This window comes from Brachyhypopomus gauderio, unplaced genomic scaffold, assembly GCF_052324685.1.
Source record: "Brachyhypopomus gauderio isolate BG-103 unplaced genomic scaffold, BGAUD_0.2 sc204, whole genome shotgun sequence".
In the NCBI taxonomy this organism is placed as follows: Eukaryota; Metazoa; Chordata; class Actinopteri; order Gymnotiformes; family Hypopomidae; genus Brachyhypopomus; species Brachyhypopomus gauderio.
Genome location: NW_027507025.1, coordinates 78,923 through 138,867, shown reverse-complemented (window position 1 = coordinate 138,867; position 59,945 = coordinate 78,923). Strand labels below are relative to the sequence as shown.

Sequence of the window (59,945 nt, the reverse complement as noted above, 5' to 3'; positions counted from 1 at the left end):
CTCCTAGCTGAGGAGGTGCCTGCGTTACATTTGTACTTATATTTTATGTTGTGCATTTGTAGCACACTTGTACTATTTAAAAGCTAGTCATTTAAAATGTTTATTTTAAAAAAAGAAAATTTCCACCAGGGAAATTTTAGTAAGCACCAATGCAAACTGTCTATAAGAAACTATTTCTACTTTCTTTTGTTTCCCCTCTCTTGAAGCTACATTTTATTTATTTGTAATAATTTAGGCTGTGTGTTTCCAGTGTAATATTCCTCTCTCACTATAGTTTACTAAATTCAGGTATCGCATGGTTAGTGTTGCTAGCTGGGAAAATAGTGAATCACTCAAATATCATAACTGGATACATTCAACCTAAAACATAATTAGCCTATAACTCACTAATGATTAAGTCAAGTCAAGTTTATTTGTATAGTGCTTTTCACAATCTTTACAAGATTAACAATCTTATGGGTCCAAATCCCTAATGAGCAAGCCAATGGCAACAGTGGCGAGGAAAAACTCCCTATGATGGAGGGGAATAGGAAGAAACCTCGGGAGGACCAAGACTCAAAAGGGAACCCATCCTCCATTGGGCGGCCCGTTAGCACAAGTCCGTGGTGCGCAGGGTGATTCTACAGTTCTACAGTAGTAGTCACAGTTCTCGTTCCCCGGCCAAGTAGTCACAGTCCCTTCAGTGTAGATGGTGAGCCTCTGATAGGAACTAGCATCCGCACGACCTCTTGTGGCAATGGCACGTCCAACCCTGGCATCAGTACATCCACCGGCAGGTGCTTGTATCCGGATAGGTGCGTGTATCCAGCAGGGACCAGTCCCCTTCGGGTGGCCTGGTTAAATACACAAATCACACAAAAACACAAAATCTAATTATACAGACTAATACACAAGTCACACACAAACCACACAATCAGACTAAGCATACTGATGATTACATGAGTAACACCAAAGGTAAAATACAAGACAGTATGACTCCTTTGCAATTAAAACACAATCACATTACTGATAAATATTTATAAAACAATAATACATATTTCACTAACAATTTACAAAATCATTTACATTTACGGCATTTAGCAGACGCTCTTATCCAGAGCGACTTACAAAGTGCTTTGCATTCAATCACAGAATTCATCCTAGGAAATAGTACGAATAGGCCAGAATTCAAGATACCATTGAGTCAGACTACTACTAAACCACAGGAGTCAATGTCATTACCTAGTGTTTTTGCAAGTTAGACATTTGCCAAGAAGCACAAATAACCACAGACAGACATACCATTTAAAGAACCACGGCAAGTGGTATCAGCTGAGTGCTCTGGTAAGAACTCAACAAACAGGTGGGTCTTCAGTCTACGCTTGAAGATAGCAATAGACTCTGCAGTCCTAGCAGCTAATGGAAGATCGTTCCACCATCTTGGAGCCAGGACGGAGAATAGTTTGGAGCTTTGTCTTCCATGAGACTTTAAGCATGGAGTTTCGAGTCGAGGCAAGCTTGAGTTTCTGAGTGTTCGCTGTACGGATTGGCTTTTGACCATGGACATCATGTAGGGAGGGGCCAGTCCATTTTTGGCTTTGTAAGCAAGCATCAATGTTTTATATCTGATGCGTGCCGCTACTGGAAGCCAGTGAAGAGAGCGTAGCAGAGGAGTCACATGTGAGAACTTAGGGAGATTGAAGACCAGTCGTGCTGCAGCATTCTGAGTTAGTTGTAGAGGTCTGATGAGGATGACAGGAGCACTGATAATCTGCTGTTGATAACCAAAAATCCCATAATGGTCGAATCTGTAATCCTGATGGTTGTCCACGGTGATGATGAATAGTCCACGAATGGTGATTCTTTCGGGCTTTCCTCACAGTTCCTTGCACACTGACGATGGTGATTGTTCTAATAATCCCGACGATCGGTTCTTGATGCCGTTCAGTCCTCTGGTCTTGTCTCTGTTCTCTGGCGTGGATCATAAAGTCTCATTATCTTGATGCACATCTTGTCAAGGCTTATTATTCTGTCCTGGTCCACAAACTGCAGTAGTCCTCTTGTCCTGGGAGCCTGCGTGAAATTCAGGTTGCACAGCTGTCGGTAGTCTCTAATCCAGGAAGAAGCACAGGAGACCCACATGATGGACAGAACGAAAGAGACAGAAAAGCAGAATAAAGACTACACACAGCTTTATGTTTTCATGAGAAATCTGGAAGATGAGTTAGGGTTACACAAACCTCAAAAGATGAAACAGAGTGTTGGGGGAAAGAGAAGGGGCAGATGTAAAATGCTCCAGGTGGGTGATCAGTCCATGTGATGTTCTACTTCTGTGTCCCAAAAGACCAACATCTAGTCCTCATGTGGTTATGAGAAAACCTTCAGCATCTGAAAAACACACATGCAAGGAAAAATATTAAATTACGTAGAAAAATAAAACGCATGCCACACAGTGAAATTATGAATTTATATAAGAATTCAATTCATGTGTAGGTGTTTAAAAGCCTGGAGGTGGTCGTTGAGGGGGTGCTCTCGGTGGGGATGGACTGCTGGAAAAAACAGCTGGGTTCGGTGTCTCCAGGGTCTGGGTGTGACTAGATTCGGATGACCTGAAAATGTCATCCGAACCAATGGAGACACCCTTAAACCAAGTGGACACCACCGTTTGCTACAAAACACACAATAAAAATGCCTTTAGATATCATTTTCTAAAAACCTCACCACAAATAATTCTAAATGCAATCAGAAAGGAGGAAGCACTAACCAGAAAAATATTCTGCACCGACGTTGTTGTTGAACAGGTGCGCAGGTAGATGGTGGCGTCTGTGATGCTGGATCCCCTCCGCTGAATTAACAGAGGACATGCTGATGAGTGTAATTCAGAATGGGACAAGCTAGTGAAAGATGCTTATAGTCAAGACTCTTTGTTACCTTGATGCAGGCCACGGCACTAGCGCTGGCAAAGTGGTGGAGGGTAAGCTACAAATACAAGGAAAAGATTAGGTTGAAGGGACATTTACAGTAGCATGTCCATTCTTACTGAAATTGTGAACCTGTTCCCATGACTCACCTCTGCACCTATCCAGTAGAATTCATTGTTGAGCACCCACCAGTGCTCACTCTCCAGCCCACTGTAGATGGACTTGTGCTGGAGCTTCACCTCCACCACCTGCAGTCAAGCAGAAAAATAACTTTACCACTGAAATGGACAAACCCCTTATAAACCCTCAGGTAACAAAATATTTTTGTGCCTGTGATACACATTAAAAACTTAAGGGAACCTGTGTAGCTGAAGAACCCATTCGTGAGAAGGTGAAGGCAAACATCCTATGTGCTCTGTCCAATCCTTGGCGAGTCTGTATAAGCCTCAACTATGGAGAAAACCAAATAAGTGTTACTTTGCGACTAGACAAGTATGTGCAAGACCTGCATTTTACAATTATTGTGACCAGCATGCAAATAAACAATGCATGCTACAGTTCTGCACAGAAACTTCCCTAAATCCTGTACATGTTGTGACAACGTGTTGTGAAAAGCGCTATACAAATATATTTGATTTGATTTGATTTAAACAGAATGAAGCTGGCTAAGAAAGATTTCACCAATAATAGCCAACTACCTCTCGGATCGGGGTATGGAGCGTCTCAAAGATGCCTTCGTCCAATGCAAAAGGCTCCCGATCATGTCCTAAGGAAGATGTTTAAAAAAACACTGAAATATTAAAAACTTTGATGCAACCTAGTTTAAATTTGCCGTTAAAGGGTAGCCAATTTAGTTAGGCTAAGTAACATAGTGATAAGTAGCTAGTTTAATGTAGCAAACCAGCTTGCGAATATAAGGGTGTGTTCGTCGCTAGCTCCCTAATTTACCGTCGCAGGTGTCGGTATGAGCTGCAGCTTCGACTTCCGTCTGTTGATCTCGGACCCGCCGCCTGTAAACGAGAAAAGACCAAACAACGGCCGAAACTCCAGTGGCACAAAGGAGCACTGGTCGCAGCCCAGTGAAAGGCAGGGAAAACAACATTTTAAACAGGTTAAACAAATTAATTCGAGATATTAACTCGTTGAATATGTTAATTCGAGATATTAATTCGGTAAATATATTAATTCAATATATTAATACGTTGAAGATATTAAATTGAGATATTAATTGTTTGAAGATATTAATTTGTAGATATTTGTTGATTTTTTTCCACAGCAAATGCAAAAGTGTCTTGTCTCTTTGGGGGTCGGTAAACGACTGAGGGATTTTAGATATTTTGTTTGGAGTTTCACCTTGGCGATTTACCTTCATATCAAAACATGTTTTTCTCCATGACTCCGATATGCAGAAACACTTAGCAACGTAAAAGGGGGAAAGCAAACGCTAGCAAAATAATTACCTTTTGCGGAGTATTGGACTAAATGACCCATAATACCTTGTCGTTTTATTTAACTGCTGTCAAATAAATATTCTGCCACATGAATTAAATTAGCAGTAATGTATGCTTGTCAGAGTTAACCACAAAACGTGACATCTCTACTCATTGGACGGATAATTGTCTACAAACGAATGTTATTTACTTGTCAGTCTTAAAGTTCGTTTTATTTGAAGATTAGCGTATTGCCTGCAGTTCTTATTTCTGCCGTTAGGTGGCAACCGTAATGCACCAGTTTATAGCTCGCACATATGGAGTACATAGAGGCAGCGGCACGATGTGGCTGTTTTTCTAATTAATTGTGTGTCCATTGATCGTGAGTAACATTATTTGTTAGTGATGGGCACAGCAGTTCTTTTAGATGAACTGAATCATTAGAATCAGTTCACTAAAAATATTCGTTCAAAAGATTCGTTCATCGAATCGTTCAGTGCTTGGCAGGACTCCAACCCACATGGGTCCACTATAATGATTCAAATTGGACTTTGACATTTTCAAATTTTTTGCTTAAATGTATCATTTCTCTGTGTACATCACAGCATTAAAGATATTTTTATCAATCACAAAATCATATTTTCTCATCTCAAGCATTAGCTCTTTATAATTATTGGTCATTTTTTCAAGATCTGGGCAATGTTTTTCTTCAACCCCATTACGTACACAGTGGCAGCTCTCTGAATATGATCATAAAATGCATTTCTGAAGAAATCAATATTTTCATATTAATCAGATGTCCTCAACATTAATACAATAATTGTGAATACAAGTACTTTTTGCAATACTAAGGTCTGAAATGTTCCTTTTCATGAAAGTGCTGCTATCTACATTATTACTGCCGTTTGGCCTGAGTCTTGGTGTTTCTTTTTACCATGGATAATGAAGCTTTCAGTTTGCAGCCTCTGCCTCCTGCCACCTCTGTACATGCGTCACACCATGAAGGAATTCTCCACACAGGTGTACACACATCTGGAAGTGCCATTCTGATGGTGTATGTCTCCAAAAGAATAAGGTGGTCTGCATGTAGAGACTACAACATAATGAACATAATCATACATTTTGATAAATGTCATATTATTCCGTTTTTATGTCATGTCAGACAAAATGTTTTCATAATGTAACATAGACTTGATATGCAGACCAGGAAGTGATGGCAGTACTTCACATGTACTGGGAGACACTGGAAGTGTTATATAGTGTGGTGATGAGGCTGTTGGAACACAGGTGAATGAGAGGAGTATCCATGGAGACCAACAGTATTCAGGGGATGAAGCTCACTAGTGGCCAGAATGGTGCATGCGGCCGCTTCCCACACAGCATCCCTGAAGCAAGCAGAGCCAGTACAGTTTGTTTGCTGTGCACAAGGAACGCAGGACTGCAGGTGGAGAAGGTAGACATTAACATTACCTTCTTTCCTTATTATCATTTATTAAAAACTGCTTTAATTACCTAAGCTTACCAAAGTCTTTAAAAATGTATCACTCTATATTTGCCAACTGCTGACTAATAGGTGTTTGAGGGAATGCATGAGATGGGCATGGGCGAGGATCTGTACTATGATTAGATCAAAGGAGTTGGGACGAGATCTCCACAGTGGCATGGGTCCTCCACAGGATCATCATAGCTATAGCATAACTACTGACATTTAGTTAATTAACGGTGTTCAGTGTGAGGTTGAAGCGTGTACAGACTAAACTCCTAAGAGTTCAAGAGGTATAAGTGTATATTCTAAACTTTGCAGCAGTACACGGGCATTAAAGAATGTTAAAGGGAACCCCGGCTGGTAACACTTGTAAGCCTTAATATGATGTAATTAATCTAAATTATTAAGACATGTTGTAAAAAAAAAAAAAAATCACAAAAGCAGCAAATTTATTTACAAATCAACACTTTTATTCGAAATATTTGACATATGGGCGCAGCCATGTTTTCTGACGCGCAATGCCTGCTGGGTAGATGACGTCAAATGGTTGCAGCGCGCTAAACTTGACTGCGGTTGGAAGGAGTTAATTAGTGATGGGATTTTCGGCTCTATTTTGAGATGCGGCTCTAATGGTTCTTCTTACTGTGGAGAGCCGGCTCTTGTCGGCTCCCAAACGGCTCCCCATATATATTTTTTACATTATTAATTAATAGCTTAAACCTAATTTTATAACATTTTGTTTCATTATTGACATTGTTAAGCACTTGTGATGAGTAAAAATGCTGCATAACAAGGCTTTATAAATAAAACTTTTATTATAACCAATTATTAAATTATCACAAAATAGCACCAAAATAGAACGCAATACAGCTTGGCCAATTGCCTGCTGTTTCCACAAAAAAAGTCGAGCTAACTTTTTTTCAGTGTTTTACCACCACATTATTAACTGAAAGCTGCGTGTGATTGGTCAGATGTGTGGAGCACACGCTTGACATGCGGGCCGTGGAGACATTCTTTGCAGTGTTGTCCGAAACGATATGTGGTAGTATAAAGAAACACCCTTTAAAAACAGGGGAAGGAACATTTACCTGACAAAAATTAATGTTGCATTGTGTTCCAGGTTTGAAAAGTGCCAAAGTAGGCTAAAGTACTTGAAAATGTAACTGTATTTTGTTTCACAACAAATAGCTGTCTGACTGAATCGATGTGATAAACAAGCAAATTATTTCGAATAATTTCGAGTATATGTATAAATATTTAAGTTTAAGGTGCTGGGAAATATTGAAAATGGCCTTTTTCAATATTGAAAAGTGACGTACAAGTGCTTGAATTCCACCTTGTAAAGGTGTATGAACCCGGCATACATAACTTTGTTCATTGCGCTGAAGAGGTGCACGACCTCACTTCGCACGGGGGTCCTCACGCACGGCGCACGGACCCTCGCGCTGGTATCAACTTAGCTTAAGCACCGACTGAGGAAATAAACTCTCCGCTCTCTACCACTGGCAGAAGCAGAGCAATACGTGCAAGGAGAGGGAGAGACAGCGAGGCACCGGAGGACAAATAAAAACGATGTTGGAAAAAAACTGTGGCACTTGCAGAGCACAAGCGCAATACTGAAGGAAAAAGCGGCTTCCAAATAGGATCCTAAAATGGCTCCCATTGTGGAGCCGGTTCCAATCGTTCACTTCAAAGCGCCGGCTCTTAGAGCCGGATCGTTCGCGACAGACACATCACTAGAGTTAATGTTAGTTAGCTGAGCTACCTTAAAAAAAACCATGCCACACTGTGTTGCCGTTGGATGTTATTTCCAGTCGAAAGGCAGTGGAAGACTGATATTAGTCTTCACAGTTTTCCCAAAGATAAAAAGAGGAGAAAAATTTGGGTAGCCAGGTGTAGCTAGCTGTGCTCAAGCGCGACGGCCAGTCACTGCAACCATTTGACGTCACTACCTGCTGTGCCCGTCAGCAGTTATAAAAATGGAGACCTACGTGCAGAGGGATTTTACAGAAAATCTAATAAATCTGCTACTTTTTGTGAATTTTTACAACGTGTCTTAATAATTTAGAGTAATTACACGATATTAAGGCTTACATATGTTATCAGCCGGCGTTCCCTTTAAGACCTGGAAATACCTAGAACAAGCAAGCATCATATAAATAAAAGTTAAGATGATTCATGTGTGCGTTGCTCATGGGATAATGAGACATACAGCAATTTTTCCAGCTCTATTCACTCCTACAGAACAATGTTTACAGAGTCCCTTGGCCACACTGATTGGGAAGTTTGGTCTCTCAAATGGATCCCTTGACTAAGTTGTGGTATTGTTTTTATTTAATTTATTTTTTACTAAATAAAAAACTAACCCTGACATACTAAATAAATGAACCATACTATAAAACATAAATGTAAATTAATTATCTACCCTGTTCTTGAGGTCATTGATGATCTGGGTTGTTATTAATATGCAGCATCTTGTCACTCACCCGGTTAACGTTTTCTAGGGTTCCTGTCCAAAAGGCCCCTGTATTTTTTTCCAGCAGGAAAGGTTTGGCTGGGTAGCTGATATCATGACCCTCAAAGGAGAAAGACACGTACAAACAGCTGATCCTGCCTTTCAGGCTCAAATGCAGTGGTCCGATACCACATCACATGTAACGGATGTTGACGTGCAGCTTGTAACTGAAAGTGGACTGAGAGTGATGGTTGTGGGCTCAGCAGCAACCTGTCTTTCCTCCTCATTCTGCTTCTTAACAGCACCCACAGAAACCTCCATCTGGACCATCACCAGATGCAAACATCTTGGTCCGTTCTCTCTTCCAGGCTTTAAGCGAACTGCCTCGGAAAATCTGGGTAAAGAACTGCCGTTTCTTGCTCCTGGTCTTCTTTTTCTTCTCCAGTAGACACACAGTCCCATTGAAGATGTCAAACTCCCCACCACAGATTGGCGTGGACAGCGCACTACCCTTATTCCCAGGTTGGGAAATACATTTTGTCAACTGTCTCTGAATTATTGGATCTCAACTGACAGGATGTGGAATTGTCACCTAAGGAAAAAAAATATTGATTAGTGTAGTGTTATCTAAATTTGATAAGAACAAGCTCTTTAGGCCTGAACCAACATTCAACAATCATTCCTTTGGTTTTCATTACATTACATGTGCATTTAGGGACTAATTAGGCTGCGAGCGTGAATACAACTAACAACTTCAGCAAAGGACTGCTGAAGTTGCTCGCCGTAAGTAGGCTGCAAACACCTGCAGCCTATTGTGCCTGATTGCCCCCAGGTCTAGCTCGCGGGCTCCTCCTTGTGGCGACCGGAGGAACGGTCCTGGGTCCAACCCTGACAGTATGGACAAGGGAAGCGTGGATTAAAATCTATTATAGCTTCCTTATTAATATTTTACATGGTAAGCATATCTCGATAGGCTGATATCATACATCAAATAATGCTTTCCTTATCAAATCATGCTTTCAGTACATGTGTTTATGTACATGTGTTTCAGTACATGTGTTTCAGCTTTCAGCCGTGTGTTTATGTTGTCTACGTCTAGACGTACGTTTTTTTTTTACATCGCTACTAACTCTGTGTGCACTGTATGGACAAGGGAAACATGGATATGCAGTTTATTAGAACTTCTTTATTAGAACTTGTATATAAACCAAGCACAACACTAACTTTTTACAACAGTAACATTTTTTGCACACATATGTAAGACTAGTGTCTTTGTTGTATTCGGCACATTCAACATGTGCCCACCTACTGCAGAAATCACACTGCACCTACCCCCCAAAAAAAGCCATTAGGTACATATTAGTACTAATACTACTCCAGTTGTCTAATAATACAAAGTATGCTTATGTTATACATTACCATTTCAATCATGCTCTTGTCTGCATCAGATTCCAGCAAGGAGCACACCACACAGTAATCATCTGCATTCCCTAGAAACAATGATTTTAGTATGGTTTTAAACTGTAGCACTCATTCTCTAGAAATAATCATGTAGTAAAGAGTCTCTGCAGTAGCTTTATGGTACAGGACACAGATTGATAGTTTCGTTACCTTTGAGTCAGATGATGGAATATGGATTTATATGGGTTTTGACTAAAGAAAACTTTATGGCACTGCTTTCATGCAGTGTTTGATACCACTGAACTTTACACTGCAGCAGTGCACAGGCTACTTCAAGTCGTGCCTTGGTAACATCTTGTGGGGATGTCTGGACAGCGCTGATGTTTCTCCTCTGGAAATAATCTTCTGCAAACTGCAAAGTGGCATTTTACATGGTAAGAGTAATATCAGTTACTTATAAATGCCCATCACATTATTTTCAAAAGGTTTACCCTCAACACTAAAATCCCACAACTGCTGGAATCCTGCTGCTTGTTGAGCAGTATTGTTTGTACTGTCCATTTAGGCTCCTGGTCTCCATGGCCTGTCATCCTTAAGAAGTTCCTAATTATTGTTTTTAAAAAATGATAGAAGAACACAGTTTAACATCACACCAGTTCTTTTCAGAAAAAAGCTCCAAAATTAGCACTGTAAAATAGCAATGTTAAAATGTTATTACCGCCAGTTACGTAGCAGCTTGCGCTCGAGTGCACTTTCATTTGCCAGGGGATCGATCAACACAAGGACCTTGTCAGACATGTTGACAATCTAAAAGAAATGAGTTCATTCATGTTATTCTCTCGTCATATTATAACATTCTGCTGCATCATAGCACAATTAGAATATCTCTGTACGATTCATGCAAATAATGACTGATGTACACTACCAGTCAAATGTTTGAACACAAAAAAAGGCATTTTAATCTAAAGGATTATGCCTTAATTTGTTTATAAGACAATTTGGGAAGGTTGTTGTATATATTAATTAATTCTCAACATACTTGATTTTAAATGCACCCTTTATTTCAGAACTTTAGTTCTCTACAAGGTCTCTGCATGTGAGAATGTGTTCAGGACTGATGTTAAAGCATCATAGGTGCTGCTTCATGAACAGGACAGTTACTTCAAAGAATCTAATATTTGTTTATTAGAGCATAAATAGAGCACAGCATTCGTTCATTGCTTTAGCATCTTTCCAGTTTTTTTATGTCAAAAATAATAAAAATAAACAAAGTAGGTGTGACCAAACATTTGACTTGTAGTGTAAACAAACCTGCTCTGAAAAATAAGGAAAGGTAAACAAACCACTAAAACCCAGTGAGCCCCAGTGTTTACAGGGCACATCCAGATTTCCTCCAGTGGAAACATCATCTAAAGAATGTGTTGAATACAAAGTTGTCATTATTGTTACTGATAATCATTACTGCTAGACTGTAAAAGTGATGAAAGTACCTTTTTGAGCCTCTGGAATTGTCCAGAAAACAACGATGTTGCAATAACGCCACAGAGCTGGTGAACAGCTTTCTGTTAAGAACAACTGAAATTTTAATTATGTTGCAAGAAATACCTAACACAGCTACATAAATATAATTGCCACTTACCTGCTGTTTTTCAATGAGTGTGTGCAAGTACGCATCAATAACCTGCATTGTAAAATAAACAACCATTAAAGATTGTTATACTTCCTCTTGTAATACATTTTGACAGTGATTTGGTCTCTTACATCATCAGCCAGCCACTCGGTCCCATGCAGTGTACGGAAAGACGAATCAAACAGTTTATATGGTCCAACAACTGCCTCCACCCGACCACAGTCTTCTGCAGCCCACAACATTCCAACTGAAAGCACAGCATGAATGTCAAAGCATAGATATTTGTTTTTTCTAATCCCTGTACTATTACAGTTACATGGCCAAAAGCATGTGAATACATGAACACCATTCTCATTTGCCCTAGTTTAACGCCAGGGCCTTTCAAACCCAGGGCCATCTATACACAATTCCCTATGCCATTGCATGATGTAGAATTAAGATTTCCCTCCCATACAATTACCATGCCTGGCCAGATCAGTTCATTAGAAGAGGTATGCACATACTTTTGGCAACATAGTGCATCTGACAAACGTCCAACAGGTCTAAATGGCCAACGGGCCAACATGTATAGTTTGAACAGGCCAAATCCCTTTCATGCAAACTATAAACAAGGGTAGGCTGAACAAATGACCAACAGGTCAAACTTGAACACAGAACTCATTAACAACCTCTTTCTTGTATGCTTTCCTGTATGGCTGATGAACCTGGGGGATGCTTCAACAGTCAACAGTGGTAATTGTCACATACACTGTTGACTGGTATACAGAAAACTGTGAAAGGCAAACTCATCATACTCTAATGATTGTGTAATTGAAAAAATGTCTGTATAAAGACTCATTGAATAATAAGGAATGGATCAAATAAACACTAAACAAGAAACAATATATTCAAGACGTATGTAGGCCTCAATTTACCTCTGTTGTTGCATCACAGACTTGAGTGTGTTTTTTAGGGGCAAAGTGGATAACTGATGGTCTCTGTGGCAGGTAAAGGTCTTCAGTTAGTCTTTCCAAATCTCCTCCCATGGTCAAAGAGTTGGGGCCATCAGAACATGTGCTGGTCTCATTCTCTTTGAGGATCTTGTGAGATTCTTGAGTGGTGACTTGCCTGTCATCATTTTGGCTTCTTCTGTATGGCTTGATGTGGTTGACACCCAGGTCTACTGACGCACCCATGCGTCAAAGATGGCCACCGTGCGAGTATATACATTAATGTTATTAATATCTCAGCGATACAACATCGCAGGCACACGGTTAGAACGTGTTTGAAAACTGGAAACTGTTTTCAAAAAAATGTTAATTCATGCTTGAGCAGACTGGCCACAAGATGGCAATACATGACCGAGTTGAAGCACGCCCGTATATGGCTAATCCTTTTATGGCTTGCACAAGGGGGGGGGGGCTGCTGTGACTGCTGTGACTGGCGGATTCAAGTGTCAGTCATTACATGACCGCTGACATCACTCACATCGCCCTTTACGGATGTAGGAGGGTTTTAGGACGGCATTAGATCCGTTTCACCTCGGACAAACACGGAAATACACTTTGACGGCCGCTAGCTAGCGAGCTAGCGTCTACTCACCTACATGGCGATGGTGAAGGTATGTTGATGATCGATGACTAATAGAATGTTATTTTGCAATATTGATCACTATAATAGCGGGCGATCACAGATAGGGTCGCGAATTTCGCGATGGTCCCGTGTAGTTAGTTCGCTAGCTAGCAGCTAGCTAGCATCTGGCTAGCTAGCGTCTACTGATGAACCTGTGTTGATTTCCTGAGGGGTTTATGAAAAATATAAACGATCGATGACTAAATGCAATATCGATCACTATAATAGCGGGCGATCACAGATAGGGTCGCGAATTTCGCGATGGTGTACTGTAGTCCTGTTTGTAGTTCTATGTAGCATCTAGCTAGCTAGCGTCTACTGATGACCCCCATATTGTAGGCCTGAGGAGAGACTCGTGACCGATGACCCGATGACCTACGACCTCAGGAAACATATCGCCCTTTGCGGAAGTTTTGGCCGCTTTTTGACGCCTGAGGTAAACAAACCGGTTTTGCTCAGTAGTTTACTACTACTACTACTAGCCCTTACTACTACTACATAGCGGTTATGAACCTATGTTGATTTCCTGAAGGGTTTTATGAAAAGTATAACAGATCGAAGGCTAAATGAATGTTATTTTGCAATATTGCTCACTATAATAGCGGACGATCGCAGATCGGCTCGCGATGTGTTACTAGCTGTCTAGCTAGCCTCCTGGCTAGCTGGTTGTCTAGCTAGAAACTGCTTCTGTGCAAAATTCGTAATTTATTCTTTATAAAATTATTTTTACTTATTTTTTTATTATTTCGTATTTGTCTTTTGCCTATATGCTTGCTTTGTAGATGTGAAAGTATAGTATATAATAATCTAGATGAGTGGATATGGTTTTGGCTATGCTGATTTAGCCTGTAGTTCAGGAGTTTGATGGGAGTTTCGTAGTTTGGTGTACACATTTTTGTACTTGTATACTACTATATATATTACATGTTTCACTATTTTTGTGAAGCAAACCCTTGAGCAAACATATTTCAAGCAACAATATTATTGATCTTTTAGTAAATGTGTAATTTCATATAAAATATGAAAATTTTTGAAAATATGCCTCATATTTCCAGGTTTAGGACCATATTATTTATTTATGCAATACTCTAAGTCAATGTAACCTCATTAGGAAGAGAGCTGAGATTGTTCTGAACATTTTGATATGAGACATGTGGGTAAAATGCTATAATTAAGTATGTTTAGAGACACATTTATGTAACCATGCTTAAACAGCAAAAATGCCCATAGTGTATGTCTGTGTCTCTCTCTGTTCAATAAAAACAAGTTGCTGTGCGCAATTGGCTGCCGCTTCTCGCCGGTGTGTGATTGGTTGTCTGAGAGGTAGCTGTCTTAACAATTGTAAAGCGCCTTGGGTATCGTGAAAAGGCACTATATAAATTGAAACATTCATTCATTTATAAAAAAAATTAGACATACTTCATTCACAAATTCTCTTCCCTGATCAGAGAGTATTCTATTTGGACAACCATGTCTATATAAAATTGAGCAAATATTTCGTCCCACTTCAGCTGCTGATTTTGTCTTTATTGGGAAAGCTTCAACCCATTTGGAAAAGTAATCTGTGGCTGTCAGGATATACTGGAAGCCATCGGCAGTTTTTGGAAGCGGTCCTGTCCAATCAATGCCAATGAGCTCCCAGACAGCAGATACCTATAAATGTAAAACATACATGTTTTATTTTACATTTCAACATTTTTCTTAAAAGCTGTTGTATATTATAGAGATACCACTGGACATTTACTTTTATACACTCCAATGGCTGGGCACCAGTCAAAGGTTTTCCAGTTCGCTGGCACTGATCACATTCCAAGACCTTTAAGAAAGTCACTGTTAATATTTATGCAGATTTATCAACAGCTCAAAACACACAAGAACGCACTTCAACACATACCCAGTTGTCAAGATCAATGGTCATGCCAAGCCAGTAAAATCTGGAGCACACTGCAGCTCGAGTTTTCAGGATGCCTGAATGTCCTCCAATCGGAGAGGCGTGAAATTCCTGAAAGCTTTCTTGCCTCTTCTTTGGATTTTATGGCTTTTCTACTTTTAAAGAAAAGCTGTCCTTCTGCATTGAATATTCATTAACATTAGGGATGCACCGAAAATTCGGCCACCGAAAATTTTCGGCCGAAATGGCTTAAATTTGCATTTTCGGTTTTCGGCCGAAATACTTTCATCACCGAAACAACACGGCCGAAACAATGTACTGTGATGACGCAAGCAAAAATCGCCACCTGCACGCGCTTATTTGGATAAAGCTAGCAAAAAAGTTTTCCAGTGATGGCGCCAAGGCAAAGGACATTACACCAAAAATTATGGAACTCGCTGCCTTAGACGATCAGCCGTTCTCTGTCGTAGGGATTTCGTAGGCTAATAGAGCACATTGAGCCCCGTTATGTTTTGCCGAGCAGACGACATTTCTCAGAAGCGTGTTTACCTGAGCTGTTTAATGTTGTTGCAACTCACGTCACGTTTTTATGAGAGAATTTATATTTATCTTTCAGGCCAATCAGTTATAATTAAATTTAACTCGTATAAAATACATATATTTATCCTCTCAGATAAAAACGGTCTGCAAGCGAGTTAAATTTAATTAGTGGTCGGCCGTTGTCAGCGTTATCGTCGTTATCGGCCCACCACTAATTTTATTTTATAATATGCATTACTGTAATGTCAGTGCTAAATAAATATTTTCAAATGAAATTTTGTAGTTGATTTGTTCTTTGAATAGCAATGCCTTGATTTTAGTGAGGTTAGCCATAAATCCAATGTTACTAATAATTGGCATAATGTAGGCTATTTCGGTGTTTCGGTTTTCGGCTTTCGGCCTTGGTTTCCTAATTTTCGGTTTTCGGTTTCGGCTAAGAATTTTCATTTCGGTGCATCCCTAATTAACATTCATTAAAGTCGTATAATAATTAAAGAGCTACCTTACCAAGACACTGGCTACATTTAAACAAATAAATGCTCACCCTTTTCAGTAAATTTGGAAGCATACCTCCTCAAATGTAATTTTTGGGAGTTATTATACCCAGATGGGTATGATCCCTGAGAGAGGAAGTTGAATACCTCATCCCACCTGTTCTCCATAGCTATATATGGATAGGGAGAGAGAAGAGATGGGATAACTTTTATAATTTTATTTGGATGTAAAATGGTACATTTCATAGTACATCTCTATTATATATAGAGTACTGAGTATAATGTGCTATATATCTTATCTTTTGTTTGTTTTTAAGGCATGGATTACAGTGAAGTAGAGAGCATGGAAAGAAATCTCTTAAATTTTGCGCTGACCATTCTGAACATTCTAGAAAAGTGGAATAACATTGAGCTGTTGGTATCCTGGAGCTGAGCTTGAAACTCTATGGCAGTGTTTCTCAGTCCTGTTCCTAACTGCTCCACACAGTTTTAAATATTCCACGATTCAACACACAAAGTATTGAATGTACATGATCTAGCTCCAACTGCTTATCAAACAAACGGTTTATTAAGTCACTAGTGAAGTGGATTATGTGTGTTGAGCTATGTGAATTACCACAAGTAGGATTAAGAGACACTGCTCTAGGAATGAATATATTGGCAAAACAGAGTCCCCAGAGTCAGTCCTGTCAACACTATACTTTGCAGTTTTTTTGTGTTCCTCCAATATGACAGTTTTTTACTTAGTTAATGAGCTGAATCTGGTATTATAAATGAGGAAAAGCACTAAAATATGCATGACATGGGGTCTCAGTGACTGGGTTGGAGTCTCTGTTTGTCGTTAAGTTCAGATGTTCACTGTTTTTGACTAACAAAAGTTAAGGGGTTTGTTGACAGGTTAGACCACATATGTCAAAGTCAAGGCCCGCGGGCCAGATCCGGCCCGTGAATTGATTATCTATGGCCCCCTGGATGATATTTAATTACTATTAGAACCGGCCCGCAAGACACAGCCACCCGATGGTGTTTTGCACGCACAAACACTACATTCCCCACAATGCAACGGTAGCCCGCAAAGTCACTGTAGCGCACACAAGCGGCGAGGGTCCGCGCAGCGAAAATGACGTAATCGCAGTGGCTTCACCTGTGCGCTCTGTCGATTCGTGAGGTCGTGCACCTCTCGAATTTTGCAACTTTGCGCGCACCAGCACATTAAACTTAATTAAGTTAAATATTTATACATATATTCGAAATGATTAGTTTTTTATTCACATTATTTAATGGTTGTTTATTTTCAAAACGCCCAATCTTAACGTCTTCACGTTCTCTCATGTTTCGTCCTGGAATTACAAGAGGCTCGTATTTGTTAACGCAATACAAGAGAACTGGGGTGAGTTTCCCAAAACGTTCTTAGCACTAAGTACTTCGTAACCTCGTTCTTATGTACGAGGTTAAGAAGTACTTAGTGCTAAGAACGTTTTGGGAAACTCACTCCTGTTCAGTCAGACAGATATTTGTTGTGAAACGAAGTAGTTACAATTTCAAGCATTTTCAAGTACTTAGCCTAAATTCCAGCACTTTTCAAACCTTTATTACTTTATTCAGTGGCGCAAAAAGGGGGCATGCAGCGTATGCGACGCATAGGGGCACTGCACTAGAGGGGGCGCCAAATCGATGAGATATAATACTTAATTTGTGTCCATCTTACGTTCGCCACCCCCCCCCCCTCCCCCCGTCAACAACTTTCGTTCGTTCCGATAGTATGTTTGCATACACCTCAGAAAGTAAGTAATTGCACCCCTGACTTTATTCATTTAATGTACAGGACATGTTTTCTTTGAAGGAAGTTTGTTTTTATCTGTTTGCTTGCTGAAAAATGTTTTCACTTGAAATTACTGACAGATCCATAAGAAAATATTGCTTTATTCATTTAAGCATTAAATAATATACACTGTGTTAGGTCTTGGTTCAATAGGCTATGTGCAATCATTTCAATATGTTTTAATAAACATTGAACCAGTCCGGCCCTCTGCTTGTAGCAAATTTGGTTTTTTGGCCCTCTGTGTATTTGACTTTGACATCCCTGGGTTAGACAGATATACATGTCTCAGGATTATGTATAACTTGAGCATTATTTTAATGTCAGTGATAGCCTATCCATGTTCTGTATGCAAAATCTATTGTCATAAAATAAGCAAACGGGTCCAGGTTCCATTCTTGGGGTTCTTATGCCATGCACATTTTTTTTCTCCATTTTAAAACACTTTTTTTACTCGGCCCCACCCACATTGATCTTAATTTGCTAAATAGGTCAATCAGGTTTTAGAAAAGGTAAAACACAACGTGTGATATAGGATCCCCAGGACTGGTATACGGAACCCCTGAATTAAACAAAGTCATTACTAATTTTGCTTACCCTCTTACAGATTGGACTTTCTGATTCAACTCCTGTTGTGCTGAGACACGCATGCTGTTCACATGTCGCAGACACTGCCCTATGCAAACGTATAGTGGCTTTGCTTTTTCAAACTGCACATTTTTCTCAGCTCAGTGTGCCAGTTGTTCCCCCTGTGCACAGCTGTACTGAAACTGAACAGTGCTGGCACAAACCTTGGACAATCGTAAGTTTATAATAATCACACTAGATGAATGATCTAATTTAATGCACTTCTTCTTTCGGCTATTCTCTTTCAGGGGTCACCACAGCGGATCAAACTCCTCCATCTGGCCCTGTCCTGAGTGTCCTCCACTGACACCCCAGCCACTCTGATATCCTCTACCACTGCATCCATAAACCTCCTCTTAGGTCAAGAACTCCACTGCTGTCTCTCCCAAACATTTCCATGCCTCCACTGGAATATCATCAGGTCCAACTGCCTTACCACACTTCATTCTCTGAATTGCAGCCCTTACTTCCTCCTTGCTCACCTGAGGCACTTCCTGATTCACAACCTCTACCTCTTCTAACCTTCTTTCCCTTTCATTCTCTTGATTCATCAGCTCCTCAAAATACTCATTTCATCTTCCCAAGACACTCTCCTCACCAGACAACACATTTCCATCTTTATCCTTTATCATCCTAACCTGCTGCACATCCTGCCCATCACAGTTTCTCTGTCTGGCCAATCTGTACAGATCCTTTTCCCCTTCCTTAGTGTCCAACTTCTCATACAGCTTGCTATATGCCTTCTCTTTAGCTTCTGCCACTGCTCTCTTTGCCTTGCGACACATCTCCTTGTACCTCTGTCTACTTTCTTCATCTCGCTGAAAATCCCAATTCTTTTTAGCCAACCGCTTTCCTCTCAAACTTTCCTGAACTTCCTCATTCCACCACCACGACTCCTTGTCTATCTTCCTCTGTCCTGAGGTCAAGTACCTTCCTAGCCACATCCCTCACTGCATTTGAAGTTTCATCCCAGGTATCCAGAACACCACCACCATTACCCAGTACCTGCCTCACCTCATCCCTGAATTTTACACCACAGTCCTCATCCTTTAACTTCCACCACCTGATCTTAGGTTCCGCTCTCACTCTCTTCCTCTTCTTCACCTCCAACATCATCCTACATATCACCATCCTATGCTGTTTAGCTACGCTCTCCCCGGGTAACACCTTGCAATCACTAACCTCTTTCAGGTTTCGTCTCCTACAGAGGATATAGTCGACCTGTGTGCATCTTCCACCACTCTTATGTTACCCTGTGCATGTAACCCATGTAGCCTATCTGTTGACCTGGTGTGCTAAACCTTAAGCACATTCTCTGCCTTACACTCATTTAGAAATTCTAAAACACACTTTTTGCAAAACATTAAACACAGTTGTTCACATAAGACATTCAAACATTCAAAACTGAAAATCATGTGTTTCTTTTGGAAAACACTGCAACGCAACTGCTACACTCACCTACCAAAATCCATACCCAGTCCTCCTCACACGTTACAACACTTGAGCTATGTATGTTTAAATCAATAGTGGTTTAAATTGATGTCCACACACTCGGTCTGTATTGTCTATCTTTTTGCAGGCTTCTACCCAAGACGATTGCATGCAAGCACCTACAAGCACCTGGGAGATGGTCTGACTTGCCAGTGGATGTACTGATGCCGGGGTTGGATGTGCCATTGCCACAAGAGGACGTGCTGATGCTCCTACCTGAGGCCCAACATCTACACCGAAGGGACTGTGGGAACTAGAACCATAAATGTAGAACCACCTTTTGTCCACAAATACGGACTTGTGCCAACAGGCTGCCCAATGGAGGATGGGTTCCCTTTTCAGTCTTGGTCCTCCCAAGGTTTTCTTCCTAATTTTTTATTTATTTATTTAAACTTTATTTTACCAGGGAAAAATCCCATTAAGAACCTCTTTTTCAAGGGAGCCCTGGCCAAGATGCAACAACAGCAATACAGTTACAGCCAACAAATAAAATTACAAAGTTAATTAAAACAGGTGCATGTGAGGGAGGCTGTCTCTCCCTCACTTCCTAATCCCCACCATCATCGGGGGTTTTTCCTCGCCACTGTTGCCTTTGGCTTGCTCATTATGGATCTGGAGCCATACGATTGTAAAGCTGCTTTGTGACAACATGTGTTGTAAAAAGTGCTATATAAATAAATTTGACTTTGACTTTATGATCACAGTGTACCCTTCTTCTGATGGCTACTTCCAGCAGGATAACTCGCCATGTTATAATTCATGATTCATCTCAGACAGATTTATTGAACACAACAATGAGTTCCCTGTACTCCAGTGGCCTACATAGTCAGATCTCAATCCAATAGAGCACCTTTGGGATGTGGTGGAACGGGAGATTCGCATCATTGATGTGCAGCCGACAAATCTGCAGCAACTGCGTAGCAATCACATGATGCTATCATGTCAACATGGACCAGACTCTCTGAGGAATGTTTCCAGTACCTTGTTGAATCTATGCCACAAAGGATTAAGGCAGTTCTGAATGCAAAATGGGGTCCAACCTGGTACTAGCTGTAATGGTGGTGAACCCGAGGGTAGAGAAGGATCCATTAGCAGGTGTAAAGATGTTGAATTTTAATATAGAAAAACAATGAACTGAAGTCCCAAAAGGGGACGACCCCAAAGGGTAGACAGGCAGCAGCACAAAAGGGCAAGACAAAAACGGGAGAGTCAAAAACCAGAGAAGACTAAGAGCAGCAGACAAAGGTAACAAAAGGGCCAAACAGGCAGGAGGATCAAAAACACAGAGCAAGGATCAGAAACCAGAACATCAATCAGAGAAATACACAGGATCACAACTTGGTAAAGACACTCAGAGAGGCAATACTTCGCACTGGCGACTTGTGAACAACAGAGTCCTTAAGTAGGGTGTGGTGAATAGTAAATTAGAGTCAGGTGTTCTGGTCAATATTCCAGCGATGGCGCCCTCTGGCGGTCACGGGCGTGATTGCCATTCCTGACACTAGCAAGGTGTGCCTAATAACGTGGCCGGTGAGTGTATATACTATATATACTATATTATATAGTGTATATGATTGTGATGGAAATTGTGTTATACTGATTACAAGAGAATTGTGAAGTGTGATTCAGTATGAAATCATGTGCTCATGTGTATGTGTGTATTATGACCTATGTTAAAGGAATGTGCAGAGGTAGAAAACACTCTTATCTGCCTTGACCCGCGGACCCATCAGCTGTTTCTATAAGCTGCTGCTTATACTAAAACATGAAAACTACTGTCAGGAGAGAATGCACATGTAAGGCAAAAACTGTCTACTGTGCATTCTGCCTTGTGTTCTCAGTGTGCCCAAATGTAGTGTAAACATGTGATAAGAACCCCGCCTACTAAACGGTATAAAGGAGGGGGACGGTTCTCTCTCCTCTCAGCTTCTGTTCTAGACTGAACTCTCATGCTTATTTTGTCTATTAATAAATTTCTCTTTTAACCACGCCTGAGTCCTCGTATATTTCAGAAATTTCCACAACAATGATAATGAATTACATGAATGGTTTATACCTATTATTTTTACATTTTAATTATGACCAAAACTGCTATATTTATTTAAAATATCATGGGTATACATTCAACATAATACTAATGCTACTCCCACCACTAATAATAAAACTACTGTAAATGTTTTGTTAATTTTCCTTAGCTCAAGGACAGTAACGTTTCACTGGGGGCCATCCCGTTATTTACCACTAGGTGGAGTATGGATGGCATGCAGGGCTAAATGATCACTTAATTCTAAATATTTTAAATCTATTTTAATTATCTAACAATAAAAATGAATTATTGTAATAATTTAACCATCAAGCTAAAAAAAGTAGTGTAGATCTGGTACCATGGAAATGTCTTCAGAAGGTACAAGGTGTGTGGAGCACAATGCTAATAAATCTTTTTTTCTTTTAAACTTTAGATAATTCTCCAGTGGTCTGTTTCTGTATTCATACAAGTGCTAGAGCCATCATAAGCTCTTTTTTGAGGTTCTAATTTCTGTAATCCATGTTAAATTAACTTATTCCGACAGATGCACATGAAGTCAGAATCACATGCCCACTCAACAGGCAAACAGACCATCTTTAGTACAATTAACAGCCTTTAAAATAACTTGGATGGTGGCTGCAGTCAGCTTCTAGGAATCCTCATGAATTATCATTTGTGTAAGTCAGATCATATGGTGGTCTGAATGCCACCCTCACCACACAGTCCATAAACCACATACAGTGAATTAAGTGTAAATGGAGTTTGTCACCATACTGGACCAGTAAGATAACACAATGCAACATAATGTAAGCATATTTTATTCATTCTGCTTTAACTGGAGACTGGAGTGACTCTGGAGTGTAACTGGAATCTTGGAGGTTAAGCAACAGCTGAGCTGGAAGACAAGAGACAAAAAGGTCATTCACTCACTCAAACACTAGCTTTCACCTTCAGTGCTGTAAACCACCTAATAGGTTTACCTGGTAGGTTCTGCAGATGCATCCTGGTATCCAGGATGTCCTGGAGTCTGTTCATCAGCACAAAGTAACGTAGGAGAAGCTCCTTGGGCCACAGCACCTTCTCATCCTCCATCTGGAGCTGCATCGCCTGCATGTTCTCCTCCACATACGTCTCCCAGTCTAAAATATCTTCTTCATATACAGTGGAGCCTCCTGGGTGGAAATAGACTCCTCATCCTCCTCAAGTGTAGTAGGAAGTCTGGACAAAGAGCAAAATGCAGTAACCAAAAAATACCTATATAGTAACCAAAAAGTTGTACATTGTATTTTGGACTAGGGCTTGTCATGGTATGCCAGCCCTGTAGCCCAAGGGAGACGCCCACACACATCTGCACACACCCTTCATTTATTCTACACAAGTGACTGTAAGGAAGGAGTGAAGCTACACAAGCCCCCTGCTCTTCTGAAGTCACAGCGCCAGGGTCTCAACTTCTCGAAACATGCATGTTCAATCTCCTGAATACTAATGACCTCCACCTGTCCCTGTGTGTCCCCACCCTCCTCCACCTTTCTTACACTACTCACTCACCACTTTACATTGTGAAGTTTTGCCTCTGACGTTGCATAGTGAGCGTTCCTTGCTCGTTTTTGCCTACCGGTGTTGTGACCTTTGCTTCTCCCTTACACCTCATTCTCAGCCCGACCCCTGGATTTGTAATGGACTCTGGACTGTATGGACCATGCTGCCCTGACCCTGCTGCCCTGTGTTCGCTTCTTTTTGTGCTGCGTGTTGTGTGTGTCTTGTGCTGCTAGCTACAGTAGATTGTGTCTGGAGAATAAAGAAGCACTACGCTGCATTTAGATCCTTTTGTGGTTTTTCCAGCACATATTACAGTCACAAATGTTACAGGTTTTGCTTCCCATCTATGTGGGACCATTACTTACCCACTAACTAGAGACTGGCTTAATCTGCTAAAATCAGAACAAAAAACAAACAAAACTTGGCTATTAATTTGTCTATTTGCATGCATAAAGATTGTCTGAGCAAATTGTTTAAGTAAAAAAACTACAGCATGAAAGAACTACTCACCTGCATTTCAATTTGTTGTTGCACTTGAGAGTTCGCTCCTTACAGAACCGAATGTATTTTCATGTGTGGGTATGCAACATGGATTTGGCTTATTAATATTGTTCATTAAATGACAATGAATGAATTCTTCTGCCCTTGCACTACTTTACCATCTGCATATTTCATTCAGCACAACTAATGACTTGTAGTGTAACCTACCAAAAATGCCAATTACAATGTTCAGGAATATGAAGGAGCGAATACAAATCCACAGAACGATGTAAATGCTGCAGGTGATGCTGTCCAGCTCTGGAACCCTTTGTACTTCTGACAGCAGGACACACCAGTGAGTCATGGTGAGCAGCGTGAACAGTGTGATAAATGCATTGTGCAGATCTCTGGAGAACACAACCAGCACACTCACTTTCAAAGCAAACACTGGCAATTATCAAATAGAATGTAAAAACTGAGGAGTCCAAAATGACTGAGGAGCGACTTTAGGCAAACAGCCAGAGAAAAGAACCAAGAACTATTTACTACTAATGTCACGGCCTTTCCCGACAAAGGGCAACATTTTATATTTCCCTTAGCCCAATCCCAACCACTACACCTTGGGGAGTCACAAGTTGACAAATGCAGAGAGAAGACGGGAATTTGCACAATATATTTATTCAACAAAAGAATTTTATATTTAAAAAAAAAAAAAAAAAGAATCAACTCCAAGTGCACCCAGTCCCAGTCCAGAACCTCGGCAGCCAGTTCAAGGAGGGACACGCAACAGTCCACTTAGTGTTCTGGATAGCAATGCTGCAGACAAAGGACAGAACAAAAACAAAACGCAGTCACCACTCAAAATAACTGAAATTGTAACAAAGAAACAAAAACCCACAAAGACGCAACACAAAAATGGAGCCCAAAGAATATAGAATATTTTAGCCAAACAAAATGTTCCCCAATAGGCTAGCACTGGAAAAAAACTACTTAAAACACCACAGCAAACCCTCCAAATTATAAACCCCAAAATAAATCAAACCAAACAAATCCAAATCCCTTACACAACCAAAAATCAAATAATGAAATAAACCTATAGCAGTACCCAGCCTAATAGAAAGCAACTTCAGTATTTATAGCAACGGACTCCAACAAACTAAAACGATTAAAATGTACTGCCCTAAAACTACGACTGGTGGATGGCAGAAGGTTAAAATTCTTCTAAAAAGGTAGGGGGTTGCACTTAGCTTTGGGAAAGGTGAGCGTCCTCACCCTTCCTTTTAATCAGTGCGCTTCTCGTGCACAGACAGCACCAGCAGCAGAGTCTCTCACGTTCTCGCTTCCACCAGCAGCTCAGCTGTATTTACTCCGGCACGTCCCAACTTCTCAGATCAGTCGGACAAAACAGACACCGCTTGGTTCACTCGGTTCACCCTTCAAACAACGGAAGTCTTTCCGCTTTGTTGCGTACTTGCCAGAGTCGGGAGCAGTGTCCGCCTGTGTCACGCCTTTTCTGGCCTTTAACACATGAATGGTGGAGAAAATCAAGCGTTGACAGGTCATCTAGGCTACATGCTGTCTAAAGTGACGTCATTCATAAATAGTCATTTTTTATTAGAAAGCCTTTTATCTACTAAGATTTGGAAGAAAAGCAAGGGGCTATTTACACAATTCCCATAGAAACGCAACCCATTAACAGATATAACGGATATAGCATTGAAGTGATGATCACCTTTACAGCTTGTTGTTTAGCAGTTGCCTGTAGTCTGCTGGTCTGAATCATATTTAACTAATTAATTGTAATGAAAATACCATCTAAGCATTAATCATTTTAAAATGGTAGTCTGTAGCCTTATCACACAAGGGGGGAGGAGTGTTAATGTTGAGCAAATAATAACTCACTTGAATATTACCAGTAATATAAAAAGATGTAATATACCACACATACCAGTGTGAGCGGTAATTTAGGAAGGAAGTTTCTAATTGTGTCTAGCCTTATAATTTTGATTGTAAGGGCAGGGTAAAGGTTAGGTTTCTGCCAACATGTAAAATCTTATGGAATTTGTATCTGTCCCCATGGACAGAGGTATCTATGTTCCCAAATCTGAAAGGCAGAAGCCGTTCTTAATGAATTATCTCCTACGATTGGACGACAGGAACAGACAGAAATAGACCTGAACTGAACTGAGCAGATGTGTAGCCTGTCTTGTTAAGTGTGGATGTAGGTGCTTACATGTGTATCCTGACTTAGTCATGGCATGGAGTTGGGTTTAGGGGGATACTGCTGCTTCTCCCTGGTCCACCATCCACGGGACCACATTCTTCTCTCCAGCCCCACTGGAGACAACAGCAAAACAGGAGCAGCTGGAATTCAGCCAGTTCTCTATGTGTTTCAGCAGATGTACCTGAGTTAGAAGGTGAGCTACTACCTTTGCATGTAGAAAAGCAGGTAGGCTGTTTTTGCCCTGCTCTTAAGGACGGCTGGCTCTGTCTTTTTTGAAACCTTTGAATCGTTGAATTTTAACCAGCACTCTCCTTTCTCCTCAGCTACGTCGCTGATGTAGTGCCCTGTCAGGGAAGCAAGATGTCATTAGTCACTTTATAGTTTCTACTGCATGTTTGTGGATATTATCAGACTGCTCACCACTGTCCATGCTGCCACCCAAATGAGACACCACAGCGTGGAGTCTGTAGATGTCTGTGTGAACAGTTTCCTGCAAACAACAAGTACATCTGTTTTTTCATATGATTAAGTAAGAATGCATCTTAGATCGTTGATATGGGTCTCTCTCATATCTATCTATCTCTCTCAGCCTGTCTTTCTCAGTCTCTCTCAGCATCTTTCAATCTTCTTTTTCATCTCTCTCTCTATTTCCTCACCAGTGGGCTGACGTGCTGTACTTTCTCTCCCTGTCCTTCTCTGCTCTCATTTACTACTAATGGGTTGAGAGAACTACATCATTATGGCAGGTACGTATAAACGTAGACAGGTTGTAAATCCAAAATTTAATTGATCACTGTAGGAAAATGGCTGATGTTTACCTTGTTCTGGCACAGAGCTTTTCTCCAGATTATCCTCCTCATGTCCTTTGTCCTGGGTGTATGCTGGTCCACTGTGGACACATCACAAAGCCATTCAGTTAGCGTCTCATTGCTAATTGTGAAAGGGTGGACAGAGGTGAGAGAGCGTATGCTCAGGCCGTTGTACAAGCTGACCTTAACGGTTGCCCGAGTGAAGCCACTCCAGGGAGGACAGAGAGGTCCAGCTCTGAGGGGATGTCCATTAGGTTTGTTAGTTTCTTGCCCAGCATGTCAAACCTCTTAATGTGGAGGATCAGAACTCTGTTCCAAAAGGAAAAATGATGTAAGAATTGGAAGAGTGTGAGATGACTGCTTTAAAACCATTGTTTTGTGGTAAAACTCATTGTTTGTGGTAATTCACATAATGCGAGACTCACCGTGGGAGTGTGAAGAACTCCACCACTTCACATGCCTCGGTGCCTTGACCACATTCACATTTGAACTCCAAAACCGTTGACTGAAAAAAAGTTTTGATTGAGAGTGACAATGGTTAGGATGGCTCCCTAACTTAACAAACTGGCAAAAAAAGTGTTGTCCAGTAGGGGTGTGTGAGGTGACAGACCTTGAAGTAATTGTGTAGGCTGTCAGTCAAGGTAGAGCTCAGGTTAACAGAGAGGTGGTTGAAGTCCTCCACTCTGGAGCTCTGCAGTCCACAGCTTTCAAACAACAGAAATCAACAGAGAGGTTACAACATTCACACAGAAATAACCCACATTATCCCATACCAAGTGTGTGCATACTTTGTGACAATGCACACTCTGAAGAAACACATGTTAAGAACAGTTGATTTACAAGAAGGAGATGTGGTGATATAGCACAGAATTACCTGCTGCAGGTGCGCACAGATTTGAGGTGAAACTCAAAATTTGCCACAGGGCAGATGTAAGAGAAGGAGGAAACCCTGAGTGTCTCTCCCTCCTCCTTCAGCTGAAGCAAACACATCATCAGGAACTCATGAGCATCCTGTGGAAGACAGTACATCGGAACGGCATTACTCCTGGACTTCAGCAGCAACAGAGTTGAGAAAACAAAGAAGGTTGTGTGCAGTTCCTGCAGACTACTGCATGTGGTTCTGATGTGTTCTGAATGGCTCAGAGGGTTGTTTAGCCGAACCTGTTCGTAGTCCTCTCCAAACGCAGGGCATCTGACTGAAATACAGGCATTCAGGGCTCTCAGGAGCTTCTTCTTCTTTGAAGAGCTACGACTAGTGAGCCTGCCTTGCTGTAGATCTGCAAAACATCTACGCACAGTAACAGGGAGACCAATGTGGTTTATAACTCTCAGCATCACAACACCTCTCTAAGCACTCATAGTTGAACAGTTCATTTAGACATGTGAATCCTCTGTTCCTGATTGGCTACCTGAGCATCTGGCAGCTGGATGGATCCGTCCAGCTGGAGCACTGAGCTCTGATGGGGCTCCAGAAGCAGGAGAGACTCAGAAGACACTGCAGAGTGGCGTTCATATAACATGTATTCCCAATGTTGGGAAACCTAACAGGACATTAATGTTTAGAATAGATTTAATACATAATCAGTAAAACTTCCAGGCCACTAGGTGTCAATGTCACATCATTTCAGAATTTGAAGAAGAACTGCAAAAATACTTATTGCTCCTTTAATTGCTACGTGCCTTTATTTTGGTTCAGAGATAAAGACTGTGTACATTACATCTGTGTACACTGCAAAATCACGTAATGGTTGTGTGCTAAAACACAACGTGTTCTGTCTTTACCCGAGCTGTCGGATCTCTGTGTCTCTGCCAGCAGAAACAGTGGGGGCGTGTCCTTGGCCCTCACCCTGGCCACTCTCAGTCACCCTTTCACTACTGACGATGTGCGGTAACAGGTGCTGCAAATTCTGCACACGAAAGTCTCCCTCTACCACAACAGCCGGAAATCTGAAAGAGAGAGTAGAAGTGACAGATGAATATGGAGTTTGTGTAGTGCACAAAATGTTCACATACTGTACATACAAATGTTGTTTTTAATATTTTTCAGTTTCTCTTGATTTATGCCACAATGTCAATATATAACCATTATAGATTGTCCATACTTTACTGTGCCATGAAGATGACTTTAATAATGTACCCACCTATCCATGGGCACGGAGCACACATCTTTATCAGCAGCCCCTATGGAGAGAACAAAACCTTGGAGTAAGTGTCTTTGACTAAAACATACTATGCAAAGGGACAAAATCATAAAAGATTCTGAGCTCTGACCAGGAACAATCCCTTCCGTGTTCTTGGGTTCAGTAGGGAGTTTGTTGTTGGACCTGGGGGCAAATAATTCCAGGGAAAAATCATAGACAGAATAAATAATAACCAAATGTGCATGTGACTACACATGTGCATGTGACTACACAATTCATAAGGCTGGGACGGTTTTCATACCTGGTTAAGTGTCCCTCAGAGGAAGAGGAGCAAGAGATGGAGGAGGAGCTGACATTCAAGGACTGAGTGTCAGTTACTTGTGTCAGGGAGGATGACTCTATATGTCTCCACCATCTTTGCTTTTTCTTCTTTTTAACTTCACTATTCACACCCTCTTTGTTCTTTTTCTGTAGGAAAGCATTGGTTTGTCAAATCATGGGTATGGGAAACCTCAGTACACCCTAAAAAGCATCACATCTTAAATCGAAAAAATATCGGAGAAAATATCGGAGAATCGGAGAATAACCGGTATAAAAATGCCGGTTACTCCTTTTTAGACCACAACGTATAAAAACGTTAGATAGCTACCTTCATACACGAGTAAATGCAACCCATTTGTCCGATATACGCTCCTTCCTAACAGAATTAATGTAAACGTCGTCGCGTCGGGTTTGCAGGTACTTTAAATGTGATGTTCGCGATATATTGACCTGGTTCTATTGTGCAGCGCTGTCACGGCCTCGTTGTTAACGTCAGTAGCTATATGACGTAAATAGTGCTGCGTTCTGTTGTCGTTAAGTGTGAAGCTGTAAGCTCCAGACTATTTAGCACAACTTCTATACCCTATATCCAAAACCAAACACTTAGGTCCTCAGACACAGGTCTTCTGGTGGTTCCAAAATACAAGCTTGTGAGGTGTATTTTCTTCTTTAGCAATGCTGTGATGATGAATGAAGAAGTCTCCGCCGACACTGTCTTAGTTGTCAATAATAAGTTTATTATAAAAAAAAGAACAGCATCAAATCAAGCACCTAGGTCTTGCTTGAGAGAGGTCTCGGGCCAATGTGAATCTCCTCTCTCGAACACTGCAAGTCTACCCATATTTATATGCGAGTTACACAAAGGAGGTCTGATGCTCCTCACATCTGTAAACTCTATCATATCATCCATCAGGAAAAAGAAAAGCGAGTAGGGTGAGAAAGGGCCCACCAGACCTTTGACCCCTGAACTAGGGCCCCTTTTCCCCTAAACCAAAAAACATATGTAAACCACATTCTTCAACCTCTTTGTCCTGCTCAACTGAACATAAGCAAGAAGAGAAATAAATTTTAGACCAGTTAGTTTAAACTTAAACACTACATAATGTATTACATAGGCACAGACACTACATATTTCCCCCCTTCGAGACTACGCAGAGTCTCGAAAAACAAAAGAAAATGTCATATTTGTTACATGTCATACATTTTTGTATCAATCCCATTATAACAACTCTCCTATAGTGCTTCCTACAGCACACTTAACAATACAACATCTTTGTGGAGTGTAAGAGCAAAAAACCTGTCAGGCAGATATCTTTCTTGAAATGTCCATCAAACAATCTAGACAGGAAAATTCTCTTACGGCCCCTCTGCCTAGGCGACCACATAAAGCACTCCAACCTAATTTGAAAAAGGAGAATATTTCAAGCAAATGAAGTAGTTATATAGCTTAACAAATACATATAGAAACCTCAGAAAATAAAGTCAAAATGTTCAAATCCAGGCTGGTCGACCCATCGGACCTGAAATTCGAACCTTTCCTTACCTAGTTACCCCTTTCCCTAGCATCGAGGAAAAAACAAAACATCTGAGGACCCACATGTACTCATCCAACTAACAGAAACATCATCCTATATCACCATCAACCATCATATTTGCTCATAGAATACATTCAAAACACATGATTATACTTTATTCAGATTAATATTATCACACAATCCACTAGTATGCAGATGTATATACGAAGGAAACCATATTGATGTGTCACTCTGCAGCTCCTCAGCAGCTTGACTCTCAGTGTAGTGTCGACAGCCTGTGGACTCTGGACACCATCTCTCAGCATCCTTGTTCAGAGTCCTTCTGTATTGTCCATTTTTTAGCTCCTGAACCCCTCATAGCAGCCTTCCCCACTATTTGTTCTGGAGGGGAAGAAAAAACACAAACCAGTATCTTTGCAAAAACAACAGATGTATGTGAATTAAACATCAAACACAGACTTAATCCTATATGGAAATGCAAAATTCACCATATCATACTTTCACACTCCAAATTATAAGTCACTTGTTCCATTTCCCCCCTACACACACTCACACACACTATTGTACTAAAAACTACTAGAATACTAAAAAAACAACAACAAATGTCAAAACAATAAATGTGAATAAATATCAAAATGGATACTTTTCCACTAATTCACCTTCTATCACCACCTCCTCGTCATCACCTATATCAGACCTCTGCAACAACGGCATCTGAACTGAATCTCCAGACATCACAACTCCAACCCATCACAATATCATAGCCTTCGCAAAGGTCAACACCAGCGTACAACCGCAAAACATCACAAACAATGATAGGAGAACCGCTATCAAAATCTGAACCATTGCTGCTCCCATTGATCCTAATCTCTCTCGCAACCAGGCATTCGCAGACCATCCAGCTCCTTCAGATGGACCAAACGCATCCCTAATGTTCTTCAATGCATCAATAACACTAGTCATATTATCAGAATTATCAGGAATCAAAGTATAACAGGCATCTCCAGTCAAGTTTAAAGCTACACACAAACCTCCCTGTTTGGCCAAAAGATAATCTAGAGCCATGTCATGCTTCAGTAACGTCAGACGGTGACTCCTCTGAGTATTTGTCAAATGATCAAAACCCTTTATAGTTTCATCTGCAAAACCCTGTAGGGTATATGTAATATTATCAATATGATCTGCCAGAAATGTTACACCATACCATGGAAACAAACCTATACCCCACTTCTCTCCTAGACTTATCCTCCAATGGAAGGACTCCACCTCGTGAAATTGTGCTAGTTCTCTTCTTGGTGTATCTCCAGAAACAGCATCAGAGTGAACCTCATCAGATCTATTCCCTCTCTGAACAGAGAAAACCTCATACGGAAGCTTTAACGTTGCCATGTAACAGCATCCTGTCCATCCATGCGGCAAAAATATATATGCCTTATCACCACAAATCCACCAAATATCTCTGAAATTTCCTATGGTCACATTTACAGGCAAAACTTGATTCTTTACCATTAATGTCATACCCCGTCTATGATGTGGAACCTGAAAAGTTACTTTATGCAACTCATCTTTTGTCTTTCGTTTATAATTACTCAAATCCATCATATAATTATCACAGTCTGATATGCCCATAAACCTTCCCGGTATGTTATGCGTAGCATTAGAACAAAAACAGTCTTCAGCCGCTACCTGTTGCACATCCATAGCATCAGGAACCGCTGTCATCACACTATCATCCTCATCAAACCAATTCATATATGGCAACTCTTCCAGCCAAGAGCAATCATACCTAGGCTTAAACAAATACTTAGACAATGCCAGCATAGTAACTGTAGATGAACGTTGTTGAACTAACAACCATTATAGCGCAAAAAACTGACACTCAGCAAGTAGCGGTTCTGGTACTGTCTCTAAAATTGATGGCCATGTGCTTGGCGTTGGCACTTTCACCACACATGGACATTTCAATCTCCTTACTGATTTTACAGAATGAGTTAATTGCTGAAACCATAAGTTCCTACCTGCCCATTTGTCTGCAATTTGTAACACTGAAGAATCAAATCCAAAAGCCTTCCACTTAGCCTCTCTCTTTCTTCTTGTTATCCAGCAGCTGTATTTGATTAAGTTTTCTTAGAATCTCTTGATCTTGTTCTTTCTGGTCATGGTCCTTCTTCCGGTATAGCTCCACTTGATGGGCTATATGATCTGTATAAACACCCTTGGTCATACTTCCAAGACCAACTACTTCTGCCAGTTTACTTCTTACTGGTAAGGGCAGCCCCTTCTGTATTTTCGCTCTCAGGATTGACTGCTCCATTTGATTCATATCTGGATCACGTCCTGTGACATTTCTCCACACTTGATGTGCTCTTGACACATAGGCTCTTGGGTTCTCTTCCTGTCCCAGTGGCTCAATGAGAATATTATCAGGATGTACGTTTGTCGGAAATGTATCTCTCAGTGCTCCCCACACTCGTCCTCTATTCGCAGAAAACAACTCAGGATCATTCACAGCAGTTCCCACATATCTATTCAGTCCAGCTTTCAGTATGATCTCTTCCATAGCTGGAACCCCTAGGAGATTAGCCAAAAGTCTCTTAATGTCTCCTATGGCAGGCTGCGTCCCCACCATAATCTCTTCCAACTTTGAAATCCACGGATGTGCTCCATCTTGAAGAGTAGGCAACTTCTCAAGTATGTCTGACATATCAGTATTCTGCCAGGGCTTGTACTCCATATTCTGCCCTCGAATGATGACTGGACACATCTTCTCAAGTCGCTTCCCTTTTCTTGAGCGCAATACATATTTCGCTTCTGATCTTAGGGAGCCTTGTCGCTCAACCTCCCTTGAGGCTCTCCTCTTGTCTTCTTTTGTCCCAGTACTAGATGCTGTCAGACAAGACCCTCTTGAATATGAAGAACTCCTACACTCAATATCTCCATCACTGTCTCCATTCTCACTTTCATTTGAACTTTCATCTTCTGAATCTTCTTTCCTCCACATTCTGTTTCCCTTCCTTTCCGCTCTTTCCAGCATTCTTCTGACCTCAGGGTCATATCCACCCCTGACTTCCTCCAGGTCACTTTCATCATCTTCAGAAACCATCTTCTTAACCTTCATTTTACCCTTAGTTTCCAGACTTACCATTTTCTTCTTGCTTTTAGAACTTGGATACATCTTGATAATTGTCTCCGCTTGTCCAGTTTCTATTATTTTATCATCTTCATCTCTGATATTATAGACGCCTTCTTGACTGATCACTGGGAGCTGAGGATAGATTTCCTTAAACTTCACTTCCTTCTCATAGGGAGGGGGCTTCTTTACCAGATCCGTGTGAGAGAAAGGTGTCTCAATTTCTGACGTCAGCCGTTCAGTTTCTCTTTCACTTTTTGCTATATCTTCTGCACTTCTTTCTCTCTTTTCCTTTGCAACTTTTATCATCTTCTGTCCTTCCTTTTCAAACAACTGGAGAAACTCAAGCTCTGCATGTCTCTTCTCTTTGCAGTGTTTACCTTTCCTACCCTTCTTTTGTCCTGCCTTGTATGTGGACACAAGCACTTGCATTGTTTTGATCACATCCGGGTTAAGAGTCCCCTCCAGTGGCCATGGTTGATCTATATCAGGCCAACGCTTATTCCATTTCTCTGACATCTTTGCAATACCTTTAACTAAAGGATTATTCTTCTGTACTACATCAACAGGTGTGAGTACTTTTACCGCTTTACTGTCCTTATCCGACATTGCAACAGCTCCCTTGATTCCCTTATTATTATGCAGAAGCGCCCCCTAGTGGGCCCGCCGGCGGGCCCAGCTCCTTTACGGCGATATAAAACATATTAAACATTAATGAATCTCCGAACAAAAGCGCTTAAATCAAAATTTCCTATCCCATCTACATGCCTACCGAGTTTCAGCCGTCTACGTGCAGCCGATCGCGAGATATCCGGCTTTGAAGTTGACCACAAAAGTGCACCCCGCGAGGGGGTCTCCCGACATATCCGTTTACAAAACATATTTATGTTGTGAAATGTCTTAATGTTTTGTCACCTAAAAATCGTTTACTAATAAGGCTTTAATTTAAGACCTTAACAGCGTAGATCCGTTGTGGTTAAGTACCTTAAAAAGCTTGCTCACCTCACTGCAAAATTTTCCAAAATCCGCTTCCTGAATGAGACACTCCGACAAATCTGCCCCCTAAGCGTCACAGAAGCATTCTTAACGCTGATTTGACCCCTCATTACAAAGCTGCAGCGGTTCTGCTTTGATTTGAGTGGTTTTTATTGGTCTAAAGTGGGGTAGTGACTTTGAATGACAGGTTTTACAACCTCTCCCACGGCGAGGTGCGAAGGGGAGGGGGGGAGGGTGAACCAATAAGCCCACAGAGACAAGCTGGCGCCTCAGAAGTGATTGAAAGCTGTTCTAACCAATAGTGTACATCCTTCCGAAGCTAACCAGCCCTCATATGACATGATTGGTCAAGTATATTTTTAAATTGAGCCCTCGGAAACTGGCGCTTCATTTCCAATTTCGGCCGCTAGCATAGCAACATAAGCTAACCCTTTGCTAACCTAAGCTAAGCTCCCCAGAACACACTGTTCGGCGAAACTGAAGCAGCCATGGATTATTTTGTTCGTTTTTATGCGGATTGTGGATACTTTTGAACATAAACGGATTACTTTGTGTGGAATATATGAGCAATTTTCGGAATTTTCGCCAACCCGGAAGTGAGACGGTACACCGGCTACGACGCGATTCTACGTACTGTGAGTAACAATGGATAATTTTTCATAAGCGATATTGTACAAAATATATATTCTAATACTAAACATTAACTAAGCGTTAGATTATAAACAGTTTTAGAGCGTTTGAGTGCTGCAGCACTCTGTATCGTGTCGGATGCTACCGGAGTTGGCTACGGTAACCTAGCTTATGCTGTCGGACTATATTGGACATAAATATGATATCATAACGTTCATATTTGGACATGAAATTTAGTCATTGGAATTTTCTGGTCTTGCTGTAATATGTGCAGCATTGTTGTTTGTCGTAGCTCCTCGGTTTCGTGTAAGGAATTTGTTGGCATGTTAGCTTAGTTGGCTAATGGTGTGTGTCGGGTGTGGCATATTTAGACATGGGTGTGGTGCACTTGACATACCTTGGATAAAGCTGAATAACTTTTCAATGCTTGCATGGATTTGCTCCATTTTTTCTGTGTTGTTAGAAAAGACCCTAGCGAAATTTATTGTAATTTCTGATACCACATTTGAATAACTATGTGAATATACATTCCAGTCATGTTCAAGTTCAAGTCAGCATTTGTGACATTCCTGGCATATTAGCATCTGCAATAGAGGCTCTAAAATAAACCAAATTATGTGAATATGATACTGAAGTGTATTAATATGTTCCCCCAACTGCCTACTTCAGTTTGAGCCATGAATGATAATTTTCCTATATGTACAACTTGAGATATCTAGTTTTAATGTGAACTATGTCAAAAATGTTAAAAATGGCCACCAGGCGTGCGAATCTGCAGTATAAGGTTAAACTGACTAAAAATACTGAGACTCCTTTAAGACTATTTAAAAATTTACTGACTTCCTGCCTCTTTCTTTTTTCAAATTTATTTAATTTAATTATTAAAATTTATTTACGTACTTATTTATTAATCTTCCTTTTTTCAATAAGTATTTATAACTAATCAATTAACCAATCAATTTATTAAATTTATTTGCCACTATTTTGCTGCAATCAAAGAGAAAAAGAACACAATTTGCCAACTCCAGAGGAATCAAACCACATTAATGTACATTCACAATACTGGTCACTCCCAATCACTCTATCAAACTGTAAATAAAAGCACTTCAAATATCCTAGAAAGAAAAACAACCCCAAGGGAAAAGCATAGACTCCAGCTACAGACCAACTATCACCAAAGGTATTCTCATCATATAAACCATATAAACACAAATGGATCTCCAATACAACTCAAATAAGAAGTAACCATGCATAGAGATAAACTCTCACCTACAACTCCTTACAGAGTCTAAATCAAAGTAGCCTCAAGTAACTAAAGCATCAACTAGTCAATCTGTTGCCAAGGTTTGTTCTATAAAAAGACTACACAGCATGTAGTATCTTACAAACACAGAACAAGAGATGCATCTATTAAACCCCAAACTGAAAATTTTCCTTTAACAGCTTAAATGTGAAACTGGACTAGATATATCAACATTAGTGCCTTTAAATGGTTATACACATATATATTCAGGAAGCAGGTATTGATCAAAAAGTTTGTCAGTAGACACACTGGCCTTTGTCAGGCTGGAGTTAGCAGACCTCAAGCAGTGGCCCCTCCTCCTTCTCCTTCTCTGACACACACACCATGAACAAACAAAGGAACAGACCAGAGTTTTAATGTCTCAACTCTCTGAGCAGCTTAACACAGTTCGCGCCGAGTTATCTTCCAACACATATATCATATGTCTACAAAATATCCACCTCTATTAAAGTTCTATACCATACATGAAAAACTTCATTTTATTTATTTTACTCCAAAAACAAAATGTTTCTCTATGCTTGTGCACACAATTGATCCTCCCTGATCTTTCTTTCAAAGAATAAATGTCCTTCTTTGGGGGCTCATATAATTTACTCAGATATCCTACGTCCACTCAAAAGAGGCTCATAGATTTTAACAAAGTCCCTGGAAAGAGGCTCATAAGTTCTCATCTTTATTCATAAAGTCCTCTTTCCAAAGGCTCATACATTTTTTTATTTATTTATTAATTATTTATTTTTTAACAACTCAAGTCCCCCAAAAAGGCTCATAAATTTTCTATATCATATATAACTCAACTACTAACATTTATATAGGCCTTTATTTAATATAAAATCATATAATCCATGGAAACCAACTCACTCAGCTTCTCACACACATCTGGCATTCCACCAAGATACGCACACACACAGAGACCAACTCAGCTCGCACACACACACAGACAGACACCCAGGCAAAGGGACAACTCTCCCTCTAAGCACAAAACAACTCTCAACCCTAAACCAGGCATAAACTTACAAACCACTAAATCTCAAACACTCAGAGTCGACTCATTCATACACTTCCCTATAGCATGCTTTATAGCCGCTCCTTTTCCCATTTATCTTTTCTCTTACATTAAAAATTTTTGCTACCATATGAGGTGTAGACAATTCAAATGTCAGGCTGCTTCGAACACAGCTCGTCAGCTAATGTTGAGTGGGAACCCACAATGAATCTTAAGGCTACACCACCAGTTCCATTGAACTGACCTGAAACTCACCTAGTGACTTTCCAGGATTTTGGCCCATCTAACATCGCCTCCCAGAGGGCTTTAAACCAAATCTGCGGCTTTTCCTTTAACTTTTAACCTTTAACTCTTAAACTCATTTCTCATTATCTCTTTACCTTTTCCTCTTTAATCCTCTATTTATGCTTATTAGTAGCCAATTGCCCTGGGCCCAGGGTTACCACTAGTCTCTTTACTTTTAACCAAATCAGACTATATCACAAAGCCAACTTTCATGCAGTGACTAATGTACACATGTCTTACTGTTAAGAAGTCAAGGGCCCAAACAACTTACTCTCGCATGGTGTTATTTAGCACACTGTTATCATTACTAGTTACGCTATTCTACACTTAAACCATTTCCTATTCTTTACTTCAACTTTATACCTTTCTCTTCACTATTTCCCATTCATCTCTATTCCCATATTTCAACATATGCAACACAATAAACCCCAATTTTAGAACCCAAATTTAAAACGGAGAGTTTCTCTAACAGCAACACAGCATGGCACATAAATGATTCTTCTCGGTGCAACTAGACAGCAACCACACAACAGCCCTTACAAATAAACCAACACCCAAAACACGTGAGAAACCAGCTCACCCGTTTGCCGGCTTGGTGCAGGAATAAATGCGCAGAGGTCGTCAAGCAGCGCTGTCAGTCACAACACGGTCCCATCTGGGGTGCCAACTCTTGAGGTGTATTTTCTTCTTTAGCAATGCTGTGATGATGAATGAAGAAGTCTCCGCCGACACTGTCTTAGTTGTCAATAATAAGTTTATTATAAAAAAAAGAACAGCATCAAATCAAGCACCTAGGTCTTGCTTGAGAGAGGTCTCGGGCCAATGTGAATCTCCTCTCTCGAACACTGCAAGTCTACCCATATTTATATGCGAGTTACACAAAGGAGGTCTGATGCTCCTCACATCTGTAAACTCTATCATATCATCCATCAGGAAAAAGAAAAGCGAGTAGGGTGAGAAAGGGCCCACCAGACCTTTGACCCCTGAACTAGGGCCCCTTTTCCCCTAAACCAAAAAACATATGTAAACCACATTCTTCAACCTCTTTGTCCTGCTCAACTGAACATAAGCAAGAAGAGAAATAAATTTTAGACCAGTTAGTTTAAACTTAAACACTACATAATGTATTACATAGGCACAGACACTACACTTGTTACTGCTGGTGGGCGCTCATTCTGTGTAATGGCCCCAAAACTGTGGAATGGCCTCCCGCAACATCTCCGCCTCTGTTAATCCTTTTCCTCCTTCAAAACTCAGCTTAAAACTCACCTTTTCTCTCAGTATTTTCTCCCTTCCACATAGTCATAGTATGGTTTAATTAATTATATTTATTTATTTAATTGTTATTTGTTTTTTTTCCCCATAGGATTTTTGTAAAGTGTCCTTGGGTACTAGAAAGGCGCTATATAAGTTTAACTTATATTAAATACGTTGTTTAAATATCTAAGTGACGCACTACCGCTACTAGTGGTGAGAAAGTGTACTGCATTTTATTCAAAATCAATGCGGTCCGGCGGCCCTCTGCGGCCCAAAGTTTAAAACTGTTGTTCTTTTGAGGCCCTCAAGGTGGCGTTCGCGGCCCACAGTTGGGTTAAGAATCTCATCTAGATGAGGTTTTGGGGCTAAATCATCTCTTGACTGTCATGATGATGCCCGATGTTGTGAGGGTTTTGTGTGTTTTTTTGTTTTTGTTTGCCCAATCTTTCCTTTGCAACCTTTCAGTGACTCTGCAATATACTCCGCAGGGGACGACCAAGTTCATGGTCATGGTTCATGGATCATGAAATCCCTTCACCCTTTAGTGCTAAGGTTTAGTGATTCATCTTATACATTATTATACTAGAAAAATCCACATACTAGAATGTAAGATACTGATTAGTGAAAGAAATCTGCACAATTACACACACAGCTTTGGCACCTTGCAGGGCTTTGAGCTTTTATGAAAAGTGCGGTTCAATTATACTTCACATGTACAGTATCAGCTACTCTTTTTGCATTTTAAAGTCCCCTCTAATTTATAACTGTCCAACAATATTTCAGGTTGTCCTAAAATATTTCCTGATTGCTTATAAATTGTTTCTTCACAGCTGATTGCCTGACTGAATCTATAGATTGCCTTTCCTGCATTTACACTGAATGTAGTTTGACAACATTATAAAGGATATATGTTTCCAAAACATGCATAGAAATTCAAGTCATGGAGTACAAATTTAATTTGATCAAATTACAACTTGACAGAAAAAGTAAAACTGCATTTTCATTAAATAAATATACAAAATTCAGATTCAAATTGTAGCTGTAGAGAGAGGAATAAAATCCATCCAATTGTCATTAACAAAAAACAAGCAAAAACAAAACACACACACACACACACACACACACACACACACACACACACACACACAAAACAGATTTGCCAGATTTCTATACGATGAAGATTTTTTAATCAGGTGTCAACAGCACGACATCTAACTTGGATAAAGCCACTTCTGTTACGTAAGGAAGTGTCTGATGGAAGTGTCTGATGGGAGGGTCTGATGGGAGTGGATCAGAACTCTGTTCCAAAAGGAAAAATTATGTAAGAACTGGAAGAGTGTGAGATGACTGCTTTAAAACTCATTGTTTGTGGTAATTCACATAATGCGAGACTCACCGTGGGAGTGTGAAGAACTCCACCACTTCACATGCCTTGGTACCTTGACCTTGACATTCACATTTGAACTCCAAAACCGTTGACTGAAAAAAAGTTTTGATTGAGAGTGACAATGGTTAGGATGGCTCCCTAACTTAACAAACTGGCAAAAAAGTGTTGTCCAGTAGGGGTGTGTGAGGTGACAGACCTTGAAGTAATTGTGTAGGCTGTCAGTCAAGGTAGAGCTCAGGTTAACAGAGAGGTGGTTGAAGTCCTCCACTCTGGAGCTCTGCAGTCCACAGCTTTCAAACAACAGAAATCAACAGAGAGGTTACAACATTCACACAGAAATAACCCACATTATCCCATACCAAGTGTGTGCATACTTTGTGACAATGCACACTCTGAAGAAACACATGTTAAGAACAGTTGATTTACAAGAAGGAGATGTGGTGATATAGCAAAGAATTACCTGCTGCAGGTGCGCACAGATTTGAGGTGAAACTCAAAATTTGCCACAGGGCAGATGTAAGAGAAGGAGGAAACCCTGAGTGTCTCTCCCTCCTCCTTCAGCTGAAGCAAACACATCATCAGGAACTCATGAGCATCCTGTGGAAGACAGTACATCAGAAGGGCAATGCTCCTGGACTTCAGCAGCAACAGAGTGAGAAAACAAAGAAGGTTGTGTGCAGTTCCTGCAGGCTACTGCATGTGGTTCTGATGTGTTCTGAATGGCTCAGAGGGTTGTTTAGCTGAACCTGTCCGTAGTCCTCTCCAAACGCTGGGCATCTGACTGAAATACAGGCATTCAGGGCTCTCAGGAGCTTCTTCTTCTGTGAAGAGCTACGACTAGTGAGCCTGCTTTGCTGCAAATCTGCAAAACATCTACGCAAGGTAACAGGGAGACCAAAGTGGTTTATTTCTCTCAGCATCACAACACCTCCCTAAGCCATCATATTTGAACAGTTCATTTAGACAAGTGAATCCTCTGTTCCTGATTGGCTACCTGAGCATCTGGCAGCTGGATGGATCCGTCCAGCTGGAGCACTGAGCTCTGATGGGGCTCCAGAAGCAGGAGAGACTCAGTAGACACTGCAGAGTGGCGTTCTGGAGGCGGGAAGGGAAACTGCAGGTGTTCTCAATACACACCTTGACTAGCTAGCCAGGTATTTTAAAATGAAATGAAATGTGCAATGTGAAATGAGCACACATTTCATTTCATTTTACCTGGCTAGCAGAGGAGTCAATTCCAGGTTCAGAAAGTAAAAGTCCTCACCAGGATTTTGCTCAGGCTTCCTGGATTGTGTTGATTCCACTAATTTTACCTGGATTGCACTAATTAGAAAATCTAGCAAGCTTGAGCAAAATCCTGGTGAGGACTTTTACTTTCGGAACCTGAAATTGACACCTCTGCTGGCTAGCGAGTCAACATGTGTATGAACACCTGCAATTCTCCTTCCCTTAATAGTTTTAGTAAACAATTCAGTAATGTGTAGTGTCTCCACCAAATTTCTCATGGATTTTCGTGACTGGATATGGTGACGGATTAAATCTGGTGGCTTGAAGAATCCCGTTCACCACTGTTAACGACACACTACTATAATTTACCCAGCTACAGTTTATGTATTATGCATTGATGTGCATTTACAGCACACTTGTAATATAGTAATATAATTTTCCCAGCTACATTTTATTGTCACGTAGGGCTACTCCCCCCTCTCCTAGCTGTCACTCCGGTGTCCTGCTCTTCGTGTCTTTGTTGTTCCTTGCTTGTTAATCCCGCCTTGCTTGTCTGTTACCATAGTTTCCCTCTGTCTGCCATGCCCATGTTGTCATTGTCTTCACCTGTGTCTAGTCTAGTTCTGTGTATTTATATCCCTGTGTCTCCCTAGCCCGTTTTCGGTTGTTCTGTTCATTTGCTCCGTCGGTATTTGCCAATGTGCTCCGCGCTCCTTGTTATTTGATTTCGTGAGTATTGTTCCTGTTCCATTGTTCATTCCTTTTAGTGTTCTCCCCATTGCCCTGTTCGTTCGTTCTCTTTGTGTGTCTGATTATGCCGATCAACTTGTCAAACCTGGATGGCTCACCTGTTACGACCCCTGCCTGTTGTTACGACTATGATTATGGAATTCCTTCTAATAAATCTCGCTCTCCTCAGCGTTTGTCTGCCTCCTAGCTGAGGAGGTGCCTGCGTTACATTTGTACTTATATTTTATTTTATGTTGTGCATTTGTAGCACACTTGTACTATTTAAAAGCTAGTCATTTAAAAAATGAAAATTTCCACCAGGGAAATTTTAGCAAGCACCAATGCAAACTGTCTATAAGAAACTATTTCTACTTTCTTTTGTTTCCCCTCTCTTGAAGCTACATTTTATTTATTTGTAATAATTTAGGCTGTGTGTTTCCAGTGTAATATTCCTCTCTCACTATAGTTTACTAAATTCAGGTATCGCATGGTTAGTGTTGCTAGCTGGGAAAATAGTGAATCACTCAAATATCATAACTGGATACATTCAACCTAAAACATAATTAGCCTATAACTCACTAATGATTAAGTCAAGTCAAGTTTATTTGTATAGTGCTTTTCACAATCTTTACAAGATTAACAATCTTATGGGTCCAAATCCCTAATGAGCAAGCCAATGGCGACAGTGGCGAGGAAAAACTCCCTATGATGGAGGGGAATAGGAAGAAACCTCGGGAGGACCAAGACTCAAAAGGGAACCCATCCTCCATTGGGCGGCCCGTTAGCACAAGTCCGTGGTGCGCAGGGTGGTTCTACAGTTCTACAGTAGTAGTCACAGTTCTCGTTCCCCGGCCAAGTAGTCACAGTCCCTTCAGTGTAGATGGTGAGCCTCTGATAGGAACTAGCATCCGCACGACCTCTTGTGGCAATGGCACGTCCAACCCTGGCATCAGTACATCCACAGGCAGGTGCTTGTATCCGGATAGGTGCGTGTATCCAGCAGGGACCAGTCCCCTTCGGGTGGCCTGGTTAAATACACAAATCACACAAAAACACAAAATCTAATTATACAGACTAATACACAAGTCACACACAAACCACACAATCAGACTAAGCATACTGATGATTACATGAGTAACACCAAAGGTAAAATACAAGACAGTATGACTCCTTTGCAATTAAAACACAATCACATTACTGATAAATATTTATAAAACAATAATACATATTTCACTAACAATTTACAAAATCATTTACATTTACGGCATTTAGCAGACGCTCTTATCCAGAGCGACTTACAAAGTGCTTTGCATTCAATCACAGAATTCATCCTAGGAAATAGTACGAAAAGGCCAGAATTCAAGATACCATTGAGTCAGACTACTACTAAACTACAGGAGTCAATGTCATTACCTAGTGTTTTTGCAAGTTAGACATTTGCCAAGAAGCACAAATAACCACAGACAGACATACCATTTAAAGAACCACGGCAAGTGGTATCAGCTGAGTGCTCTGGTAAGAACTCAACAAACAGGTGGGTCTTCAGTCTACGCTTGAAGATAGCAATAGACTCTGCAGTCCTAGCAGCTAATGGAAGATCGTTCCACCATCTTGGAGCCAGGACGGAGAATAGTTTGGAGCTTTGTCTTCCATGAGACTTTAAGCATGGAGTTTCGAGTCGAGCCAAGCTTGAGTTTCTGAGTGTTCGCTGTACGGATTGGCTTTTGACCATGGACATCATGTAGGGAGGGGCCAGTCCATTTTTGGCTTTGTAAGCAAGCATCAATGTTTTATATCTGATGCGTGCCGCTACTGGAAGCCAGTGAAGAGAGCGTAGCAGAGGAGTCACATGTGAGAACTTAGGGAGATTGAAGACCAGTCGTGCTGCAGCATTCTGAGTTAGTTGTAGAGGTCTGATGAGGATGACAGGAGCACTGATAATCTGCTGTTGATAACCAAAAATCCCATAATGGTCGAATCTGTAATCCTGATGGTTGTCCACGGTGATGATGAATAGTCCACGAATGGTGATTCTTTTGGGCTTTCCTCACAGTTCCTTGCACACTGACGATGGTGATTGTTCTAATAATCCCGACGATCGGTTCTTGATGCCGTTCAGTCCTCTGGTCTTGTCTCTGTTCTCTGGCGTGGATCATAAAGTCTCTCATCATCCTGATGCACATCTTGTCAAGGCTTATTATTCTGTCCTGGTCCACAAACTGCAGTAGTCCTCTTGTCCTGGGAGCCTGCGTGAAATTCAGGTTGCACAGCTGTCGGTAGTCTCTAATCCAGGAAGAAGCACAGGAGACCCACATGATGGACAGAACGAAAGAGACAGAAAAGCAGAATAAAGACTACACACAGCTTTATGTTTTCATGAGAAATCTGGAAGATGAGTTAGGGTTACACAAACCTCAAAAGATGAAACAGAGTGTTGGGGGAAAGAGAAGGGGCAGATGTAAAACGCTCCAGGTGGGTGATCAGTCCATGTGATGTTCTACCTCTGTGTCCCAAAAGACCAACATCTAGTCCTCATGTGGTTATGGGAAAACCTTCAGCATCTGAAAAACACACATGCAAGGAAAAATATTAAATTACGTAGAAAAATAAAACGCATGCCACACAGTGAAATTATGAATTTATATAAGAATTCAATTCATGTGTAGGTGTTTAAAAGCCTGGAGGTGGTCGTTGAGGGGGTGCTCTCGGTGGGGATGGACTGCTGGAAAAAACAGCTGGGTTCGGTGTCTCCAGGGTCTGGGTATGACTAGATTCGGATGACCTGAAAATGTCATCCGAACCAATGGAGACACCCTTAAACCAAGTGGACACCACCGTTTGCTACAAAACACACACAATAAAAATGCCTTTAGATATCATTTTCTAAAAACCTCACCACAAATAATTCTAAATGCAATCAGAAAGGAGGAAGCACTAACCAGAAAAATATTCTGCACCGACGTTGTTGTTGAACAGGTGCGCAGGTAGATGGTGGCGTCTGTGATGCTGGATCCCCTCCGCTGAATTAACAGAGGACATGCTGATGAGTGTAATTCAGAATGGGACAAGCTAGTGAAAGATGCTTATAGTCAAGACTCTTTGTTACCTTGATGCAGGCCACGGCACTAGCGCTGGCAAAGTGGTGGAGGGTAAGCTACAAATACAAGGAAAAGATTAGGTTGAAGGGACATTTACAGTAGCATGTCCATTCTTACTGAAATTGTGAACCTGTTCCCATGACTCACCTCTGCACCTATCCAGTAGAATTCATTGTTGAGCACCCACCAGTGCTCACTCTCCAGCCCACTGTAGATGGACTTGTGCTGGAGCTTCACCTCCACCACCTGTAGTCAAGCAGAAAAATAACTTTACCACTGAAATGGACAAACCCCTTATAAACCCTCAGGTACCAAAATATTTTTGTGCCTGTGATACACATTAAAAACTTAAGGGAACCTGTGTAGCTGAAGAACCCATTCGTGAGAAGGTGAAGGCAAACATCCTATGTGCTCTGTCCAATCCTTGGCGAGTCTGTATAAGCCTCAACTATGGAGAAAACCAAATACGTGTTACTTTGCGACTAGACAAGTATGTGCAAGACCTGCATTTTACAATTATTGTGACCAGCATGCAAATAAACAATGCATGCTACAGTTCTGCACAGAAACTTCCCTAAATCCTGTACATGTTGTGACAACGTGTTGTGAAAAGCGCTATACAAATATATTTGATTTGATTTGATTTAAACAGAATGAAGCTGGCTAAGAAAGATTTCACCAATAATAGCCAACTACCTCTCGGATCGGGGTATGGAGCGTCTCAAAGATGCCTTCGTCCAATGCAAAAGGCTCCCGATCATGTCCTAAGGAAGATGTTTAAAAAAACACTGAAATATTAAAAACTTTGATGCAACCTAGTTTAAATTTGCCGTTAAAGGGTAGCCAATTTAGTTAGGCTAAGTAACATAGTGATAAGTAGCTAGTTTAATGTAGCAAACTAGCTTGCAAATATAGGGGTGTGTTCGTCGCTAGCTCCCTAATTTACCGTCGCAGGTGTCGGTATGAGCTGCAGCTTCGACTTCCGTCTGTTGATCTCGGACCCGCCGCCTGTAAACGAGAAAAGACCAAACAACGGCCGAAACTCCAGTGGCACAAAGGAGCACTGGTCGCAGCCCAGTGAAAGGCAGGGAAAACAACATTTTAAACAGGTTAAACAAATTAATTCGAGATATTAACTCGTTGAATATGTTAATTCGAGATATTAATTCGGTAAATATATTAATTCAATATATTAATACGTTGAAGATATTAAATTGAGATATTAATTGTTTGAAGATATTAATTTGTAGATATTTGGAGATATTTGTTGATTTTTTTCCACAGCAAATGCAAAAGTGTCTTGTCTCTTTGGGGGTCGGTAAACGACTGAGGGATTTTAGATATTTTGTTTGGAGTTTCACCTTGGCGATTTACCTTGATATCAAAACATGTTTTTCTCCATGACTCCGATATGCAGAAACACTTAGCAACGTAAAAGGGGGAAAGCAAACGCTAGCAAAATAATTACCTTTTGCGGAGTATTGGACTAAATGACCCATAATACCTTGTCGTTTTATTTAACTGCTGTCAAATAAATATTCTGCCACATGAATTAAATTAGCAGTAATGTATGCTTGTCAGAGTTAACCACAAAACGTGACATCTCTACTCATTGGACGGATAATTGTCTACAAACGAATGTTATTTACTTGTCAGTCTTAAAGTTCGTTTTATTTGAAGATTAGCGTATTGCCTGCAGTTCTTATTTCTGCCGTTAGGTGGCAACCGTAATGCACCAGTTTATAGCTCGCACATATGGAGTACATAGAGGCAGCGGCACGATGTGGTCGTTTTTCTAATTAATTGTGTGTCCATTGATCGTGAGTAACATTATTTGTTAGTGATGGGCACAGCAGTTCTTTTAGATGAACTGAATCATTAGAATCAGTTCACTAAAAATATTCGTTCAAAAGATTCGTTCACCGAATCGTTCAGTGCTTGGCAGGACTCCAACCCACATGGGTCCACTATAATGATTCAAATTGGACTTTGACATTTTCAAATTTTTTGCTTAAATGTATAATTTCTCTGTGTACATCACAGCATTAAGGATATTTTTATCAATCACAAAATCATATTTTCTCATCTCAAGCATTAGCTCTTTATAATTATTGGTCATTTTTTCAAGATCTGGGCAATGTTTTCCTTCAACCCCATTACGTACACAGTGGCAGCTCTCTGAATATGATCATAAAATGCATTTCTGAAGAAATCAATATTTTCATATTAATCAGATGTCCTCAACATTAATACAATAATTGTGAATACAAATACTTTTTGCAATACTAAGGTCTGAAATGTCCCTTTTCATGAAAGTGCTGCTATCTACATTATTACTGCCGTTTGGCCTGAGTCTTGGTGTTTCTTTTTACCATGGATAATGAAGCTTTCAGTTTGCAGCCTCTGCCTCCTGCCACCTCTGTACATGCGTCACACCATGAAGGAATTCTCCACACAGGTGTACACACATCTGGAAGTGCCATTCTGATGGTGTATGTCTCCAAAATAATAAGGTGGTCTGCATGTAGAGACTACAACATAATGAACATAATCATACATTTTGATAAATGTCATATTATTCCGTTTTTATGTCATGTCAGACAAAATGTTTTCATAATGTAACATAGACTTGATATGCAGACCAGGAAGTGATGGCAGTACTTCACATGTACTGGGAGACACTGGAAGTGTTATATAGTGTGGTGATGAGGCTGTTGGAACACAGGTGAATGAGAGGAGTATCCATGGAGACCAACAGTATTCAGGGGATGAAGCTCACTAGTGGCCAGAATGGTGCATGCGGCCGCTTCCCACACAGCATCCCTGAAGCAAGCAGAGCCAGTACAGTTTGTTTGCTGTGCACAAGGAACGCAGGACTGCAGGTGGAGAAGGTAGACATTAACATTACCTTCTTTCCTTATTATCATTTATTAAAAACTGCTTTAATTACCTAAGCTTACCAAAGTCTTTAAAAATGTATCACTCTATATTTGCCAACTGCTGACTAATAGGTGTTTGAGGGAATGCAAGAGATGGGCATGGGCGAGGATCTGTACTATGATTAGATCAAAGGAGTTGGGACGAGATCTCCACAGTGGCATGGGTCCTCCACATAATTAACGGTGTTCAGTGTGAGGTTGAAGCGTGTACAGACTAAACTCCTAAGAGTTCAAGAGGTATAAGTGTATATTCTAAACTTTGCAGCAGTACACGGGCATTAAAGAATGTTAAAGGGAACCCCGGCTGGTAACACTTGTAAGCCTTAATATGATGTCTTAATAATTTAGATTAATTACATGTAACAAAAAATCACAAAAGCAGCAAATTTATTTACAAATCAACACTTTTATTCGAAATATTTGACATATGGGCGCAGCCATGTTTTCTGACGCGCAATGCCTGCTGTGTAGATGACGTCAAATGGTTGCAGCACGCTAAACTTGACTGCGGTTGGAAGGAGTTAATTAGTGATGGGATTTTCGGCTCTATTTTGAGATGCGGCTCTAATGGTTCTTCTTACTGTGGAGAGCCGGCTCTTGTCGGCTCCCAAACGGCTCCCCATATATATTTTTTACATTATTAATTAATAGCTTAAACCTAATTTTATAACATTGTTTCATTATTGACATTGTTAAGCACTTGTGATGAGTAAAAATGCTGCATAACAATGCTTTATAAATAAAACTTTTATTATAACCAATTATTAAATTATCACAAAATAGCACCAAAATAGAACGCAATACAGCTTGGCCAATTGCCTGCCGTTTCCACAAAAAAAGTGGAGATAACTTTTTTCCAGTGTTTTACCACCACATTTTTAACTGAAAGCTGCGTGTGATTGGTCAGATGTGTGGAGCACACGCTTGACATGCGGGCCGTGGAGACATTCTTTGCAGTGTTGTCCGAAACGATATGTGGTAGTATAAAGAAACACCCTTTAAAAACAGGGGAAGGAACATTTACCTGACAAAAATTAATGTTGCATTGTGTTCCAGGTTTGAAAAGTGCTAAAGTACTTGAAAATGTAACTGTATTTTGTTTCACAACAAATAGCTGTCTGATTGAATCGATGTGATATACTCGAAATTATTCGAAATAATTTGCTTGTTTATGTATAAATATTTAAGTTTAAGGTGCTGGGAAATATTGAAAATGGCCTTTTTCAATATTGAAAAGTGACGTACAAGTGCTTGAATTCCACCTTGTAAAGGTGTATGAACCCGGCATACATAACTTTGTTCATTGCGCTGAAGAGGTGCACGACCTCACTTCGCACGGGGGTCCTCACGCAGGGCGCACGGACCCTCGCGCTGGTATCAACTTAGCTTAAGCACCGACTGAGGAAATAAACTCTCCGCTCTCTACCACTGGCAGAATCAGAGCAATACGTGCAAGGAGAGGGAGAGACAGCGAGGCACCGGAGGACAAATAAAAACCATGTTGGAAAAAAACTGTGGCACTTGCAGAGCACAAGCGCAATACTGAAGGGAAAAGCGGCTCCCAAATAGGATCCTAAAACGGCTCCCATTGTGGAGCCGGTTCCAATCGTTCACTTCAAAGCGCCGGCTCTTAGAGCCGGATCGTTCGCGACCGACATCACTAGAGTTAATGTTAGTTAGCTGAGCTACCTTAAAAAAACCATGCCACACTGTGTTGCCGTTGGATGTTATTTCCAGTCGAAAGGCAGTGGGAAGACTGATATTAGTCTTCACAGTTTTCCCAAAGATAAAAAGAGGAGAAAAATTTGGGAAGCAGCGTGTGGACGAACACAGCTACCAAAAGACCCGCGGCTCTGCTCTCTCAGTAGAGTCATTCAGTAGAGCCCGACTGGTGAGAGTTGACGGGTGCTGTTGGTTTTAAACATAGACTAAAACACAATGCAGTGCCCACAGTTTTCCCACACAGAAAGTCCAAAAGCCCCAGAATGTGGAGCGAGAACCGCACGAAGAAACGTGAACATAAACATGCGCTGGATTCTCTCTGTCACTCACTTGGTGGGTGTTGTAGCCGCTGATGTCAGAAATGTTGCGTTCTGGCTCAAGCTGAAAAGGCTGAACAGTAGCCAGGTCTAGCTAGCTGTGCTCAAGCGCGACGGCCAGTCACTGCAACCATTTGACGTCACTACCTGCTGCGCCCGTCAGCAGTTATAAAAATGGCGACCTACGTGCAGCGGGATTTTACAGAAAATCTAATAAATCTGCTACTTTTTGTGAATTTTTACAACGTGTCTTAATAATTTAGAGTAATTACACGATATTAAGGCTTACATATGTTATCAGCCGGCGTTCCCTTTAAGACCTGGAAATACCTAGAACAAGCAAGCATCATATAAATAAAAGTTAAGATGATTCATGTGTGCGTTGCTCATGGGATAATGAGACATACAGCAATTTTTCCAGCTCTATTCACTCCTACAGAACAATGTTTACAGAGTCCCTTGGCCACACTGATTGGGAAGTTTGGTCTCTCAAATGGATCCCTTGACTAAGTTGTGGTATTGTTTTTATTTAATTTATTTTTTACTAAATAAAAAACTAACCCTGACATACTAAATAAATGAACCATACTATAAAACAAATGTAAATTAATTATCTACCCTGTTCTTGAGGTCATTGATGATCTGGGTTGTTATTAATATGCAGCATCTTGTCACTCACCCGGTTAACGTTTTCTAGGGTTCCTGTCCAAAAGGCCCCTGTATTTTTTTCCAGCAGGAAAGGTTTGGCTGGGTAGCTGATATCATGACCCTCAAAGGAGAAAGACACGTACAAACAGCTGATCCTGCCTTTCAGGCTCAAATGCAGTGGTGGACTCGTCCGATACCACATCACATGTAACGGATGTTGACGTGCAGCTTGAAACTGAAAGTGGACTGAGAGTGATGGTTGTGGGCTCAGCAGCAACCTGTCTTTCCTCCTCATTCTGCTTCTTAACAGCACCCACAGAACCTCCATCAGGACCATCACCAGATGCAAACATCTTGGTCCGTTCTCTCTTCCAGGCTTTAAGCGAACTGCCTCGGAAAATCTGGGTAAAGAACTGCCGTTTCTTGCTCCTGGTCTTTTTCTTCTCCAGCAGACACACAGTCCCATTGAAGATGTCAAACTCCCCACCACAGATTGGTGTGGACAGCGCACTACCCTTATTCCCAGGTTGGGAAATACATTTTGTCAACTGTCTCTGAATTATTGGATCTCAACTGACAGGATGTGGAATTGTCACCTAAGGAAAAAAAATATTGATTAGTGTAGTGTTTTCTAAATTTGATAAGAACAAGCTCTTTAGGCCTGAACCAACATTCAACAATCATTCCTTTGGTTTTCATTACATTACATGTGCATTTAGGGACTAATTAGGTTAATTAGGCTGCGAGCGTGAATACAACTAACAACTTCAGCAAAGGACTGCTGAAGTTGCTCGCCTTAAGTAGGCTGCAAACACCTGCAGCCTATTGTGCCTGATTGCCCCCAGGTCTAGCTCGCGGGCTCCTCCTTGTGGCGACCGGAGGAACGGTCCTGGGTCCAACCCTGACAGTATGGACAAGGGAAGCGTGGATTAAAATCTATTATAGCTTCCTTATTAATATTTTACATGGTGAGCATATCTCGATAGGCTGATATCATACATCAAATAATGCTTTCCTTATCAAATCATGCTTTCAGTACATGTGTTTATGTACATGTGTTTCAGTACGTGTTTCAGCTTTCAGCCGTGTGTTTATGTTGTCTACGTCTAGTCGTAGACAGGATCTCCGTCGGTGTGGTTGTGTCTGAGTGTGTTCATCAGTCTCACCTGTGGCTCATCTCATGAACACTCGGCGCTTATGTGGTTTGTCTATTTAATGTGCGTTCGCGCAGTGTCCCGTGCTCGTCTTTGTTGGTCATTTATGTCAGTCTTATACGTTCATGTGTGTAAGCTAGGCCTGGGCGATATGTCGAGATTTTGAGAAATATCGATATATTTTCATACGAGATATAAGATGAGACAATATCGTTATATCGATATAGTCTATGTCGCGTTAGTTACACGTGTTATGGGTTGCGTACGAAACCGCTTACTTCCATACTGAATAGTCAGTGTTGTGCCAGTTCACAGCTTTTCTGAACTAGTTCAAGTTCAGTTCATACATGCTCAAAGTGAACAGTTCACGTTCAAAGTTCACAATTTTAATTATGAAATAGTTCAAAGTTCAGTTCATTTTACTTTTTTCGTGAGATATTCAAATGCTTTTTTTCACGATTTGGCTGTTGCGCAATCAAGGGGCGGACACAAATGCGAAGTAGAGAGTACAATCTCATTCGATTTTATTTCACATCTTACATTTGCAGACGACACGCGAGTGGACCGCGAATGACGTGGCATGATGAATAGAGAACTAACGCTTAATATACTAAAAGGCAGCGGAAATGACAAGGGCACAAAACTAGACCAAACAAGAGTACAACTAATTGTTACATACACCGACATGAACAAACACACGGGAAGCAAGTAACAGCCATACATGAACATGAAGACTAACAGAACATACATGTATTGCCAGGCACGATACCACGTTAGAGAACACAGAGACCAAACATGAACTGAAAACCTAAAACACTACGAACCTGAAAATGGAACAGAGACTTTAACCACACACAAACACGAAGCTAATCAAAACCACGAATCACAGATAAGGCGTGAATACGGCCGTGCACATCCAACTAGGAAATAAAGAAACGACAGTGATCCCCGAAGGTATAGTCTGGACATAGGCTATATATACACACCAACTAGGAGATAAAGAAACGACAATGATCCCCGAAGGTATAGTCTTTACATAGGCAATACAAACACACACACACACACATTTGTAAAACTAAGACGAGCTAACACGGAACAGCTGAAACAGAGGGGCGTGACAAGAACAAGGAAAACATAAAAACGACAAGACTAGAAGGGGCGGAGCCAGACGTGACAACTACAAGCTAGAAATCACTATACGTACTATACGTGCTATGCCTACCCCGCTCTGCTGCAATTCATCACGGGTAACGTCGTGCGGAAGCCAGTATGTTATTAACTAGCCAGTATGTTAACTATTCTCAGCCGGACACTACGTTGCCCACAATGCATTGCGCACACAACGTCAAAACCATTTGTCTGGTGATACATGATTTAAGTGGCACCAGCGAGGGATGAACTTTCTCTCATTGCGTTTCAAAAGAGAAAACAGATGTCACTCAGTTTTCAATGGAAAACAAATTCCAACGTTCATTTACAGCAGTGGTTCTCAAACTTTTTCAATAATTCCCCACCTCAGAAGATGGGGAAATTCTATGCCCCACCACCAAAATGGCGCGCCCCACACTTTGAGAAACGCTGATTTACAGTGATGTCTACCGTTCATGACACAACGTGAACTAATTCACGTTCAAGTTATTAAAAAATGTGTTGCGTTCAGTTCAACGAACACAATGAGCGTGTTCAATGAACGCATCATTCACGCACAACACTATGAATAGTGAATTTACTTGAGTTTCTTTTTTAACAACTTCCGCCCTGCCCCGCCTCTCTTCCTCGCTCAAATCATTTGGGACGTAGATTTGACTTATTACTGCCTCTTTGTTATTACCTTTTGGGAAGAAAAAATATCGAGATATATATATCGTATATCGCCATTCATCTTAAAAATATCGAGATATTATTTTTGCTCCATATCGCCCAGCCTTAGTGTAAGCTATACGTGCGCTGTCTGGACTATTTTTGTATTAAATAAAATAACATTTGTGGAAGACTATTGGACTCGTGCCTTGTCCCTCTCCCTGCGCCCAGCGTCACACCCATCTTTTTTTTTTTTTTTTTTTTTTACATCGCTACTAACTCTGTGTGCACTGTATGGACAAGGGATGGATATGCAGTTTATTAGAACTTCTTTATTAGAACTTGTATATAAACCAAGCACAACACTAACTTTTTACAACAGTAACATTTTTTGCACACATATGTAAGACTAGTGTCTTTGTTGTATTCGGCACATTCAACATGTGCCCACCTACTGCAGAAATCACACTACACCTACCCCCCAAAAAAAGCCATTAGGTACATATTAGTACTAATACTACTCCAGTTGTCTAATAATACAAAGTATGCTTATGTTATACATTACCATTTCAATCATGCTCTTGTCTGCATCAGATTCCAGCAAGGAGCACACCACACAGTAATCATCTGCATTCCCTAGAAACAATGATTTTAGTATGGTTTTAAACTGTAGCACTCATTCTCTAGAAATAATCATGTAGTAAAGAGTCTCTGCAGTAGCTTTATGGTACAGGACACAGATTGATAGTTTTGTTACCTTTGAGTCAGATGATGGAATATGGATTTATATGGGTTTTGACTAAAGAAAACTTTATGGCACTGCTTTCATGCAGTGTTTGATACCACTGAACTTTACACTGCAGCAGTGCACAGGCTACTTCAAGTCGTGCCTTGGTAACATCTTGTGGGGATGTCTGGACAGCGCTGATGTTTCTCCTCTGGAAATAATCTTCTGCAAACTGCAAAGTGGCATTTTACATGGTAAGAGTAATATCAGTTACTTATAAATGCCCATCACATTATTTTCAAAAGGTTTACCCTCAACACTAAAATCCCACAACTGCTGGAATCCTGCTGCTTGTTGTGCAGTATTGTTTGTACTGTCCATTTAGGCTCCTGGTCTCCATGGCCTGTCATCCTTAAGAAGTTCCTAATTATTGTTTTTAAAAAATGATAGAAGAACACAGTTTAACATCACACCAGTTCTTTTCAGAAAAAAGCTCCAAAATTAGCACTGTAAAATAGCAATGTTAAAATGTTATTACCGCCAGTTACGTAGCAGCTTGCGCTCGAGTGCACTTTCATTTGCCAGGGGATCGATCAACACAAGGACCTTGTCAGACATGTTGACAATCTAAAAGAAATTAGTTCATTCATGTTATTCTCTCGTCATATTATAACACTCTGCTGCATCATAGCACAATTAGAATATCTCTGTACGATTCATGCAAATAATGACTGATGTACACTACCAGTCAAATGTTTGAACACAAAAAAAGGCATTTTAATCTAAAGGATTATGCCTTAATTTGTTTATAAGACAATTTGGGAAGGTTGTTGTATATATTAATTAATTCTCAACATACTTCATTTTAAATGCACCCTTTATTTCAGAACTTTAGTTCTCTACAAGGTCTCTGCATGTGAGAATGTGTTCAGGACTGATGTTAAAGCATCATAGGTGCTGCTTCATGAACAGGACAGTTACTTCAAAGAATCTAATATTTGTTTATTAGAGCATAAATAGAGCACAGCATTCGTTCATTGCTTTAGCATCTTTCCAGTTTTTTTATGTCAAAAATAATAAAAATAAACAAAGTAGGTCTGACCAAACATTTGACTTGTAGTGTAAACAAACCTGCTCTGAAAAATAAGGAAAGGTAAACTAACCACTAAAACCCAGTGAGCCCCAGTGTTTACAGGGCACATCCAGATTTCCTCCAGTGGAAACGTCATCTAAAGAATGTGTTGAATACAAAGTTGTCATTATTGTTACTGATAATCATTACTGCTAGACTGTAAATGTGATGAAAGTACCTTTCTGAGTCTCTGGAATTGTCCAGAAAACAACGATGTTGCAATAACGGCACAGAGCTGGTGAACAGCTTTCTGTTAAGAACAACTGAAATTTTAATTATGTTGCAAGAAATACCTAACACAGCTACATAAATATAATTGCCACTTACCTGCTGTTTTTCAATGAGTGTGTGCAAGTACGCATCAATAACCTGCATTGTAAAATAAACAACCATTAAAGATTGTTATACTTCCTCTTGTAATACATTTTGACAGTGATTTGGTCTCTTACATCATCAGCCAGCCACTCGGTCCCATGCAGTGTACGGAAAGACGAATCAAACAGTTTATATGGTCCAACAACTGCCTCCACCCGACCACAGTCTTCTGCAGCCCACAACATTCAAACTGAAAGCACAGCATGAATGTCAAAGCATAGATATTTGTTTTTTCTAATCCCTGTACTATTACAGTTACATGGCCAAAAGCATGTGAATACATGAACACCATTCTCATTTGCCCTAGTTTAACGCCAGGGCCTTTCAAACCCAGGGCCATCTATACACAATTCCCTATGCCATTGCATGATGTAGAATTAAGATTTCCCTCCCATACAATGACCATGCCTGGCCAGATCAGTTCATTAGAAGAGGTATGCACATACTTTTGGCAACATAGTGCATCTGACAAACGTCCAACAGGTCAAAATGGCCAACGGGCCAACATGTATAGTTTGAACAGGCCAAATCCCTTTCATGCAAACTATAAACAAGGGTAGGCTGAACAAATGACCAACAGGTCAAACTTGAACACAGAACTCATTAACAACCTCTTTCTTGTATGCTTTCCTGTATGGCTGATGAACCTGGGGGATGCTTCAACAGTCAACAGTGGTAATTGTCACATACACTGTTGACTGGTATACAGAAAACTGTGAAAGGCAAACTCATCATACTCTAATGATTGTGTAATTGAAAAAATGTCTGTATAAAGACTCATTGAATAATAAGGAATGGATCAAATAAACACTAAACAAGAAACAATATATTCAAGACGTATGTAGGCCTCAATTTACCTCTGTTGTTGCATCACAGACTTGAGTGTGTTTTTTAGGGGCAAAGTGGATAACTGATGGTCTCTGTGGCAGGTAAAGGTCTTCAGTTAGTCTTTCCAAATCTCCTCCCATGGTCAAAGAGTTGGGGCCATCAGAACATGTGCTGGTCTCATTCTCTTTGAGGATCTTGTGAGATTCTTGAGTGGTGACTTGCCTGTCATCATTTTGGCTTCTTCTGTATGGCTTGATGTGGTTGACACCCAGGTCTACTGACGCACCCATGCGTCAAAGATGGCCACCGTGCGAGTATATACATTAATGTTATTAATATCTCAGCGATACAACATCGCAGACACACGGTTCGAATGTTTTTGAAAACTGGAAACTGTTTTAAAAAAATGTTAATTCATGCTTGAGCAGACTGGCCACAAGATGGCAATACATGACCGAGTTGAAGCACGCCCGTATATGGCTAATCCTTTTATGGCTTGCACAAGGGGGGGGGTTATTGCGCCTGCCTGTGACTGCTGTGACTGCTGTGACTGGCGGATTCAAGTGTCAGTCATTACATGACCGCTGACATCACTCACATCGCCCTTTACGGATGTAGGAGGGTTTTAGGACGGCATTAGATCCGTTTCACCTCGGACAAACACGGAAATACAGACTTTGACGGCAGCTAGCTAGCGAGCTAGCGTCTACTTAACTACATGGCGATGGTGAAGGTATGTTGATGATCGATGACTAAATGAATGTTATTTTGCAATATTGATCACTATAATAGCGGGCGATCACAGATAGGGTCGCGAATTTCGCGATGGTCCCGTGTAGTTAGTTCGCTAGCTAGCAGCTAGCTAGCACCTGGCTAGCTAGCAGCTAGCTAGCATCTGGCTAGCTAGCGTCTACTGATGAACCTGTGTTGATTTCCTGAGGGGTTTATGAAAAATATAAACGATCGATGACTAAATGCAATATCGATCACTATAATAGCGGGCGATCACAGATAGGGTCGCGAATTTCGCGATGGTGTACTGTAGTCCTGTTTGTAGTTCTATGTAGCATCTAGCTAGCTAGCGTCTACTGATGACCCCATATTGTAGGCCTGAGGAGAGACTCGTGACCGATGACCCGATGACCTACGACCTCAGGAAACATATCGCCCTTTGCGGAAGTTTTGGCCGCTTTTTGACGCCTGAGGTAAAAAAACCGGTTTTGCTCAGTAGTTTACTACTACTACTACTAGCCCTTACTACTACTACATAGCGGTTATGAACCTATGTTGATTTCCTGAAGGGTTTTATGAAAAGTATAACAGATCGAAGGCTAAATGAATGATATTTTGCAATATTGCTCACTATAATAGCGGACGATCGCAGATCGGCTCGCGATGTGTTACTAGCTGTCTAGCTAGCCTCCTGCTAATTTATTCTTTATAAAATTATTTTTACTTATTTTTTTATTATTTCGTATTTGTCTTTTGCCTATATGCTTGCTTTGTAGATGTGAAAGTATAGTATATAATAATCTAGATGAGTGGATATGGTTTTGGCTAAGCTGATTTAGCCTGTAGTTCAGGAGTTTGATGGGAGTTTCGTAGTTTGGTGTACACATTTTTGTACACTAATTTATACTTGTATACTACTATATATATTACATGTTTCACTATTTTTGTGAAGCAAACCCTTGTGCAAACATATTTCAAGCAACAATATTATTGATCTTTTAGTAAATGTGTAATTTCATATAAAATATGAAAGAATTTTTGAAAATATGCCTCATATTTCCAGGTTTAGGACCATATTATTTATTTATGCAATACTCTAAGTCAATGTAACCTCATTAGGAAGAGAACTGAGATTGTTCTGAACATTTTGATATGAGACATGTGGGTAAAATGCTATAATTAAGTATGTTTAGAGACACATTTATGTAACCATGCTTAAACAGCAAAAATGCCCATAGTGTGTGTCTGTGTCTCTCTCTGTTCAATAAAAACAAGTTGCTGTGCGCAATTGGCTGCCGCTTCTCGCCGGTGTGTGATTGGTTGTCTGAGAGGTAGCTGTCTTAACAATTGTAAAGCGCCTTGGGTATCCTGAAAAGGCACTATATAAATTGAAACATTCATTCATTCATTCATTTATAACAGATATGCAGATTTATCAACAGCTCAAAACACACAAGAACGCACTTCAACACATACCCAGTTGTCAAGATCAATGGTCATGCCAAGCCAGTAAAATCTGGAGCACACTACAGCTCGAGTTTTCAGGATGCCTGAATGTCCTCCAATCGGAGAGGCGTGAAATTCCTGAAAGCTTTCTTGCCTCTTCTTTGGATTTTATGGCTTTTCTACTTTTAAAGAAAAGCTGTCCTTCTGCATTGAATATTCATTAACAT

The 59,945-nt window shown here is 40.6% G+C and overlaps 4 protein-coding genes and 4 long non-coding RNA genes across 12 annotated transcripts; 1 reads left to right on the top strand and 7 right to left on the bottom strand.

The window, feature by feature from the left end:
- Positions 1-394: 394 nt before the first annotated feature.
- Positions 395-4,220, bottom strand: LOC143502728 (uncharacterized). Its single transcript, XM_076995415.1, has 9 exons — positions 3,849-4,220; positions 3,599-3,666; positions 3,261-3,350; positions 3,050-3,148; positions 2,911-2,958; positions 2,744-2,824; positions 2,220-2,647; positions 1,282-2,089; positions 395-833 (listed from the first exon to the last, which is right to left on the bottom strand). The coding sequence occupies exons 1-7, from the start codon at positions 4,000-4,002 to the stop codon at positions 2,477-2,479; spliced, it is 711 nt and encodes a 236-aa protein (XP_076851530.1). The 5' UTR covers positions 4,003-4,220; the 3' UTR covers positions 395-833; positions 1,282-2,089; positions 2,220-2,476.
- A 1,209-nt stretch (positions 4,221-5,429) lies between these two features.
- On the bottom strand, positions 5,430-11,053 carry LOC143502729 (uncharacterized). The gene is made up of 4 exons (XR_013127131.1): positions 9,691-11,053; positions 9,074-9,159; positions 8,303-8,863; positions 5,430-5,768 (listed from the first exon to the last, which is right to left on the bottom strand). It is a non-coding gene; the product is annotated as an uncharacterized LOC143502729 (long non-coding RNA).
- Positions 11,054-12,701: 1,648 nt separating this feature from the next.
- LOC143502730 (uncharacterized) lies at positions 12,702-21,070 on the top strand. 2 transcript variants are annotated; one of them, XR_013127132.1, is made up of 3 exons: positions 12,702-12,902; positions 13,253-13,349; positions 18,265-21,070. It is a non-coding gene; the product is annotated as an uncharacterized LOC143502730 (long non-coding RNA). The 2 variants fall into 2 exon arrangements; XR_013127133.1 differs by having other exon boundaries at positions 18,533-21,068.
- Positions 21,071-22,630: 1,560 nt separating this feature from the next.
- Positions 22,631-23,229, bottom strand: LOC143502726 (uncharacterized). The gene is made up of 3 exons (XR_013127129.1): positions 23,160-23,229; positions 22,782-23,019; positions 22,631-22,696 (listed from the first exon to the last, which is right to left on the bottom strand). It is a non-coding gene; the product is annotated as an uncharacterized LOC143502726 (long non-coding RNA).
- Positions 23,230-24,547: 1,318 nt separating this feature from the next.
- LOC143502740 (ubiquitin carboxyl-terminal hydrolase 37-like) lies at positions 24,548-27,163 on the bottom strand. 4 transcript variants are annotated; one of them, XR_013127140.1, is made up of 7 exons: positions 27,037-27,163; positions 26,863-26,933; positions 26,465-26,534; positions 26,250-26,388; positions 26,054-26,157; positions 25,292-25,338; positions 24,548-25,202 (listed from the first exon to the last, which is right to left on the bottom strand). XR_013127140.1 is itself a non-coding variant. In XM_076995427.1 (6 exons), the coding sequence occupies exons 2-5, from the start codon at positions 26,902-26,904 to the stop codon at positions 26,091-26,093; spliced, it is 318 nt and encodes a 105-aa protein (XP_076851542.1). In that variant the 5' UTR covers positions 26,905-26,933; positions 27,037-27,163; the 3' UTR covers positions 24,548-25,338; positions 26,054-26,090. The 4 variants fall into 4 exon arrangements, 2 of the variants coding, with proteins under 2 accessions (XP_076851542.1, XP_076851543.1); XR_013127141.1 differs by having other exon boundaries at positions 25,296-25,338; XM_076995427.1 differs by having other exon boundaries at positions 24,548-25,338.
- Positions 27,015-29,932, bottom strand: LOC143502742 (uncharacterized). The gene is made up of 8 exons (XM_076995430.1): positions 29,644-29,932; positions 29,296-29,462; positions 28,995-29,177; positions 28,636-28,800; positions 28,263-28,394; positions 28,015-28,141; positions 27,881-27,903; positions 27,015-27,162 (listed from the first exon to the last, which is right to left on the bottom strand). The coding sequence occupies exons 1-8, from the start codon at positions 29,668-29,670 to the stop codon at positions 27,015-27,017; spliced, it is 972 nt and encodes a 323-aa protein (XP_076851545.1). The 5' UTR covers positions 29,671-29,932.
- Positions 29,933-43,385: 13,453 nt separating this feature from the next.
- Positions 43,386-47,686, bottom strand: LOC143502733 (uncharacterized). Its single transcript, XM_076995417.1, has 10 exons — positions 47,273-47,686; positions 46,845-46,906; positions 46,595-46,662; positions 46,257-46,346; positions 46,046-46,144; positions 45,907-45,954; positions 45,740-45,820; positions 45,214-45,641; positions 44,274-45,083; positions 43,386-43,825 (listed from the first exon to the last, which is right to left on the bottom strand). Exons 1-8 carry the CDS (start codon positions 47,395-47,397, stop codon positions 45,471-45,473), a joined length of 744 nt encoding a protein of 247 aa, XP_076851532.1. The 5' UTR covers positions 47,398-47,686; the 3' UTR covers positions 43,386-43,825; positions 44,274-45,083; positions 45,214-45,470.
- A 749-nt stretch (positions 47,687-48,435) lies between these two features.
- Positions 48,436-55,790, bottom strand: LOC143502734 (uncharacterized). Its single transcript, XR_013127136.1, has 4 exons — positions 55,236-55,790; positions 55,044-55,114; positions 51,556-52,120; positions 48,436-48,774 (listed from the first exon to the last, which is right to left on the bottom strand). It is a non-coding gene; the product is annotated as an uncharacterized LOC143502734 (long non-coding RNA).
- Between the last annotated feature and the right edge of the window lie 4,155 nt (positions 55,791-59,945).

Bases quoted from the DNA above. Each gene is read 5' to 3' on its own strand.
- LOC143502728 (XM_076995415.1), bottom strand. From the start codon at position 4,002: ATGTTGTTTTCCCTGCCTTTCACTGGGCTGCGACCAGTGCTCCTTTGT. The intron at 3,351-3,598 runs GTAGTTGGCTAT...TTTTCTCCATAG, and splicing joins TCCATACCCCGATCCGAGAG to TTGAGGCTTATACAGACTCG. The intron at 2,959-3,049 runs GTGAGTCATGGG...TTGTATTTGTAG, and splicing joins TCTACTGGATAGGTGCAGAG to CTTACCCTCCACCACTTTGC.
- LOC143502740 (XM_076995427.1), bottom strand. From the start codon at position 26,904: ATGAGGAGGATAATCTGGAGAAAAGCTCTGTGCCAGAACAAG. The intron at 26,535-26,862 runs GTAAACATCAGC...TGTTGTTTGCAG, and splicing joins AAGCTCTGTGCCAGAACAAG to GAAACTGTTCACACAGACAT. The intron at 26,158-26,249 runs GTAGTAGCTCAC...TGTTGTCTCCAG, and splicing joins CTGCTTTTCTACATGCAAAG to TGGGGCTGGAGAGAAGAATG.
- LOC143502742 (XM_076995430.1), bottom strand. From the start codon at position 29,670: ATGGGTTGCATTTACTCGTGTATGAAG. The intron at 28,395-28,635 runs GTAAAGACAGAA...ATGTCCTGTTAG, and splicing joins ACAGAGATCCGACAGCTCGG to GTTTCCCAACATTGGGAATA. The intron at 28,142-28,262 runs GTAGCCAATCAG...TACTGTGCGTAG, and splicing joins TCCAGCTGCCAGATGCTCAG to ATGTTTTGCAGATCTACAGC.
- LOC143502733 (XM_076995417.1), bottom strand. From the start codon at position 47,397: ATGGGTCATTTAGTCCAATACTCCGCAAAAGGTAATTATTTTGCTAGC. The intron at 45,955-46,045 runs GTGAGTCATGGG...TTGTATTTGTAG, and splicing joins TCTACTGGATAGGTGCAGAG to CTTACCCTCCACCACTTTGC. The intron at 45,642-45,739 runs GTTAGTGCTTCC...TGTGTTTTGTAG, and splicing joins CGGTGCAGAATATTTTTCTG to CAAACGGTGGTGTCCACTTG.